A 72089-nucleotide genomic window follows, 5' to 3' on the forward strand; every position below is an offset into this window, starting at 1 on the left:
CTAGCCCGCACCATCCGCAACAAGTCGTTCAACCACCGATATATATTCTCACTCCGTGTGGTTGTTGTACGGCAGATTTTAGGCACCTTCTGCTGTGTCTAAAAGCAGCTCGAATTTAGAATTGCTTGAGCAAGTGTACTTCGGCGCGTACCATGATGACGTTCCCTCATGACGTCACAGCGAGAATGGTGCTGAAGAAGTGCTGATGCCGGTTGTGGAGTGACGCACGTACGTAGAAACGAACGCATGCAGGTTTTTGCTAACAGCCAAGCATAACGGATATCCCAGAATAAAATACTGTGACATTAATAGCAGGAAGTAGGCAGATTCACCTCTGGTTGCCGGAGACGCAGACGCAGATGAAACCAATGGAGTGCTAAATACGGCTCACCCGATTCTCAGCATCGCGTGTGTCTTAGGTATTCGTTTCCCGGTTCTCTTTTTACGAGGACCGTATGCACGTGTTATAGTTAGGTATTCGTTTCCCGGTTCTCTTTTTACGAGGACCGTATGCACGTGTTATAGTTAAAGCTTTCCGCAAAAGTGTAGAAGTCCCTATAGGTCATCCCCTGTGTCACTTTAGTTTGCCCTACCACTTAATGAAGCAGCATGAGTACCGACGACACCCTCGCATGGTATGTTATGTGGCGCCTGCGCGTAGGAAATTGCGGCCAAAAATGTCGTATAAGTGCTCGTTCTACTGTAGTTAATTTATTAATGTTGCCAAGAGTGCAACCACTCTCGTTACGGGGAATGCAGTTCAGCGGAACGTAAACGGAGGTAAAAAGGTGTTCAGCCGTTGCTCTCCCGCCATGGAGCGGGTTTCAGATGCGCCGATTGACTACCAAAAATTTATTATAAATTACCGCTAAATGGCGTTGCCTTGGTGAAAGTGACAACATCCTCTCCAACGCGTTCCGGAAGAACACGGGGCACAGGTCCGCCAGTATATACACATGTGTGGGTCATTGGTTATTGACCTTTTGTTACACTGTAAAAAATTTTTGCTCGAAAAAACAGAAATTTTCTGGCAGCTGTCCTGCCAGAAATTTTCTGTAAAGTTGTGTTTTCTGTTTTTAATGTTTCTGTTATTTTACAAGCATTTTCTGTTTCTCACTACAGAGAATTTATGTCAATTCCTTGTTCTCGGTTTTTCATGTTTCTGTTATTTTACAAGCATTTTCTGTTTCACACTACAGAAAATTTATGTCAATTCCCTGTTTTCCGTTTTTAGTTTTCTGCTTTTTTATACTTTTTCTGTTTTTTAAAGTTGTGTTTTCCTCCACAGAAAATCTGTGAACCTTCTGTTTTTCACTGGCACCTTTTTTATAGACTATTTGTGTTGTGCATACATCGTTTTTTCTTACGAAAATTATAATAATGTACTGTTTCACGTTTCTGGTTAAATTGTTTTGCTCATTTAACAAGTAAGGTTAAATATTTTTGCTCTGACTTATTTTGACATCAATCTCTGGCAAAATATGTCAAAGCAAAAGAATTCAGCACCTTGACACAATTTCGGTTATGGTCCTTCATAAAATACATTTCCTGTTGCTTTTTCACATCTTGGAAGTACTGCAGTTGATTTCGGGGCTTTATGCTTCATGGGTGAGAATAATCCTACCTTGAAAATAAAATATCACCCTGTATCATATTGTTTGAAACTGCCAACACAATTACTGGTGTACAGTACACAGCATAAAGTAACCACTCAGGCACACAAGAAAGCAGGGTTAAAGTATCATTGACGTTATTTATTTTTCTGATAAAATTTAAGGCTGTTGCTACCAAGAATTAACTCAGTTACGAACAACGTATCAAAAATTTCAAATATAAGGATCTATGAGTATGAAAACAAAAACGCAATTCACGACATTGTGGCACAGTGAACAAAAGGAGACTTTCCGTGACAGAGGTGGTTTTAGACTAGGAAGATCACCTTTTCTTCAACTTTCAGAAATGCCCACAAACACGCCACTGAGGCAAAACGAACTATTTACAGAACTTAATCAGTGACGTTAAACTGACAACACTTTTTCTACAGTGACATTAAGCTACAAAATGTTCACATCTCGTATTACTACAGTACAATACTACTACGGTGAGAGCTCCGATAGGACTAGGGACACATTTTCTTCTACTTCAAAAAAAAAAAAGAACATCAATAAAATAAAACCCGACATTTTTGCCGCTTTCTAGAAGCAGAAAGATGCAACATAACGCAAATACCACGGTAATGAAAAATGAGGGAGGAAGTGTTGTGAGACGGGGAACATAACATCTTTTCCACATTAATGAAATCACAAAAAAGCAGAGAACATATAAATGTCAATTCATACAATAGCAAAGTAACCAAGGATGCGGCACGTTTGGTGCAAGGCGCGTCCATCAGAGACATCTTCATTGCTGCCCAGGGAAATTGGAGAGCCTAGTAGATTTCGTGGTCTTCCACCACAGTGATCAGGGATGCGACATTTGGAAACAGGAAATGCTGCTTTTGCTTTGACTTCTCCTTCTTTGCTCCCATGTCAGGGTTGATGGCTGCAATAACCCTGCAACAAGAACAGCATACGTTCCGCATATAAAATACATGTGCACCAACATAACAACATCGTTTGCAGGGTTTTATGTATGGTATCATGCTGTAATAATAGCTGCCAGTTTTTTTTTTAAATCAAGTGTTAAGCTAGACTCAGGTGTTTGATAACTGCATTCCGTTTTCTTGTGCTACTGAGGCGATCCAAACGTACCACCTGAGCAAATGCAAGAAATATATATAGCAGACTACCAACATTACAAGGGGGTGAATAAATACAGTTCACTCTATTTCTTCACTACCCGCTTCACTGTACACAGCGGGAGCAGTCAACCTCGATTTTTTTCCAAACGGCCAAACTGTTCCCGCTCACTGAGTAGCCAGTTAGTGTTAATTATTAATCACTCTTAATATTTGCAGATTATCCTACGTAGCTCTATCAAATCCATGGCTACATCAGCCTTGGCTTCAGCATAAGCGGCAGCGGTTTGGCCGGCTGAATAAAAATTAAGACCGACCGCCCTCAACGAGTGAATGGACCTTTGTCCAGTACCGGCCCTCCAGGCGGCCGCCACGGCGAATCAAACTGGCTGTAAGGCACGTCCCCAAAAATGTTTGGCTTTCGGGGAACCCCTGCGCGAAATATCCTGGTCCTGCACTCCCTCCCACACCCAGCTGTCACCAGTGCCTCTCACATTAATGCCACGGTAGCAGGCGCACGCTCGCGTGACTAATCTGCAGTGGCCGAAGCACCCCCTTTCCTTTATTTTTTTTAATTTTCCTTGCTCCCTCACAGGTAGCCAAGTGCTCGCCGAGTGGTCAGCCTCAAACATTTTTTCTCTTTTTTTGAAAGCCTTTTTTGTATGCATTGTGGGGACCAGGGTTCTAACGGCGGCCTAGCTCGATCCTCGAGATCCGGCCGCAAGGCTAGCTCCACTGAACACCGCCGCGGATCAACAACTTGGCGTATCGGCAGCGAACAGCAAGGAACACAGGACACAGAATTCGCCCACTCCGACGTTTATTGCAATGCAATAAAGGAGACGTCGGGCGCGTCGTTCTACACCGCCGACCACCTTAGCCGGGCGGGAGAGACAGGCGCGAGGGCGGACAAAGGAAGGCCAAAAAAGGAGCGAGTCGTACTTACGGCCGCTCCCGACGATGGTTCGTGTCCAAAGAGGCCCTACCTCCGTCGCCCGCCTCGGACCAGGCCGCCGGAGCTTCCGGACAAACCTGTCACGTGAGGGGGTCGGCCGCGCCCCCTCGCTCTCGCGGGTATCCTCCCGGAGGGGGAAGCGCGCGACCGCGAAGAGAGAGGTAACACCCCTCTCGCCTCCGCGGCGGGCCGAGAGGGATAGGCAAGATGGCGGAGCTCCGCAATTCCCACAGCATGTACGAACTCACTGCGAACTTCCCGGAAAGAGAAAATAAAAAAGTGCAGCCCTAAGAAGCATAGCCGCTCTCCAAGCAGCAAGCTGAGGGGGCAGCCTTTTGTTTATTTCACCCGAGGCAACTGCCAAGAATGGTGGACCGGCAGCCCGCGCATGTGCAGATTGCCACTGGAAAAAGGTCCAATGGAACTTTTTCCAGTAGCGATCTGTTCATACGGGGCATGAAGTATATCTACAGCTGTAAGCCACGGCCACATAAAGGAAAAAAGAAAGAGGAAAGCTTGGGAGGACTCGAACCCGTAATTATAACATCCGTAAGCAGAGACGTAACCTTCACACTAAACTCCACGACGGAAAACGACATCTGATGCGCCGAATTTCATTTCGTCTGTACAGAACTTTTAGCAACCCACGCTAGACAATGCCTATGTATAACCACAGACAACGCGCGAGGTGGTGTTGATTCGTGGTCATCAGCAGGTAAATAGAGAGGAAACGGAGAGTACGGCGGCCGCGTCTGCGTACAACATTCATAAAAAACAAAAACAAAAACAAAAAGAAACTCATAATAAGGCGAGCGTCACTACATAGGCACGGCACAACGCTCTTGTCCCACGAGGCGACTTGTCGTTACGGTACGGGGTGGCACTTCGTAACAATCTATTTCCATCCAACAAGCCAACAAACAGCAGTGCAGGCTCGAAAAAGAGAGGCATAAATAGGAACTAGGCGCCGCCTCCACACGACATAGTTAAAATCATAGTTAAAATTTAGTACTCACCCTGGGAAGATGAAAAATTGAAGAAAGAAGCCCGCCGCTGTATCGTTATGCTGCTACCTACAGGGCGGCCATTTGCAAAGGGCCGCATTTCAAAATTGCAGGAGCGCAACAAAATGACGTCGGCCGGGCGCTGTTTGAAGATTAAGAAAATTCTTGTGAAACGTTAAAAAAAGTATTCATATTTTATTCTATTTTATGCAAATTAATAGTACAATATTTTCACGATTTCAAGCCTGTTATTGGTCAAGATGAGGAAATAACAGAAAATTTGTGTTTTTTCTGCTAACAGGTTTCTGTTTACTAACCATAACAGAAAAGTTCTGTACGGCAACAGACATTGTATGGGAAAACTCTGTAAATTTACAGAAATTTTTTACAGTGTATCCACCACCCATGGGTCACCCGTGGACAACCTTCTATCACATCTGTTCACAGCTCTACACATGCTAACAGCGGGTAAGGATTTGTAAGAGCTCGTGGGGGACACGAGACCCACCATTTGCCAGCGAGTTTGTCGTCACCATGTTCATACAAAACACGATGGAGAGGCCACTGACTCACAGGAACTCACCCACCAATCAGTTGCGCTAACTGTGAACATCCATCGTTCCGCATGCCTTTGGCCAGGTCTCCTCGCGTGATCCCGGTCCCACCTCTACATCGCCCCTTGAACAGGATACGGCACGGCCCGGTGCAAGTAAGAGCCAATCGTTGTGACAGTCTAATGCATGCAATTTCGCGCTTAACAGTGAGCGTGTGCTCACGCATCCTCTGCTACCGGGAGCCAATCAATTGGACGTTTGCATGTACAATGTTTTGAAATACAGCACGCAACGCCCTACTAGCAGAACAAAGTCATGCGAGGTTAAAAACGAAGTGGAAGAATCCTGGAAGCAGCAACGCTGTTTCATATAACGATAGCCTCATTCTTGTGCATAGCTTCAATGCGCACCATCTCCCGTGAAACCGCATTGCTGTATCACCATCATTTCGGGGGGCAAAAGAGAACGCATGACATGCGAAACTGCACTCTGACCGCTCACCAATCATCTCTTTTCAGTAAACACCTTACAAAAAGCTAACCAGAAAAACGCTTTAGTGAATGGTGTAACAACGAAGAGATGTCAATAGAACGGCCCACATAAACACCGCAGTGACTTTAGTGGCGACAGAGAAACCAATAAATATGGTGTGTATACTATCACAACCGACGTAAAACACTTGAACTTGGAGAAGGCGAGGGTTTGAAAGGATACATTATATGAACTTCGAAATTTAACATATTTGACAGCACTTGTTATGTATTGTAAATTGCAAAGGTGGAACAAACTTTTTCAACGAACGGTGTGGGGGTTGGAGCTGTTTCACCGGTGGGTGGGATACTTAATTTCATCTATCTCTTGAACATGGCCGCCGTCCGGCCACGAGAGACCAGAGCCTTACACTCGTCGAGTCGGGAACTGGTTAGTGCACCCTTGTACGGCTCAATATTGGTGGGAAGGGTTGTAGGGTAGTTATGGGGTGTTCTGCCTTCACATGTCGTGTGAGGCAAATTGCTTGGTGTGATCAGTCATGTTCAGTAAAATGGAGTTGGGATCATGAGGTGCAGGGATGTTCTGTAAAAAAAGGGTGTTTTATGCGGCATAAAGTGGCCTCATCTTTATTGGTGAAACTTGGGCGAGGAGAGTATATAGCGTCAGAGTGGGCAATGGCGAAGCGGGGTGGGGGTGGGGGGGGGGGCAGGTTCTAGCGCATTGTACGGTTAGATATCTTTCTCTGGGCCAGGGTTTTCGCAACTAGCACCAGCGTTGAGCCGCCCCACTCGCCTCCAAGGAATTGTGTCCAGGGGTCCTGGAACTGTGAACTTCCGGGAGTGCGTTGAGTATATTGTAAGTACGTAGTGCTATTTGGATATGCAGCCTTCCAAGATCTCACAGCAGTTGATTTGAGAGTCGGGGATCGCTGTGATAAATTCTGTGCCGGTATCTGCTGCTTCGGCTGGCTGTAGGACTCTGTTTGGACGTACGAGGTAGCAGAGGAAGCTGAGCGTTTCACTCTTTAAGTTTACAAACGCGAGGTCGTAGCTTTTTTGTAGAGGTAGCAGGTGGTGTTAGTGTAGCATGTATAGGGCTATTTTCGTATTCGGTGCAGAGGGCAGTTACCCATGCGTAGCATCGGCCTTTATGTTGCTTGTAAGCATCTCTTCAGGTATCGGATAGATGTTCAGATCTATTTCTGCGAGATTGTATGGTTTGCGTGGATGGAGGGATATCGTAGCCTAGTGTGTGTAGGACGTGCTGACCGGGTATGTGAGCTTTAGATGTCCTACTGGGCTTGCTCCATTGGCCTCAGCGAGTTAATTCTTAGTATTCTAGACCCATAGTTGGAGGAGTGGTTATGTCGAAGTGGGAGTTGGGATTTCTAGGTACTATCTTGGTGACTTCTTAAAACTTGATGTCGGCTTGTGTACGTTCATACGGTCACACTGAGCGGCAGGTGAAGCCATATGTGAGACGGCTGACAAAATGTGCTTGCACCATTTGTACGGTGTCTTTTCTTCGAACCTTTGGTATTGACTCATGATGTCGCAAATGAGGGGAGTCATTTGGGATACCATATATGTATCAGTTTGTATATGGTAAGAGCCCGCCCCCGTCCGGTTGAAGTATAAGGCTGAGGACACTTAGAGGGATTACCTTGAGTACACGGACGCGATAGATTGTTAGGGCAGTGTCTGGCTTCTGGGGGCGACATCGACATAGTTCTTGCTATGAGAATGAATAAGGCTGATTTCTGTAGTGCATATTGGGGACCCGCGAGTGTAGATACGTTATGGTGGCGGAGATGGGTTCGTTAAGTGGGTCTTGGTTTCCTGGGGAGTCGGTGGGAGCCAAAAAACTCCCACCTCCCCTCGCGGGAACGCCTGTGTAGATGCGACGCATAGGGGGTTCACGTTGCAGCGTTGGACAGTGGAGGAACGGCGCTGGAACGATGGAGCGGAGCGGCGGAGGCACCGCGTTATATAGCGGGCATAACGGTGAGGGGACGCGCAAGCGCCAGTGCGTCTGCCGCGGCTATGACGCAACACAATCCACTTTAATCCAATCCAATCCAATCCAATCCAAGCCAAGCCAAGCCAAGCCAAGCCAATCCAATCAAATCCAATCCAATGCGCCTCGCGAGAGAGTGTTCGCTATCGGAGAGGAGAGGGGGTGGCGGCCGAGAGCGCAGCTGGCGCGTCGAGGAGAATGGGGGAGGGGCGGACGCCGACGACAACGCCGACGACGCCGGATGCAGGGACAAGGCGAGTGAATGAGATGCAGTCGCATCTAAAATCCAGGGTTGCCACCATTCGGAACACACCACCATACCACTTGCCACCATAACTAACTTGCATAGTACGTCATAGCGCATGATTTAAGCTCAGTATGGTGGCTAGTTGACGTGAGGTGTCGGAAGATGCCGCGTTGATAAGGAGAGATAATATGGCCGATCTTTCGGGGTTCCGCGGGGTAGTATGAAAAATTTGTATTGGCTAGGAATCCGAACCGTGTGCTAGGCTGTGGATCGTGAATGAATGCATGCATAGATCAATCAATCAATCAATCAAGCAATTAAATCTCTAATTAAAACACCTTGTGCTGTTTTTGGGGGGCACCCGCTCGTTGTAGGGGATACCCGGACCGGGATCACCTGGCTGCGCAGGCTCTCTTACTAGGCTAAGCTAGAACATTCGGTACTTGCTGATCACCCGCTCCGTCCTTTGCCGTATGAATGGGTTGTGGATTGGTTGCAGATTTGCGGTTTGTGAGGAAAGCTCAAAAGTTTCAGGCTGCTTGGCACCATTTGGTAGTTAGCAGTCATTGAAGAGTGGCTGCTTGTGTTACTCGGTCGAATGCTCCCGTTACATCCAGGGAGAGAATGCCACTGGGGCGTGTATTGGTCAGCTGGTAGATAGCTGGCTCTCTAACAGTTTCAAAATATATCTTGTGTTGATAAGTAACAGCGGAACGCACGGATGGAATCTGGGAAGTGGTTTGAGCCGTCGAGTAGATTTGTAGTTCTGGTATAAACCTACGCCCCGTATCCTTATCGTTTTGTGCTAAAGCGGAAAAGCATGATTGTATATATGAGGTCCCCGGAGGCGCTCACTTTGCCTTCTCGGCGTTTTCGAAGGGGTTATTAATATCTTCGCCAGAGATGTCTTGCTTCGCGATCAGTATGAAAGCTTTCGAATGACCTTTATCTGTTTCTTGCGCGTTGCGCGGCTGCTCGTTTCGTTCGGCGTCTAATGTCGAGCTGGCGGCGACACTAAATTCAGTCTTTTGTCTGTTCGCTCGTTTGGTGGAGTTCTTCGCCCTATCTCTGTGTTGTCTTAGCTCGGATGACCGCACCTCGCTTCTGCCGAGTTTGAGCTCTTAGTGTTGAACTCGTTATCCTATGGAACGCTTCCAAATGGTCCAGCTCCACCTACCGCACAGTTTAGGTGCTTTGCAACGCTTCGTGGTATGGAACACCTCGTCGTATAGACCGCTTTCTAAGAGTCGTTAGCGTTACGCACGCCGCCTATTCTCTCGACGGGCCATTTTTACCTTTCCGCTTAAAAGGGCAACATGGCAGATAAAAAAACGCCAGCAAGACAATATTTTGTCGCGTTATATAAGTAAATGAATTGTGATAATACTTTTGGTTCATCGGTCTTCTGCAACACTGCTCGGGTTGACGGATAGCCACACCGCCCTACAAGTACAGTTGCTAACGGCCTTTCACAAATTCGAGTATTGGGTGAAATATACCTCCTGGGTGACAGCGGTTGTATTTGCACCTTAACCTGGTCCACATGGAACTTTTCTAGGCGGTTTTTACTTAGCCTCATGATAATCAAGAGTAGGCGCACAGCTGGAGGTAATTTCACGAAGGTGTGGCTTATTTACTTGACGTCAGCGTAGTAAAAATAGTTTTTATATCAAGAAATCTTGTGGGTGTTGCAGCTTCATAGTCTCTAGGATTACTCTGCCGTTTCAAGTTCTTTTGAAGTATCGATTTCCGCATTGTACAGTGAAAGACCATCACCGGCTGCTTTAATAGAACGTGTGACTTCAATTCCTCGTGAAAGGAGCCATGAAGAGAAAATGCAAGTTTGTTTTATTCGAAAGATTTTGTATTTTATAGTGCCACCAGCACTTGTCCGGATAGAAAAGATGCTTTATTCACGGAGAAAAAATATTCAATTTAGGTTAACATTTTGATTTTCCCGCTAAATCGTTTGTTTTCTGGGTCTGCAATGACATCACAGGAAGCGACCGCTCTGCAGCCTAGAGTACCTTGATTCACGCGTCCGCCGTACAGGGTAGAGACACATATACGCTGGCGCCGCCATTTTTGGTCGCTCGCTCGCCGCCGAAGCAAGTCATTGTGTCAAAACCGCGCTAAAGTTATCGCTGCAACGCAATTTACTGGTGAAGTTTGAATCATCTTATCTGTTTCGCGGTGCTAGGTCTCGTGGGAAACGAAACAAACAACGCGTTCAGCACGTTGACCCAATTGCGACGGCACGGGGCCGTTCAAAGGGTGTCTCCACCCTGTGCGGCGGTGCTGGCTTCTAGGTACCCTACGGTGGCGTTCCTGCTTTTCTTTAGGTACCCTGAACCTAGATGGCGCCACCATACCATGGCAAGCCTTTGGTTTGTTTTTAAGCGTATTTAAACTTGGCTTGTTTTTGTTCTGGGAGAAAATAATCGTTCCCTGAAACAGTGGTCGCTCGACAAATATGGTTACGTAAGACACCGTTGCTTGCGTCAATCGGCCAGTGTCGTCTGAGACAACCCCAAAGCCCCGCAGTGCTCTGCAGCTAAACCAAGTATAGGCGCCGGACAGCGCCCAGAGGGCGACACGGAGCCCACGACACCCAGCGCCCCCTTGGGCAGATATGCGCAACACTGGGTCGGTCTCCGCTAGCCGGTACGCTGCTGAGTCGGGGGCGCTCTTCTTTTTGCAGCGCGGATTAAACATATCAGTCGCCCCTTTTGGGCTTAAAACGAAGTAAGAGATTGTAAAGTAATCTTGCCACATAGTGCATGTGAATGAAGAAGGATTAATTCGGTTGAACTCGCGTATAGGAAGGCAGATAAAGGCCGCATAGGAGTGATGCCCAGAAGAGAAACGCTTGTACAGCCTGCCTGCGGGGCAAGCATTTCTCACGATCAGCATGTTTCGCTTAAAAAGAAAACGTAGTTTATATTGTTCAATCCACAAAAGAGGACGCTTTGTCTGCAAATATATCAGACGTTGCGCGATGTTTGCGCGCGGGGTATTCCATCCATGTGAGTGCACTTGCATGCGACTGCAGAACTACTAACGGGACCACATGGGAGTTACATATAGGTCTTTGATCCTAATGTGATGCTCCATACATGTAACAGTACGAAATTCACGTTTCTTGGGGTATAGTGAAAGTGCGGACGTTACTAAGTGCCCGCTTCGCCGAGACACTTTTGGGTTTCCAGTTGTAGCCCAGTACGCTAGTTGCATACATGTAAACACGCCCCTAAAAAGAAACTCTTCCCGAGAAGGCTATCACAAGAAATTCCTTTGGGCAGGGATGGGATGGGGGGAGGTGTAAGCAGAACATCTAATAGGCGTATCGGAATAAATTACGGAATATTCATATTTGGGTATTTTTTTTCTCTCCACGACATCGAGTTCGGCAGGAGACCTACGTTAGGAAGGAATAGTAGCGCTTTTATTACAGTCAACACCTTTGCAACAAAAGTCACGGGAGAAAAATTTAGTTCCCTGAGTACACCCCTCACTGGTCTGGAGTGACCGCAATCACAACAGATGGGATAAATAAAGTTTGTCCTCCTCCCCCTCCTACTCCTAAACATGAACATTTTTTCCTGTGTACATATTATTCCAACGTTTATTGCGGCACGTCTTAGCTCTATTTTTCTTTGCTTTTCAGTGGCTTAGACAACAATTTCATTGTTTCTTTTGAAGAAGAGGCGGTGCTTTTATGCTATCCAAATGCTATGTATTCAATACGGCGGTATAAGCACGTCGAATATTAGATGAAGAAGCGTAGAACCGCTGTGTGATAAAACTACAATGCTATAACTGTGCTTGGGTGCCCTCTTTTTTACCAAATTTAAAGTGCACTTATTGACCGCCGGCTAACCAGCCTACTAAGAAGCTGATCGTGCACCACGGCAGCATGTAATCCGTTAGCTTAATGTGGGCCTTTCAAGATTCAGTAACCATGCTTGGTATCTGCGAAAAAAAAAACAGAGAAGAAGAATCCGCGGGAGAATGCAAAGCCTTGAACACATGCTTTCCCAGTTGTGTTAGCCTACGGCTCGTCAGTGAGGCGACAGCATTTTATCAGCGCCCCGTTTTATTTCGAGGCTTCCCCCGACTATGTAACATTTTCATGACTTTGTTGCACTATGTAGTAGATATACGCGCAAATAACGTTATAACACACGTTTTTTTGCAAATTTGCGTTCACTGGCGCTGAAGGCGGTCGGCGCGGCGGGACCGACCCAGAGTTGCGCGTGTCTGTCGCGGACGGCGCTGCGCTCGCGCGGCAAACTTCGCTGTCCGGAGCCTATAATGCGCGCAGTACCAACAGCAGTACGCATCAGTACTTCTATGTTTACATGTGCTTTCGTAACTTCCACTGCTTGTCCCACCATTCGTATTGCTTTGTAAAGAACGAGCACTAAATTTAAGCGCAAATAGCTCGTTCGGCTAGATTGTAAGCTGTACCTAATTTGCGTGTGCTTGTGCAGGCCTCCAACAATCGCATAGCTGGCTCGAATGACATCATAGGTTCTGTTGCGGGAAATGAGCTGGTGGGTCGCATGGCCATTCCCTTTTTTCCCTAATTATGTAGCTTATTTGAGCAATGTTTACGTTAAAAGTGGTGTCAGTATGATTCCAACGAGGCAATCTTTTGAATGAACCAAACTTGTGTTTCCTCTTCATGGCTCCTTTAAGTATAATGTCACGCGTGGCTGTAGATTGGGTATATAAAGCAATACTTTCCGAACCATAATTACGGAGCACACCACTCAGTGAATGAAACAATTTTTGTAAATTAGGTTATTAACAGGACTCTGAAGACCGCCAGTAACTTAGTTTCAAACGAACGTCCAACTTTCTCATAGCCATTTTAGCTTTGGTTTAATTACTAAAGATGCCTTAATTGCTGAGAATTCGCTGATCAAAGGACGCATTTTCCTTGCTCATTTCCCTCGCAGCAATTCCATGAAACAAATAGCGGCTGCTGCAGCCGCTGTGTGCGTGACGATAAACCGACAGCAAGCAACGCAGCGGTGATGTATTACGCTATGGAATCAATCGAATACAACGCTACCACGTATTAAGCGGTTTCGTCAGTCTCGGTTAAATTAGTCGTGCTTTCACGAACTACCACATTGGTTGGTGCTACCCATAAATAAGCAAAATGTTTATTAATGGCACCCGTGATCGTTATTGACGCTTTTTTGAAGAAAGGCGTGTTGTCTTTTTTATGTGTAAGGCCGTGTGAAAGATGGGCGAACCAACCCCTCATGCGCAGCAAGTCGCGTCGCATAGCCGTATCTCCACAAACACGTGCGAGTACGGCCGTCCAGCGTTAGCCAACAAGGACGTTGCGTACGCCAGGCGTTGCGTCATTTTAAAACACTGACGTTAGCCAAAATAAACGCTTCCGTGTTTTTTCAGCGTACTAAAAAGCAGGTACAGGGTCATAATAAGAGGGGCTATGCACATAGTACTGTACAAGGCTCACACAAATAAATCGCTGAGTACTGCGCCAGGTATTCAACCACCGAAACCGAAGCGAACTATACATTTGGGGTCGCCGGGTAGCATTCTTTTTTAAGTACGGAGTGGTCTAGTCGCCGGCTTGTCGTCGTAGCCCGTCTCTAGTAACGCGTAATACGTTACGTCACGGGTGACGCACCCAAACAGGTGCTTCGAAAAAATCACCGCCGCTCCCGGTCTGAGTCGCACCTGGGGCACTCGCGTTACGAAAACGATGTGATACACAATGGATCTCACAGGACCGGGTTCGCTGTGTGCAAATGGGCTCGGGCTGGTCTTTGCACGGCGCCGATTCTAGGGAGGCTGCAGTTGCTAGGCCACAAATAAGTACACAGTAATATAAAATGAAGGAAATATATCATGAATTGACCCGTTAAATAACCCAAATTAATGAAAACTCAGTGCAGTATTTATTTATTGGAGTTTTCAGGTGCAGCTTCGCCTTCTCGTGACTACTTGCGGTATGATCGCCAGGCTGGTACTGAAACTATTCAAGAGAGGACGAACAGCCCTTCTAGCAAATCACTGCGACGCAATTGAAAGTCACACGTGCAGTGAAACGTGCTTAATTTCGTTCTTTGGCGTTCAAACATGACACTTCAAATTTTTTCAGTTAGGTTATTATACACGTTGGCAGGCCTCTTGCTAAAATGTTTGCTCCGAAATTTCATCCACTTACACTGTAAGTTGCGCGGAGCAGCCAGTGGCATCGACACCTGTTTTTACGTTTTTGATATTTTCTACTCTATTTTACAAAAGCCACGCGTAAGAGCGCTCCGTTTGTGTTCTCAGTGAGCCAATATATCGATCTAGAGGACCTTGCATTTGGACTTGTGGGTTTCTTTGTAGACAAATTGAGAGCTTCGTATATTTAAAAGGCTGCTCTCGAACAATCCACACAAAATAAAGCGTAGCGCAGGCAAATATGCGAAGTTTCTGATATTTCACAAAAGTACTCGATGTCATAGCATGTAGAGCACCACATGTGCGGAAGCACTTACCTTGAATCATCGACTGTCGACCTTTCCACACGTGGGGACCTGATACAGTTCGTAGACTTGTATTTCCTCTGTGGCAGGTTATTCTGAATTACTATGAGTACGACGTAAAGCTTCCGTTCTCGCCCTCTTTCAATACGGGTTCGTTTTTGATTTACCATTTGTTAATGGCTGCCATATACGCAAGAAGGACTTCCGGTAATCAAACTTATGGAGCATCCGGTTAAAATATTTTTCAAGCACATCGGTCCAACCTAAATCAAAAACCCCGTGCGCTAACGTTCTCTCAGCGCATACTTCTCGTTGCTTGAATCAAGCTGCGGTAGAGGGAAGTTTTCAAACCTCAACCAACGTGAAGTCGAGAAACAGCACGGATGTACACCTCCCTTCAACGTTTAATGATCACCAGGTATGTGTTGCAAGCCATTCAATAGTTGCAATCTGCGCAGAAGAGAGGCTACAATTAAACAATTACGCGCAGAGACGTTTTAAGACCCTTCTAAGCAACGTGTTCTTTTGAAACGCGCAGTCTGCTAATCCAACATACTATTCCGGACTCCTGAGCAAGGTACCTTATGCGTGCTCTCATTGAAATGAGAGCCCCCATGTTTGCTGCGGAGACTTGTTAAAATAGCCTGGCTGCTTCACAAGATCGCAAATTACCTCCGCGCGAGCATCTATTGTATTTTGTGCTATTTCACGCATATTTTAAACACGATAGCAGTTACAGTCTTATCTTCCCGGTCCTGCCGTCTCTCTTCTCGCACGTCTCCAATCTTCAGAGGTCACCTGCAATTAAACACCTCTGCATGACCGGTTGTCGGTGTTGCCAGGGGGCAGAGTTTCTACAGGACCTTCGCGACATTTGTAGGGCCGTCTTCCATGGAGCCTATGAGACGGTATAATAGGCTTAGGAACATCTGTGCGAGGGGGCTCTGGTTGAGACATCTATAGTTGAGGCAACTATCGCGCGTTTTTGGTTTCTTCGGGGCTCATGCCATCCCTTTATAAGAGCTTTTTGTCTAGTGAATCTTGTCGATTTTCTTCCTGGTATTATTGTTTCTTCTAAATTTTCCTCACGACCATCCTTGTGGGGTTTCATGCATGAGGTGTGTTCTTCTTCTACTGACGGTTTGCGGTGTCGCGCAAAACACTAACCACATGTAATATCAGTGTTATATCATGAACCCCTCTACAAATCTCTTTGCTATGGTATACCCGGTCATGATGTCCTAAAGAAAGCTTGTAAAATGCTCCTTTCACCATGTACATTGCATTGGAGAAACGTTTATTGTGCCTGCAGTAAAGCGCGCACGCGCGCTTAGGACGTGGCCTACGTCGTCGTCTTGGCGGGTGCTCTGCGAGGATCCTCGCTCGCCGTTGCCGGCTCGCAAGGTTCCTGCCTAGCAAGCGCCTCGATGACCTGCTGGACGGCCTTGAGTTGCGTTTCTTGGTGGTCACTCCGCATTGCTTCCTCAAGCTGCGGCGGTATACGTCCTGAATTAGCTTCGCTTGGATGTTTGGAGCAGTCCCAGAGCATGTGCTAGAATGTGACCGTCTCCCTGCGGCACACTCTGCACTTGTCGTCGGGGTGTGATTCCGGGTACATCCGGTGCAGTAGCGCCGGGCTCGGAAGCGTCCTCGTTTGCAACTGCCTGAACAGCACGGCCTGTGACCTGCTCAGCCCTTTGCAGAGCGGCGGGAGAAGTCTACGGGCCAGCCGAAAGGCCTTGGTCAACTCGTTGTAGCTGGTCACTCGGTCTTTGGCGCTGAACCACAGCGGGAGGCCGTTGCCCTGGGCGCGGTCGGTTAGTCCTCGCGCTCGGGCGTGTGCCGTTTCGTTGTGGTTGGCATTCTTCTCCTACGCTGCGCCTGCGTGCGCCGGGAACCACTTGATACGAATCTTCTTGTCGCGGTCTGCCTGTCGGTTCAGAATGCCTGCCGCCGTTGAGGCAATTCTTCCTTTCGCGTAGTTTCTCACCGCCTGTCTGGAATCGGTGAGGATCGTGTGGCATTCTTGGTCTACGATGGCCAGGGCGATGGCTATTTCTTCCGCTTCCTCGACTTGCTTGCTTGACGTGCTGGCGGATGCCCGCAAGTTGCCTTCGCAGTCGACCACGGCAATCGCGAAGCCGTTGCAGCCAGCATATTCGGCTGCGTCCACGTATCTGGCGCCGTGGTATTTCGCGTGCAGGTCCGTTAGTGTTTTGGCTCTAGCGCGTCTTCTGCCTTCGTTGAAGTCCGGGTGCATGTTCCTCGGCAAGGGGTCTACCCGTACGTTCCGCCGTACGTGGTCGGGAACGGGGCGTTTTGGTCCCTGTTGTTCGTGATAACTGATGCCTAGTTTGCACAGGATCTTTCTGCCGGCCTTGGTCGACGACAGTCGTTCCAACTGAGCGGTTCTTTGCGCTTCGGCGATCTCGTCGAGCGTGTTGTGCATGCCCAGCTGGAGGAGACGCTTCGTGTTGGTAGTTTCGGGTAGGCCGAGGGCTGTCTTGTAGGCCCTCCGGATTAGGATGTCTAGCTTGTTCTTTTCGCTTTTCATCCACTTGTGGAAGGCTGCCACGTACGCTATGTGGCAAAGTACGAAGGAGTGTATGAGTCTGGTGAGGTTCTCCTCCTTCATGCCTCCCTTCTTGTTAGTAACGCGCTTGAGCAGTCTTGTCGCGTCGCCTTTCCCGTGATGCGGGTGACGGTGCCTCCGCTCCTACCGAGCGCTTCGATAGTCATCCCTAGCACTCGGATCTTGCTGACCTTCGGTATTGTGTTGCCGTCCCTGGTTCGGATTTTGATTTTTTCGTGCTCCCTTTGCTGCTTGATTCTGTGCGTTTTGTTCGGTCGGTAGATCAGGAGCTCGGACTTGGTGGGGGAGCAACGCAGTCCCGTGCCTTCCAAGCTTTCTTCGATCGCGTCGACAGCCATCTGCAGTGTGGATTCTATGTGGGCATCGCTGCCCCCGTCCACCCACAGCGTGATGTCGTCCGCGTATATCGTGTGGTTCAGTCCTTCGAGCTGGCATAGTCTTTTGGCAACTTGTATCATAACGAGGTTGAAGAGCATGGGTGAGATGACGGAGCCTTGGGGGGTTCCCTGACTACCTAATGTCTTCTCATCCATCTTCAGGTCGCCAGCTCTGAGCTCTGCCGTTCTACCGCTGAGGAAGACCTTAATATATTCGTACGACCTTTCACCTAAGTTTAGATTGGATACCTGCGAATGGATGGCCGAGTGCCTGACTTTATCAAAGGCACTCTGCAGGTCAAGCCCAAGGACGGCTTTGGTGTCCCTGGTTTCGCCGTCGATGACTTGATGTTTGATTTGGATCATGGCGTCCTGCGTGCTCAGGTGTTGGCGGAAGCCGATGATCGTCTCGGGATAGAGGTCTTCGTTTTCGAGAAACTCTTGCCACCGGTTGAGTAGGACGTGTTCCAGGACCTTGCCCACGCAGGACGTGAGCGAGATCGGGCGAAGGTTGTCCGTGCTCAGTGGCTTCCCGGGTTTTGGTATGAGAATTGTCTTGGCCCTTTTCCACTGCTTCGGCAGGGTACCGATCCTCCAGCATTTGTTGTAATACGCCGTAAGGTTCTCGATGGAGTGGTCGTCGAGATTTTTTAGAACCTTGTTTGTGATGAGGTCCGGCCCAGGTGCCGAACGGCTGTTCAGGTCGTGAAGGGCAGTGCGTACCTCTTCAATTTCTATATCCCTGTCCAGACGCACGTTGGGTCGGCCGGGGTATGGACTGTGGTCGACCGACGGTGTCGTCGGGACGTAAAAATCTTTCTTTTTCAAGCTAAATACGGAAACCTTGCCCGTTAAAACATAACTGCGCAGTAGGAACATTTTTGTGCCCTTGTTAACTTTAGACCTTCGGAAGCTTCCGAAACAACTGAACATTGTTTAATTGACTGCCAAGACACTGATTTTTTCTGGGATGCGCTTCAACGGACACTCTGACAATACTTTGAATTAACACTCCACAGTGTGCCGTACTTTGTAACTCCCGGTGGTGATGTGCCTTATGACCTGTTTTTTCCGATGGTTCTGCACAGTTTATGGAAAACGCGAATGTTAGACAGAAACGCCGAGCCGATAGTAACGCCTAAGCAGCACCTTAGTAATGTAATAGTCAAGGTAAAGGGCTACTACACTCTAAGAAAAAAGGGTAGAAAAAGAGAGGAAATCCAGGCTTTTCTTCCCCGGACCAGCGAGATTCTCCCTTTAGCTAATTACACGTAGCGCCCTCTGTACGGCCTCTACGAAACACCGATACGGGGGAGGAAATATTCTCCCTTGTCGTCTGCAATCTGCTGTCGGCGCCGACGCCGAAAACGAAACCGTTCATCGTTGCAATGTGGCTTTCGCCGATCGGGCGGATACGGCGACTATGAGCAATACCTCCCCTGCGGTGTGCTGCTTGCTTGTTTTCTCGCTGTCTTTCTTTTTAAGTGCGAATGCACTTTATAAGCGACCCCAAACCTTCCACCGCCGGCGGCGGCGGCGGCGGCGTCGGCGGCGGCGGCGTCCGCAGTCCTCCTCTCTATATATAAAAAAAAAAACAGCATCTGGCGCCAGGTTTCGAGCGCCGCAGCGCGACGCTCTACCGACTAAGCCACGGAGGCGACGCTGATATCAGTGTTAGTAACGCGCCTTATATCTTTAACGCAGTCCTCCTCTCTATATAAAAAAAAACAGCATCCGGCACCAGGTTTCGATCCGAGGACTTTGCGGCCGCAGCGCGACGCTCTACCGACTAAGCCACGGACGCGACGCTGATATCAGTGTTAGTAACGCGCCTTATATCTTTAACGCATTCAAACTACGTCGTCAGCGGCGTGCGTTGGCGACTCAGCGGCGTTATAACGGCTTGATAACTGCGTGGTGTACACGTGATACTACAAACCCGGAAGAGATGGAAGAGAAGGCGGCGAGGCGGTGGGCTGCGGGGGCCGAGCGCAAGCGCCGCAAGCGGGCCGACAACCGTGCATTCGCACTTTCACATTCTCCCCCTCGGAGAAATGCGGGGGAATTTTTTATGATTACCATGTGCCCGCCACGCTAACGCACGGCTCGCCAGCCGTGTGTTTGAAGCGAATTCTGTGGGCACCGCTGCATGCTTGCTGTGGGCGACTCGCCTGCGCCCTGTTCAACTTACCACTGCATTTGTGGACGTTTTATACTGACGCCCAAGGGTAAAAGAGGCCAGCGATGACAGCAAACTGCCCCTTTTTTCGTCAACGAGCACGGACAGCAGCATATTGACGCATCAGTTACCAACAACAAAAGGCCCCCATTCGGTAACATCTCTGCTGAATGGTTGCCAGACCAGTGGTGCGCTCTTTATATGTATACGCTAAAAGAGCGAAGGCGAGGCAATGAGTGTCATTACACAAACATACCTGCCGTACTGTTTCGTGAAACGTTTTTTTCTTCTTTGAGCTATTTTAGTGCTTCTTACAAAACCTCAAATTAATAAAAGTTTGCAATTGCACGGGTTACATGTGATGAAATAACAAAACCCACCTAAGGCTTACGCACTGCCGTGGGTTATCGAAACAAGCAACGATCTTACTGTTCATACCTGCATTCTCTGCGATCAGGGTTATAAATACTTTGTCGCCATTTCAATGTTTAGTTGTGGCTTGTGATCATGCGGACATGTGAAAAGTGTACTATATGTTGTGGTGTGTATACTTGTATTATGCTTGTGATGTTGTGTGTTGCGTGTATTGTACGTTGGCAATGCCTTTAATGAAGTGTATACCGTTGTGTTGTGCTATGTTTCTTCCCAATATGTGCCCGCCCACATGCGGCCTCCGTGGTGTTGGCTATAATAAATACGTTATTCATAGAGGAAACCAAGGAAACGCCTTGATGTAAGTGCCCACTGATGGTGATGCTTAGTAGCTGCCCCTCCCCACCCGTACTTTTTTTTTGCGTATCTATCGGTCATTTTAAAACGTTTACGATTGCTTTACTTCGAGCACGCTAGAGGGCGAGCATTGTCATCCCCTCGCTCGGACGGATGCGACAGCGACGGATACGTTTTTCGTGTTGCCTGCATTGCCTTTGCGCTGAGATTTACAATTGCAGACGATCCGTGTTTTGATGCATCGGTTGTAGCAAGGTAAGACGACTAACAACAACTGGTTGTTCTCAAACGGCCGCACTGGATGGTTGTGATCTCGTGTGCGGTGAACGGCGGGGTTACGAGACACGAGCCATTCGGAAATAAAGGCGGCATTTTGAAAGCAATCGGTATGACTTCTACTGTGTTTCCGGCGACGCGTTCGCTCTGAACGCGTAGGCGGGGCGGGCAGCGAGACGAATGCAAGTCGCGCATATACGATTGGCGACATCGCTTGCTAACCGCAGTTCCGGTGCTCGGTAGGTAATTTCTTGGTTATTTTAGCGCATTTTAAGCGCACACAACCACAGTAACCTACTTATTTGTACTTCCTCGATCCTCAAACCGATCAGCTCGCTAGGCCTTTATCGCATGACAAGCCTCGCTTGGGTGACGCTGCCAGGGGAGGAACGCTTCTCCATTAGCTCACAAAAGGGTTAAATCTTCCTCCACTCCTAGGGGTAGAAACGCGGTCCTCCCTCTTAAAGGGAGAATCTTTCTACCTTTTAGGGAGCAATATATAATACATTCATGTTTCACCCTTAAGGGAGAATCTACCACACCCTTTTTTCTTAGAGTGTATGACCAAAATTATTGGAGACCTGACTGGTACCCTGTTTTGCCTTTTTCTGTATCACTGGCCCCTCACTAGCGGGAACAGTTGTGAATGTGTCTCGCCGAATTCAGGATTACCCGTTTTAGCCTTTATATTAGGCGCCAACAGTTCTAAAACAGTTCTTGTAAATATGTTTCCCTACATTTGAAATGAACATCCTAAGAAAATAAGAAAAATGGGTCGCTATGGCCGAGTGGTCTGGAACACTGGGTGTGTTCCTCTGCAATTCCCGGCTTTCAACTCCAGATACCGCATGTTTTGCGTGTTTGAAGTTCATTTTTTTTTTGGTTTTCGGTAATGTTTTCTATACTGATTCACAATTTTTCGGTGCAACCTTCATTCTCCACGAGCTAATTTGCAGAATGCGTGCAGAATGACACTGACGCCCTGGCGAGATCTCATTGGCGCGCTGTTGACATAATAAGCACCGACTGCTTCCGGGCACAGTGCCGAATAAGTCGACTCTGGGCATGGTGCGAACATTTCTTTTATGACACAGGCACGAACTAGGCACGCTGAAAAGGTGGGGCAAAGCACCTCGCATTAGAACATCTCCGTTGACGCTTAGGGCGTTGAGCGAACGGCCTGTGACCGTTATGATTCAAAGCCGTGGTATCAGGCTTCCCTCACGCATTCTACAGCCGACAACATGGCAGATGCGAGGTTTACCCCGATTCCAGAGCTATGGGGAATTCCATGGCAAAGTTTACGTCGGATGCCAAGCATGTTTTTGTTTCAGAGAACCGAAACCGAAACTGCTTTGAGTTACGATCTTGGACATCCCCCAATCACGTCGCATATCGCATGCGCGCCACTGATGTTGCCACAGCCGCAAATTTCGCACGGTGATTTTCTTCTTTCAGGCTTTATAAATTAAATACTGCTTTATCGACCGGATAAACGGTGAAACTTTGCTTACTTGAGCCGGTCTACGCAATGCAGACCAAAGCATAAGTTTGACAAAGTCGCTTCAGTGTCTTTGTAAAGCCAGAGTGAACACCTGGATAAAACTTTCATGCCGGCTATGTGTTGGGCCCATAACGTTACAATCTTCGCATGAGGGTTAAGGCATCATTACGAGCAGTTTTATTCTGTCGTTCCAGAATGATTTTTGTGTGGATGTCATTCCTAAGCGTCACCTTGGCTCAAAATTTTGGAAACAACTACGTTCCGCCCCACATTATCTTCATCCTGGCTGATGACCTGGTAAGCAATTTACGAAAATGGGAGGCGATCTAGCATGCGGATTTTTGTCATCTGGAATGTTCAGTCATAGGTTTGTGTGCTGGGCGTCTTCCGAAACAGTGTGATGCGACTACGGGGTGTTGCCTTGTCAGAAAATGTTTCTGGAAAAATCAGGCTCACCATATTGCACTTGTTATTTCCCCACAGGCTTCAGAGCCACTTATTGCAAGCTTCACTCGTGCATAAAAAGTTTCAAGCCACTTGGAAACATCACCTAAGAAGAAAATATATCGCATAACGTTTTCTCTCCTTCAGAGAGTGCCTTGTGTCTCTTACCAGTGAAGGAGAACTCAGTTTATCTGAACGGTGCCATTTTATCGGTAAATGTTAGGCGTAAGAGGCTCCTCTCCAACAAGTCTCAAATAGTGGACTAAGAGTATAAAAATCTGCAAGTATATAATTTACATCAGGTGCTTTTATATTGTATCTTGTGGCCTTTAGTTGCACATTCCTGAATCATACTTATATTATAGCCTACAGCCAAATATAAATGTGGTGATCATTTTTTGCACCAAACATTTGATCGAGAACAGAAAATAAATAAAATGAGCATTTCATTATTGGGCAACTCCAGGCTTCGCAGGGGTTGCCCTATACCCATCCCAGCCTATACAGAGTGGGGCCTGTCACGACCTTGGCCGGGACTCTGCACTATGCGGAACTGTCTAGGCCCCGTGCTCAATGACTTCAACAAACAACCGCTTTCTGAATGGCTTTGAATGTTTGTGACGAGAGTAATAGCCGATGAAAGCACGCATTGCACAGCTGGCGACGATTGAGTAAAATTGAGAATACAGCCAAGGTTGGCTGTGGACGCTTTATGACGGGCTTTTCAATGTTAAAAAATGGAAGGCACACAGCACAGAGAAATGCAAGCGTTAATTTCTTGTTTCTCGGCAAACAATGAGTGGTTGCTCCTCCTACAGAAGCCGCAAAAGACAAAAAAATATACGATATATCAGGAAAAACAAAATGTTATTCCGTCTATGGTAAAAACTTCGTGTTTCGGACAAGCGGCCTTAACTTTTGTTTAAGCACAGGAACTTTTAAAGCAATATATCAAACTGCGTGGTAAAAATTCTCACGTAAACTTTAAATACGCTGGATAGGATACCAATAATTTCATTATTTTTGTTACGATACTGGTTACCGCCATTTGCAGTCACATTTACGATTCACAATGCATTATTTTTGAGGAGAATTATAAGTTGGCGGAACACAGCCGTAGCTCTCGCTTCGCGCATACTTTTACACCTGTGGCATCAACAAGTGTTGTTAAGACGAACAAAATAATCGATATCGTAGACTGTTGACAGACTTATAGGCCTTTAATAGGTGTGACGCTTCCGACGTGCATTCGAAATTGACCGTTTTTAAGCGCAACACAAACCGTAATACAAGTAAGATAAACCGTTGTGCATTTTTTTCTTGCCGGGAAGTTTCTGGAAGAATCTTGCTTATCAATAACAGAACCAGCGGCTGGTAGTCCCACCCATTGGTGTGCTAAATAACCGCTTGATTTCTGTCCTGACCTGCATCTGCCTAAATAGAACTGTGTGTATTTAAAGCTCGCAAATTTAAAGCAAAGAATTTTTCAGACACGGCCGTATTCTGACCCATTGCGCAGGGCTGGGCAGACACAAGCCTGCATGGGTTGTCGCAGATACCAACGCCCAATTTGGATACTCTTGCCAGTGCGGGCATTTTATTGAACAACTACTACACGCAACCCCTGTGCTCGCCGTCCAGGGCATCGATAATGACCGGACTCTATAGTGTTCACAACGGTGGGTGGCAAATATTCCGCCTTCAATGCTTACCCGGCAATACGAGTGTTACTTCGGGAGACACGTTTGCTTGCTTTCAGACTGCTTGTTCTCAACCTGTGTGGGCATTGAAGCCGACATTTCTCGGAAACCGTTTTACTTAGCCGTTGGCGTCTGTATTGGGCGTGGAATTTGTTCCAAAGCATTCAATAATTGTTGAATGCTTCGTGCGTCAGTGCGCACGGGCATGCTTTCAGAACTCACACTACAAACATTCATTTTCAGGCTAGGGTTCATGTCCTAACAGCAATATATTCCAAGTGCGAGATCTAGAAGATACATCTCGAACGATACATTTCGAGTTAAACGGACAAAGTGGCACAAATGAGGCACAAACATATAGCAAAGGAAACAAAAGAAAGGCGAGCAGAGAGGAAGGTCTTGGTGCCTGATATATTTTTCCTTCCACCGAAACGCTACTTGTTAAGTATACAAAATTCGGGTCTTCTGTTTCGAGAGGATCAGTCATTTTTTTCATACCAGCGAAGGATATTCGGATCATCAACAGAGAGGTCAGCACTCCTTGCTCTCAGTAGTGGGACGGCTCAGGGAAGAAGGCGGTGCATACTGGATCGGGAACTACAAATAGCAGGCCAACCAGTTCCAAAGGTATCCCATATGCGCATTTTCGGACTTACAATCCCCCAAAATGGATCAGGCCTCCACACCACAGCCCCCCTACAAAGGACGCTCAGTCAGTGGTTTACTTAATACACCGCGTATCAAATCGACGCTTCGGATTGCAAGAGTCGGACACCTTGCGCATGGTGCACGCAATGCTAGTCAGCCGAATCGCCTACGCTGCACCCTACTTGGCTCTCAAAAAGAATGAGAAGGCACGATTCGAATATCTTTACCCGCCAAGCCTATAAGACTGCCATAGGATTGCCCTCCAAGACGTGGACAAAAAAATTACTTCAGTTTGGATTGCACAATACCTGGGAATAGAAATCGTCCGGGTGCCCGGACACACATCGCTCGCCGGTAATGAGGCGGCCAATGCCGCTAGCCGCGCGCACATACACCGGGCCATTATCTACGAGAGACAAACATCGCCTGCTGCTTCCAAAGCAGAACCTCTCGTAATATATGGAGATATTCTCGCCCACTACCGTCAAAGCAGGAGAATATTCCCGTCTTCACATATTCAGTTATCGAGACAAGAAGCCACTAGCCTGAGAAGAATACAAACAAACCCCTATACTCATCGCACCCTTTTTCACGCCATCTACCCCACCATATACCCGGCCACCTGCAATTTCTGTCCCTTGCCTGGCACCCTATACCACCAAGTATGGGAATGCGGAAAAACCACAGACCTACGCCCCAAACTTTCCCCCTCTCACGTTCAGTGGGCAGCCTGCCTGAAAAGTCCGGACCCTAGGACCCAGCGGATACTGGGGTAGAGGGACTGTACTGCCAGCCAAGGGTAGGGCATCCCGGACTAGGGACGTCCCCACCAGGCGGGTGCCCTAGTAGCAGCACCAGCGCTCGTGAAATAAATAATTATTCCTTCTCAACACCAATCACTGAATGTACCCTGTCTCTATTGACCCGGCCAACTAAAGTAGTTTCAAAAGAGCGAGAGAGGTGTATTAAAATGGTATTTTTAAGGTCTTTTAGTGCTTCATGTAAGAAAACATCGCTAAATGTTTTCCTGTGGCTCGTAGTTCCCCATTAACCACAATAGCTAACCATTTACAATTGATAAGTTTGTATACAAGACATACAGTCGAGGTTGGATGTAGTTTTGCACATATTGCTGAGGACTGTATTAAAGCAAATCATAAATTTAACATTTTTGCTCTGAATTGTGTGAATAGGAAAAACATGGCAACTGCAGGTTTGTACCGATTCGGAAATTCATATCTGTAGGCTTACTGAATGCTCAAATTCGGCGAAGAAGCTTCATTTACGGCGCGTAATATTAATGCACAAAATCTCATTGCAGGTGTGCACTCCCTTCCCATAGCGCCTGCGCAGACAACAGGTTTGCCATTGAGGTTCAAGCTTTTACCGGAATATCTCAAGAACCTCGGATACGAAAGGCACTTGGTCGGAAAGGTACACGAAATTAACATTTATAAAAGTGTGTAGTGAAGGCCGGAGACAGAATTGCAAACCTTGATTCGCCGAATCAATATCACCGTGTCCGCGCAACTATGAGTTATGTGGTGGAAGTAATTTCGTCTCATGGATAATTTTTGCTATCGTCTTACTTGTGAGAAACGCCGTTCTCAAAAGGCAATTTATAGTTAACCATTTTCAGTGGTTTCGCGTTTCTTGTCGCGTGGAAACATAATTAGTTTGGCCACCAGCGGAACTCTGATATATCCTTTCAACAAACCATGTTGTCCAGCCTTTTTTGCTGTACAATAAAAGCAAGCTCATTGTAAGCCACATATGATGCGAATTCAGCTATTTATTTATTTATTTATTTATTTATTTATTTATTTATTTATTTATTTATTTATTTATTTATTTATTTATGCAATACTGCAGGCCTTGGGTGGCCCAAGCAGAAGTGGTTTGTTTATACTTCAAAGAGGTAAACCAGTTGTAAACAAGAAAAAGAAAGAGAAAGAAAAAAACAAATTAAATTGAAAGGAAAAATAATTAAGCAAATAACAATCGAAGAAAACACAAGAGAACAAGAACGGGCGTATCAGTCCATATTTCAGATATATTGCTCATACGGAGGTAGGAAACGAGGCAGCAAAAAAAAAAGCGACGCATGGGAGCAATGATCATATTCAGTAACACAGATTTTACACTAGATATGGAAAACCAATCACGGGATGTTGGCAGCGTTACATTTTTTTCTAGGAGCAATTCTACAAACACAATCGAACAAACCTCGAGCAATCGAGCTTGCATGGGGCAGAAGTAGTTTAGTGAAGTGACTAGTCAGTCGAGCGTCCGACAGGTTGCCATGCTCAACAGAGAAGGCAGTGGGGCAGTTTTTGCTATCTATCATCTGGATTCAGTGCCCGCACACTATGGCAGGACTAATACACACAATGCTAAACAGGTTGCATTCATGCATAGAGTCCAGGAAAAACGCCATACTACAACCCTCTGCCAGCAGCAGTAATTTTTTAAATGAAAGTTTATTTCATAAACTCAATACAAAGATATCCGTATACAGACAAGGGTCCCAGATTCAAGAGACTGAAATTCGACCACCCGCCGCGGTGGCTCAGTGGCTAAGGCGTTACGCTGCTGAGCACGAGGTCGCGGGTTCGATTCCCGGCCACGGCGGCCGCTTTTCTGATGGAGGCGAAAAGCAAAAACGCCCGTGTGTACGAGATTTAGGATCACGTAAAAGATCCGTAAGTGGTCAAAATTAATTCGGAGCCATCCACTACGGCGCGCCTCATCACCGGCGTTGCGTCGGCGCGTAAAAACCCTGCAATGAATGAATGAATGAATGAATGAATGAATGAATGAATCAATCAATCATTCAATCAATCAATCAATCAATCAATCAATCAATCAATCATTCAATCAATCAATCAATCAATCAATCTGAAAGGGGACCCTCGATCTTGAATACATACATTACTTGCACTGAAGCATCGATTGGGCACAAGATCCTATCGGATCAGTACCCAGTGTAAACTGACATGGAAAATAATCCAGTTGTGTACATACCTACATACCCTCAAAGAGGTAGCGGGACCTAATACAAGTAGTTAAATCAATTCGTGAACAAGAATAGGAAATAAAGGCATATGAGAACACCTGGGGTGGACCACGAAACAACCCGAACGCGTTTTGCCTGTCTCAAAATCCCACTCTCGAAATAAACTGGCTACTTCCCCCCGCCTGCAAAATCCCTCGTCTCATATGCACATGTGAGCAATTTCCCCCTCTCGTGTCCCCTCGACCTCCTCCCTCTCCTCAACGAAAACGAGGGTTGGGTCGGCTTTTGTTGCCGTCAAGACGAACAAAGGGGCAATGGCTGCCGTGGGGCGCACATCGTACAGTGCGTGCGCGAGGACGTACAATGACTGCTCCACTGCTATAACTAAGGGGGGGGGGGAACCTCAGGACTTAGCAATTAGCCGGTATTTAGGCCGCGTCGTCAACGTGTAAGTTCCTTGCTATTACAGATTGATTGTAGGGTTTAACGCGCCGACGCAACGCAAGCGATCAGGCGCGCCGTAGTGGAGGTCACCGGATTAATTTTAACCACCTGGAAATCTTTCACGTGCGCCGATATCTCATACAAAAGGGCGTTTTGGTTTTCGCTCCCATAAGAAATGAGGCCGCCGCTGCCTCCATGCTATTTAAGAAAATCTAACTATCCCTTCTCTTTACCGAGCCACACTGATGACGCGGCCGGACCGAAGCATTTAATTTCGCCACAAAGGACAGACAATTTATTCCTCTGCTGCAGTTCTTTTTTATTTATTTGCAGAAGGAAGGGACGACCGCCTTTGCCCCCCAGGTGGACCGATCTCGCACAATGCCAGGCGTTACCACTAAAAGGGTCGCTCCCCTCTCCAGCTCTAGGAGAGGGCTTTCGCGGCAGGGGGAGGCGCAACACGTGGGAAGAAAGACAGGGATTATGGACAGTGGGATTCTGAGACACGGGGAAAGCGGGGCGGGAAAACTGCGACGGGGGAAATGCGACATGGGGAAACGTGCTACACCCAACACCAGGATAATACGCAATAGATAAGAACAAAAGCAAGGTATTTATTAAAGCAAAAGAAATTCTCTGAGATTTTTTTAGAACAAGTTGGGGCGGGGATGATCTAACAGCCATTGGTAAATTATTCCAGAATGTGACAGCTGCAAAACCAGAGGCTTTCTTCCCGTAATTAGTGTCAACAGTCGGTAGCAAGAAAGTGTTATTGCTTGAAAACTTAGTGACACTTCTGCTGGGCAAAACAGTAACAACGACAAGGTTATATGAAAAGTTGCAGTGCAGCATTTTGTAACAAAAAAAAAAACATTCCGAAGTTATAGTGAAAAAAAATGCGCTTTGATTGATAGTATGTTATTCTCACGCGTAGCCCTGAGAGAGAGGAGCGAAATGAACTAAATGTTATAATGCGAATACATTGGTGTTGAATATGTTGCACAGATGTAACGTGAGAAGAGTACGTGTCACCCCATGAGACAATGCCGTAATGAAAATGGCTGTGAACGAAAGCAAAATACAAAGAAAATAAAGTTGTATGAAGAAAGAAGCGGCGAGCCTTAATAAACCTCGTATGCCGAAAACTGTTTTGCGCTTGAGATTAGAAAAATGAGAACAAAAGTTAAGGTTAGGGTGAGGAAAAAAACGTGATGGGTTTCTGATAAGACTCTGAGTTTAGTTTTTTTTCAGGGTTAATCACTAAATAGTTATCGCGGCACCACTTTACAATGTTAATTTGTACTGCATTCAAGTATGACGTGAAATAAATTAATGATTTATCAGAGGAAGGAATGGTGGTATCATTCGCATACAAGATGCAATGAGAAGAATTAACGCATTCCAGAAGGTCAATAATATACAAAATAAACAGTAAAGAACCTGAAAATGACCCCCGGGGCGACCTTGGTTAAATGTTCTAGTTCCAGAAAAAGCGTTATCCACATATACAGAGTATTTTCTGTTAACTAAATAGTTTTTCAGAAACATTAATGGAGGTCCTGCTATGGCGTAACCTTCCAATTTTTCAAACAAGATATTATGGTTAATCGTGTCAAACGCCTTTGTAAAGTACAAAAAAAAACTGAACCCACAAAATGTCCAGAGTAAATAGATTTTTAATGAAATGCTTTAGGGAAAGAAATTCTTGGTTTGTAGAACGTCCAGACTGGAAACAGAATTGACATGGAATCAATAGAACAAATTTATTGAAATAGCTGTTCAGACGCTTGCAAATATCTGTTCGATTAGTTTGCTTAGGCAAGAAAGAATGGAAATTCGGCGGTAATTGCATATTGATAACCGATCACCTTTTTTGAAAACAGGTACAAGTTTTGCTTTCTTCAGGAAGGATTGAAAAGGGCCACACTTAGAGACAAGATTTATTTTATGACTGAGTGTATTTACGACTAAATCGGAAACTAACTCCAAAGGACGAATAGAAATATTATCTAGACCTGGGCTAGTGTTTTTCAGTGTACCAAGCGTGGAGAGCACTTCTGCTGTAACTGGAAATAAAAAGAACGGCTGGCTAGCACGGCGCAAACCAAGTTGTGCATTCAAAGGCTGGGGGGTATTGTTATAAACGGACGAAAAAAATCGCATCAGGCATTGGCAATGTGAGTGGGTTCCGTGAAGGTTATTTTTGTTATTAAGGCATTAACTGTAGCCGTGTTAAGGAAGGTATTCAAGAGATTACATTGTTTTCTGGGGTCGTTTTTGTGTCTAGAAAATTAGAACCGCTAGCTAGATCCGCTAGAACCGCTTAGCTAGATCTGAACCGCTTAGCTAGTGCTGTGAAATCTAGAACCGTTAGCTAGATTGGAATCATAGGGCTGTCTCTACGTTTACTTGTACTGATTATCTGTTTTTTGTATGCTTACTAATAGCCCTTTATCCATCCATGGATTATGCGGATAACCGAATCTTTTTTTACATTGAACCGTTGTGGTACTGAAGGGCTAGTTAAAGTTACTTTGCATGGGCTCATGTTTGGCTTAAACGCGGAAGCATTGAATAGTGCGCTATTTTTAAGTTGTCCTTACGTTGTACTACAATCGCTAAATTGTAACACGTTCATACCTTTTCTTGTCCATTTGCCTTTCCCTGCAGTGGCATCTGGGCTACAGCAGCCTAAACTACACGCCCACTTACCGGGGTTTCGAAAGCTTCTACGGCATGTACACTGGTCCCACAGATTACTACAATCCCACCATGACATGGGTTGGTACATAGAATCATGAGCCTCTATTTCGAAATTTCAGAACTCCATACTCGAAGCACATCACGCATTTTAGGGCATATCAACTGTTAAGTATCCATGGTCCGGCCTATAGAACACACGTAACGCTTAATTTGATGTATTGGCTAAATCTGGCGCTTGTGCACCGGGTTTTCAAGATGTACCTGAGCTTTGCATCGCTTTTTCAAGCAGATTTATTTATAAATAATTTTATTTTCAATAACGTTTATGATGCACCGAAATTTGTATATAAAACACGTTGTTTATAGAATGTCTATGACACTATTTGTGATACAATTTGAAGGTACGTCGTAAAACCGAACATTTTCCAAGGAAATAGGCCTACCATGAGCAAACACTCAAACTAAATTGGGCTTCTTATTACCACGCAATGCTGCTGATGTACTCTTGAGCATCTAGTAATGTCACGCGTCCCACGCAGCAAAGAGATGAGGCTCAGGTTGAGGCATTCGATGCCCGCACAATATATTTACAGAACCAAACCTTAAACAAACGGGATAATAGCAAATGAACAAGCATATCACACTACACAAAAAAAAAACAAGCCCAACCCCACACTATCAAAAAATTGGCCGCGTATCTGCTCCTGTCGTTGCAAATGCCGTCAAAAGACGATAGTCTTTATCGGCTTTTGCGAAGTAAATGCCTCCCTTCGCTTTCCCGCTCACCTCTCATGTTGTTCCTCTTGCGTCGCGCTCCTCCCAAGCAGTGTTGCCACCGCTGGGCGTAAGATATCCACTAAAAAGCCATAAGAAATCCGCCAGATTCCGCTAGATTCTAAAACATATCCGCTAAATTTTCCGGTAGGGCCTATTTTATTACAAAAACAGTGCAATTTCGTATGATAAATACCTTTATCATTCTTAGAATCTTCCCAAAACTGCGAGAGCTGAAATAACATATAAAAGAGTGTTCCAAGGAGTCTAACTAGAACACTTTAAGCTTCAGTGCGGCGGTGGTCGTCATTTGTCAACCTCATCACAGATGAGGCTAAAAGTTATAAATGTTCACACTGATGAAAAAAAGAATTCACAGGTCAACAAAAAAACACATCGAGGTCTTCGTCGCCGCTGTAGTCGTCTGATATCATCTCTACAGGAACTTGTTCAGGTACTTGTTCAGGGACCAGAAAGGAGACTTGGTTGCACATACGTTGCAGATGTCCCGATGGCAGTAAGAACTGCCGCGGGAAGTTCGTAATCAAAACAACGTTTCTGGTGTCGCTTCAGCCCCGCCCTTACGACGAAGATGGCGTTTCTAGTTTCAGGCTTCATCTTGTTCCGCAGCTTGGATTTTAATATTTTAAGCTGACTAAACGTCCTCTCTACTTCGGCATTTGAATACGGCAGCACGAGCATCGACATGGCAAATCTGGCCAGCTCGGCGAACAGGTTTTCGCCGCAGGCGTCCTTACAGGAGTGAACTTCACACCAGAACGACTGCGTGGATGATATTTGCCTCCATTCAGGAGGGTGATTTTGCTTCACTGGTTTTTAATTTTTTCTATTGTCTCAGGGGGCACTGCCATTGCTTCCAGCAGAGGAATCAATGGCTCCTTCACGACGCACAAAGCGTTTTCGATCGATAAGAGTGATGTTTCCTGGAGAACTGTGATCTTGTAGGGAAGTCGCTTTCTGATTTTATCTACTAGCGTGGTAATAAACCTTATGCAGCTTTCTCGCATCACAGCTTCATCTGCGAGAGGGAACCCGTCGGTCTTCTGAGCTTTCACGTTGTTAACGTACGTCTCAAACACGTAACCCAGATATGGCTTGGGGTTCAAGTGGTCCTCAAGTCTGCACGTCAGAAAGTCAATCTGCTCTGTCAGAATTACGACTTTTTTAACCAAGCTTGAAAGCAAACTCATAAGGTCTTTCTTGCAGGGCGATTTTGAATCGGTGCACTGCGTGAGGTATCCGCCAGAAATCCGCTATGTATGAAAATGGCCCGCCAAAAAATCCACTAGCCGCTAGACTCATTTTTTCCCCGTCAGAACAAAGTGAAATCCGCCAGATTTAGCGGAAAATCCGCTAAATTGGCATCACTGCTCCCAAGGTAAAGACGCCAAAGGTTTGCTTAAATCATTTTAAAGTTCCCGCGTTCCACTGCTCCAAACAGGGTGTCTCGATGCGAGCGCTGCCGTACGGTGAAGACGCGCGTTAATCGAGGCGCCCTACTTCAAGGTTTCTAGAACCGCGTTTCCCTACTGCACGTGCGTTGCAAGCAGAACGTGGAACCTATCTAGCGGAACCTTGCGTAACTGTCGCCGGTTGATTTCTTAAAATGGCGCCAGGAGCTATAGTGGCGCGGGCGACAGCAGGCGACGGCGGAGTGAATTCTTTTTCTGCAGTTTATGAAGTATTTAATTTCGCAAAAGTCAAGCATGTTTGTTTTTTTATAAAGGAACACTGTAAATATCACTTCTGTATTGATTTGTTGTCTCATATTTGCGTAATGTCTTGTTCGTCTTCAACAATGTTGACAAGTATGAACATTGCACCGGACATAGACGGGTAGGTTTAGCTGTGACTATATAAGACTATTGCGCAGGAATTGTTTTGCTTTGTCCGGGTGGCTGAATCGAGTCACAGACAGACAGACATACAGACAGACCAAAATTTCTGGGTGTGTTAGCTGGTAGAAGCAGTGTGATCTATTTTTAACAGCTCCTTCTGTCCATTCAGTAGTTTTATTTGTTTCATTAGTTTTTGCTGCCTCATTCGTTTATATTCTGTAAATCTTATCAACATGTGTGTGAACTTCAAAAATTGGAAATTTTGTGAACTTTCATGAGTGCGAATGTGCATCTTGTTATAGTTATGTGTATATGGTGTTTTTGTTTTGTCTTTGGCAAAAGAGTTGCCTCTTGTATTGTTACCCCTGAGCGAGCATCCTGAGTCTGCCGTGACCCGGCCACAAGCGACTTGCGCTTCTGCGGGCACGAAATGTACAGTGAAATTTATTGTGAAATAAAGTTCTATGTATGTATGTAAGTAGCCCAAGAAAGACTATCGTCTTTAAAATCTAGTCAAAACGTCACTATAATACATTAACTATCTATGCCAAAGTGAAACAAGACCTACCGCCTGTAGCACGACGAACCCGCTGCGATGCCGATGACGTGGCCCGGTGAGTTGGCTGGCTTACGCGTAGACGCACGTAGCAGCACGTCGCGATGGCTCGTGCTGGCTGCCAGTGGTCTGGGTGACCGGGGTGCGATGCCACAGGTTCCTTGAGGAGCACGGCTCAGCAGGAGGCCAGCAGTGCCAAGCCGCTGGTAATAGGTGGTTCCGAGCTGCCCGCTGCCAACGGTGCGATGCCGCTGGTACGTTGTGGGGCACAGCCCGACATGTCGCCGACTGTGCGATGCCGCCGGTGCGCTCTCAAGAGAGGCCACTTTCAGGGCTCAGGGGGCTCAATACCGGTCCGCCAGCTCTCGTCCCGCTGTTGGCACTACCACCTGGAAGCCCCGATGCTCGACCCGAACTTGCCACTGTTCCTCCCAAGACCTCGTTCCACCCTCCATACTCCAACCTCCTCGTCCACCTCTTCAGCTCGCATTTTACCATGTGAGGCTCCCATTTGTTGGTCCACCTAACTTCCTCCATCTCTTCGATTGCCCTGTGTATCTTCTTCATGGGTCCCTTCTAACCATCCCGTAAGCTGAACCTTCTTTCTCGTCGTCTTTTCTTCAATCATCTTATTCTCGGGCCAATCCCCCTTCGGGTATGGGCGCGTCGTCCTTTTCTAACCCCACACCTTCTTACCACGTGAAAAGTAACTTCCTATGTTGTAGTTTTTTTAAGGTTGTTTTCCTTTCGCTGCAGTTTACTTTTGAGTACTCCATCTGGGACTAATTCCAAGGGAGCTAAAATTTTGTTGATGCAAAGAGTGTTAACGCAGTTGCCGTCTTTTGGTTTCCTCGTATCGTCTTGTACGTATTGTTACAAAGGTTATGGTACAGTGTTTGGGGAAAAGGAATCAAACTGAGGCTTTACGCGGCAATGTTACATTTGCGATGTGAGGCCCTTCGCAGTGTTGAGATGCACTAAAATTTAGTATATACGGCACTATTCAATCTGAGACAGAATCTACATACATTTCCGCATAAGGTAGAAAGCCTTAACTGGCGCACTGCGCAAAAAACCGTCATCGTTGTGGTATTTGTTACTAACAGGTACGGAAAATTGCCGCCGCTGGAAAGAGGAGATACAAAACACGTTTCAGTTAATACGTCATTTGAACTCGTGTCGCCAGAGTTGGAACGAAGTCTCTTACCACTGCGCTATATATGCGCCTTCCAAAGAGCGGGGCAAAAATTAAGGTTTGTTGCGTGACAAGAGTACGTATCACACCTCAGTAGAACAGGTGCTCATCAGCGCAAGAAGTATTATGCGCAATAGACGATGAAACAAAACCGAAGAATGAGACGCAAACCCCACGTAGCTGTAAAGACATCTGTCAAGGTAACTGGCGCCAAAAGACGATAAAACGAAATCGACGAGAAGGAGGGTGAGAAACAGGAAGAAAATCTTTTCTTGTAGCCTGCCAAAATTAAAAGTGTACTAAGAAAGAGACGCAAATACGCTAAAGCAGCAAAGCGGCTGTTGATGATATCCGGCTGGCCATCCCTTGAAAAGTATGCAAGCAGGTTTGGGACTTCAAGGTACTCTGCAACAGTTACAAAAACGCTTTCAATCCTTTCTTCGCGTCTGGAAGCCCTGTGAAAGCTATATTTATTTCCACCACGGAACGGCACTGCATTATTTGCTCTTCTCAGCAGATACGTCTTCCATTTCTGCTTTGGTTTTGTGGCTTTCTTTTAAAGTGGCTATGAAATGCGTTGATTCCTTAAGCTGCATGAAAGCCGGCCAAGAGACCCCACACCCCTGTACTGACGTAATTCCAGTGATTGAAGAACTCCAAGTCCAGGAAAGACAGAAAAAGTTTTTGAGCAAGTTTCCAAGTTATCTGATGGGCATATAGTCGTAATTTCTGGCTGACATACTTTGCGACCCTCAATAAAAGTACTGGATGTTTTGGTTGTCTACGCTATGTCATCAAATGTTTAAGAATTTGAAAGAAAGTTGGAAAAGAGTTGCAGGGCCCCTTTAAGTGCCCCGAGAATTCTTTGTAATGCCACTCATAAGCAAGCACAGGCACGGCTGGCAAATAAACCCGTTACCTCATTCTAGGTGGCTGGGGAGGGTGACTCGCCTTATTTCGCACGTCGTCATGCAACCATCGCTTCTTCGCTTCTTGCATGCGCTACACTAACCCTTCGCCAAAGTGCCTGACCCTTCCTTGTGCATGGCCCGAAAATTTTACTTTTTCCGGGGTGATGCTTGCAGGTTGCGGTTGTTGCGCGCCGGAATACAAGCCCCATGGCACAACGTTTTTACTCAACTATGTAATGTAACCAAAGACCTACGTGTCCTATTGTAAACCCTTGGGTTAAATTTGAAGGGTGATATGCTTTGATACCGTCTCACGTGGTTATGGCACTGCTGCCGTCCTCAGCAGAGAGAAGACTCCGGCCTTGCAAAGAATGTAGAAGACACGCGGGGTAAGAACAGAAATCGGCGTTATTAGTAGTTTATATTTTTCTACCCGTGTTCGCGCATTCAGTCTCTTGGAGGTCATGTGGCGCACAAGAACGAACCACTGCAAAGTTGATTGCCTGTAGCAATCACTTCACTCCGGCACATCTATTGCTCGAATTACTGTTGCGACTCGTACGAAACATGCCCTCAAAGAAGCTGCAAATTGGAGCAACCTTAACAATTGTTCTTCAAGGGGGTTCTCACCGTGTTGTGACAGGTTGTATGGCAAAGTGTTTATATTATAAAAACTTCGGTGAACATGATAGTTGTTAAACGTGCACATAAGATTTTGCCAGTGTGGTGCGAAGGAAAATAAAAAGACAATGTGCATTTGCAAAGTCTATGGTGTCCGCCAAAGCTTAGTGAACTCAATGCGGCAATGACAGGTGCAAGCCTCACCATGCGGGGAGTTATAATAAGCAGGGGAATGTTGTCCGCAGCTTCACAAGATTTTTGCAAGCTTTCTAGTGTTTGCAAGGAGGTTATACCTGTCTCAGATGTCCCGCAGGTCGCAACCTCACTGCACCGTTAGTTTATCCACGGTGTTAAAACAAGTCTAAGGGCCCCTTGAAGAAGTAGGTTCCGCAAGGCAGGAAATTATGTGAGCATACTGTTAGTATCTCGGAATGACTGAGCGGCGACCTATGACCATCAGACTCCTAAGCAAGCCATTACAGACCTTTTTTTTTTAAATTGCACACGGTTGTTCCCCGTCACCCCGAGGTTGGTCGCAACTGAAGGGAAACCAAAGTGCCGCATAGAAACTTCGCGTTTTTGCTTATACTGAAATTATTATAAGCGCGTAAAGACAGCACGGGCTGGGAACTATCGGAATGCGAGCTATGTAGAAATACAAGTCACCTCGCGGGGCAATCCATAGTGAGCGTGTATGCTCTATGAAAGTTGTACAAGGACCTTGATGGGTTGGATCTTATTCAGAACTGTAACGGTATTCATCGTACCGTATTCATCAACCTAAATGTATCAACAAGAATCTTAAAGTACAGTCATCCCCTTTCAAGCGGAATAGTTGGGCCGCATGTGTGCATTGGTGATAGCTTCGTTGTAGTGGGTGTTTCTACTTCGTTGAAAAGGCATCCCACGTACGGACGCTAGCACAAAAGCGCGGCCCATGTATTGCCTATAAAAGTAAGATCCGCTAGTAAGCTTGTCAATGTCCCACGTTTCCCTTAAATAAAATCCTTGAGTGCTCCCACCGGCACGTCGTGACCTCTTTGATACGCTCATTGCGGAGGCTTCGGTCCTGTGGGCCGTCTCGTGGTTTGCATTTGTGATATACTAAACAGGGTTTAAATAGAGAGAGATGTCTTGCCTGCAGTATTATTGCGGTGAACTGCAGAAAGCTTTAGGTATGAAGAACGTCAATTTGCGATATGTGTTGCTAGATGCCGGAGATGTTCGAAGACGTCACGTCAAAGCAAAAAATTGTTGGAGGGGCTTGTACATTAGCAGCTATGGATAGGGGAACCGTTGGAGGATATTGATTTATTTTAGGGTTTAACGCACCGACGCAGCGCAGGCTATAAGGCGTGCCTTAGAGGAGGGTTCCGGATTAATTTTGACCACATGGGGATCTTTGCTGTGCACCGAAATCTCGTACACACGGGCGTTTTTTGCTTTTCGCCTCCATCAGAAAAGTGGCCGTCGCGACCGGGAATCGAGCCCGCGTCCTCGTGCTCAGCAGCACAACTCCTTAGTCACCGAGCCACCGCGGTGGTGTCAGAAAAATACATGACGTAGAGAGTGTAAATTTGGACGCGGTAGGGGACAGGTTATGAGTTATCCACGTGCAAAATTGAAACAGCTGGAGGAGAAAGAAATTGGTGCGAGTGCGCACGAGAGCTATAGGCATGTCTTCCTGTGTTCACACGTAAATAACTGCTATGCAGATTTTGAAATTTTACACCATTAGGAAACGGTCATGGTTCATGGCAGACAGGAGTTTCAAACCTTGGTTAAGGAGGCGCTAGAAAAGATAATATACTTATGTTCGCGGCATTTTTATGTCCGTTATACCAAGCATAACATATCTTTGTCATTGCCGTCAAGTATAGGGGGAGCAGACTGCTAGAACGTAAATTATATATGCCGTGTGCAGAGGCCGGCTAATGGTAAAAACTTAAATTTATACTTCATTACGACCTTTTACAAATTACCAACAGGAGTTTTTAAGTTCAAAAGCATTATACCTCAATTCTTAGGCGACATAAGCCGGTTTAAATAGGCATTAATTCGCATTTGTAAGGCTCATTTTGAGATTCCTCGCTTACTTTTTCCACTGAGACACGTAAAAAAAGGTAGAGGATGTACTTGGCATAAAAATATAGAATCCAAAAATGAACATATCACTCATTTTACGTCAACCCGCACTGGACAGCAGGAACACAAAAGAGGATTGGCGTGGGTAACGCAGCAAATATCGGCGTATTTCAGTGGTCATGCGGCTCGTGCTTATTTTTTAGAGAACAAAAAAACTTTAACATGGTTTTTCAGTGAGCTATCAATCGTCACAGCTTAATAAGGGCGACAACATGTGGTGGAATGTTCTAAAAATGACGCGCGTTGCGGAGTAAATAGAGCGAGATATAAAAGGAGGTTCCATAACTACCGAACATAAGTATTGACGTCCATTGCGGGTATTTTGCCTAATGCCCGTGTTTTACTTGTTTTGGTGGTGCCGCGCGGGAACATAGGCGTAAATTTATGTAAATTAGATCTTAATCAATTTTAGGCTTTTGTTTTAAACTTGATGTATTTCTCATGACGCAATGGCACTGTTGTGCCTGCAGCTAAGTACGATGTGATCATTACGTTCCTTTAAATGCAGGTTACCACAGTTTCGGGGATTTGAGGAGGGAACAGGTTAACTCCAGTCAAGCCGCACAGTACAGGAAATAATCTCTAGACCACCTCCAAGTAGCGTCAATTGAATTTTAGGCCACTTAGTACCCCTAACATGTTGAGTTTATAGCTCAACATAACTGATAAACCTCCCTCATATAAACAGATAACTGTGCAAGTGTGTTTAGATTCGTCTTCGCTAGGCGGAAAAAGACACGGACGAAACACTGGGGTAAGCACAGAGCGCCACTCGCAACTGAAATTTATTTTTGAAAAGAAGAAACATATATACACACTCTCAGCGCATGCGACACACTGATACAAGGAATTGCATCACATGTTATCTAAATACGGTACTTCTCGCTGCTATAGTGGTAGCGGCGGCTAGCTGACGCATTTGGCGCCACGTTTTTTTATTACGTAGGTTTCGAGTACCTTCCTGGTTGTTTGACTAGTATGTTTGTACGAGTAGGTGACAGCGCCGAACTTTGCCATGCATCCACACTCATCACAATGGTTTGCCAACAATGAGAGTTTGTCTTTGCTATTGATGTCCCGTTCATGTTCCTTAAGTCGGGAAAAAGAAAAGAAACGGGCGCACGTGTCGATTGCGTATGCGTACAAACTTTCACACGGGCTGAAATATGTGGCTGCTAAGTATGGTATAAGGGTGGTATTTAAGGAACCAAGAAAGTTGGGAGGTATATACGCAGCCATCAAAAAGAAAGTGGACGCAAAGGACGCAAAGCCAAGCGAAGGATGCCGCACAAAACATCGGTCCCAGCATGTAAGATCTGCCACAGGGGTGGTTTATGATATTGGATTATCCTGCCGAGCGAGCTATGTCGGACAAAGGGGAAGAAGACGCGTCAATGTAAGATTTAAGGAACATGAACAGGCCATCAATAGCAAAGTCGTACTCTCACAGTTGGCGAACAATTGTGATGAGTGTGGATGCACGGCAAAGTTTGGCGCTACCACGTGGTCGTACAAACATACTAGTCAAATAACAAGGGTGACACTCGAAGCCTGCGTAATGAAAAAACGAGAAGACAAAGGCGTTAGCCAGCCGTACCTAACACCATCGCTACAAGAAGTAGCATATTTAGTTAAAAGCACGGGATGGAATTCACAGTATCAATGATTTGTGCGCCTATATTTTGCCTTACTTAGGTGCGGTTAATGGAATAACTCCTAGTATTTACTATGTCAACCTTCAGAATGCCCAACTCCGAACGTTTAATAGCGCAGAACTTCTTACCAGTGTATGGAAATCGAAGAAAAGTAGCAAGAAGCATTACGGCCTTCGTTTTGCACGATCGGTTTGATTCAGACAAGCATAATTTATTCTTATGGTGTTTTTTATTCTAAGGGCGCTCACAGAGGAATTGATTTCTGGAACAACAAAGAACCCGTGACGACAATACATGGGAAATATGTCACAAACGTTCTACTCGAACGGGCGAAGGCTGTTATTTCCAACAGAAATAAAGCAAAGGTAAGTAAAAGCTTTCGGATAGATATATCAGTCTTCCTTATGCGGAGGTTTTCTGGTTCAGCGTGGGGTACTTGGGCAGCATAAACCAGGCGAAATTTCGCAGTGATGCGGTGTAATGCGTTCCTCACACCATGGGTACAAACTATTGTAATAATTTGAAACTAGAGGTAAATGTGAAGAACCTAAACATGGCATAGGTGGTAAGCGAGCACCTGCCCTTTGTAAGGACAATGCGATTTATTCTTCTACAGTTCTACATACAGATGAAGCTATGGGCCAGTTCACTACCTTTGTGTCTCCCTCTTTGTGTCTATTGTTTTGTACCACACAGGAAAGCTTTTCGATTTTCCTATTGTACCCGTTTTAGTTACAGCCCACCTTTTAGTTACAGAGCCGCACTTTTGAAATTAAGGAAGGCGTAGTCAACGCGTATTGAACTGTTCCCATCCTCACGAACTCACGGAATCCGAGAACATTTCACCAATGCAGCTTCGTCCAATTCGTTTAGTCGCAGGCGTGAAATGCTTGAGTCTTAACGGGCCACACGATTTGTGATATTATTTTATCTTGCTAATTGTGTGCGTGTTGCCAATAACGGTGGGTCATAGGCTCACTGTAGGTCCATTTTGGTGAGGTATGAAGAAAGGAGCAAAATAATATAGTTTACCTTAACGCAGGAATATGCAGCCGCATAAAGTGCAAGAAAAGAAAACCATTTACTGACAAAGCAATGAAATAATACAGTAAGATGGAAGTGAAAAAGTAAGCCGATATCCATAGGATTGCGCGTGGAGCCTTTATTGATTATTGATTATTATAATTTCTGTATCCCGGCACGTCTTATACGAGCTGGTGTGGACCGGCTCTCTTGATACAGTACTGAAAACCGGTAGCAGGCTCTCACTGTCCCCGAATGACTCTTCGAATCTACCTAGAAACCAATTGACCTTCCGAAATATCTTGGTTTCTCTTCGCCATGACTCCGTGCATCACATGTGCGTGGAGCCGTTTCCCGCTACATGAAACTCAAGGCTCTCATAGCAGCAGTTTTCGCCACCTCTTGTTATATTTGCGGTGGAAGAGACGAAACATGATAAATTATACTTCCGCCCCATGGACTCAACAATGCCGTAAAACTTCATTAGGAAGCCCTAAAACACCGTGATTACCTGCAAAGAGTGGAGGGCGAGTTTTTATGATTCTTGCCCCTTATAATGTTTCCCATCTCACTTAGGCCGACACGTATCAATATAGCGGCACAGTACTTTTTCCAGCGCAATGTCCTCGTTTTTTTAAATGGGAGTGATACCTGTGGTGTATACTGAACAAGTGTTCATTTATAAACTGTGGGGTTTAAATGTGGCAAATTGTGACCGATTGTGACGAGCCCTCTAAACAATGTGTTGTTGCTTCGGTTTCGGTGTCGTTTGTGTCATAATAATAAATTTCAGCCATCTCAGGAGTACCAAGCCTGATTGAGAGCATAACGCGGCATCTTATGTCCAATCCTTGCGGATTCTCCCGGTTAATTCCTGAATATTGGGCGTGTTCTTAAATATTTCTTAAAATGTGCGAAATCACAAAACTGCTGGTGCTTTGGGCTCGTGTCGGTTGATTTACCACCCCAAAGCCGCTGGCTGTCTCCATGTCATCGACATTCGTCTACGAAAACCTAAAACTCTAAATAATTAAAAATAAATAAGGTCTCTGCCGTAGAACGAAGTCCCTAAAATACTGGGCGAGACAATAGCTTTTTAAGCACCGTAGATACAGGAAAAAGGGGGAAAACAAGACTTCAGTGAAATGAGAGTTTCAAATGTGTGCTCTGAAATCTCAAACCTGTGTCGTATGTTGTAGATTGATTGATTGATTGTAGGGTTTAACGCGCCGACGCAACGCAGGCGATGAGGCGCGCCGTAGTGGAGGGCTCCGGATTAATTTTGACCACCTGGGGATCTTTTACGTGCGCCGAAATCTCGTACACACGGGCGTTTTTGCTTTTCGCCTCCATCAGAAAAGCTGCCGCCGCGGCCGGGAATCGAACCCGCGACCTCGTGCTCAGCAGCGCAATCGTATGTTGTAGAGTTCATTTATTTAGCGTAACTTAGCTGCATTCCCTCCATCTTCAGGAGAAGGTTGCCAGCGGCAAGAAATGTTTCAAACGTAGAAGGTTGATATCCATGACAGCATATCTTAAACATATTTCGCTTATTGTTATGAGGTACCATGCAACCTACGACGAATGGTACACCAAGCAGAGTGCGATACTTTGTAGAACAAAATGGTCGCCAAATTACAATTGTCCCAATAATTCGGTTTCAACGCTAGTGATAGTTGTATGAACACAACTTCCCATTTTGAAGCAGTTGCAAAAGAACAATCCTAGAAGCAACAACGGTCGCCTGCACTATTCCGAATTTCGCTCAATATGTCTGCTGCTGCAGCCACTATTCCTCTACATGCCGCACCAAGCAACTCACAGTGCCGGGGGTCTCGAGCTTCTCCAAGTACCCCAGGAAAATACAGCGAAGTTCCCCTACATCGGAGTTCAATCAAGGACTACCTACGCTGGTGAGTAGACTAATTCTTAAATAGCATTGCACTCACGTATGCGTGTATTTTTGTGAATCCCTAAATACTTCTTGGTGGTTTCTGTGGTAGCTGATGGGAATTTAATAACTAGTATTGAGATAAGAGAGGTGAGTTGGCCACTCTGGAGAAGGGAAAGAGGGAAGAAGTGTTGAAAATCAGTAATTTTTAGGCGGGTTCATTCATATGGTGACAGCAGGGGATGGTGCGTAGTATCTTTCGAAGGCGAGTGTACTCCCCTACTCACAGTATTAGGTCAGGCCGCTCTTCACTGTGAAAACACAATAGAGCACGCAATAAATTAGTCTCTTTTTAAGGGACAGAATAGTTAGAGCGACATTTCTTGGTTGGAACCAGCACGAATAAAACGAAGACAAAGCTAGGAACACTAGAGCTGTGGCCTAAGGACAGGAGTAGGGAGAAAAGGTCAGAGCAAAATATTACGCGACCCTGCGAAAGCTGCACAGTTCCAATTCAGGTGTTTAAGTTCTGAGACAAAATTCTGGCGACAATGTCCAATGTACGTTGGGGCTACAGAGTTCGAGAAAAACTATTTCCTCAGTAGGGTGGAAGTAAAAGCAGCATCAGCGATGGTCTTGTAACAACGACTTCTGAGGAGCGGCATTGGGCGGGAACGCCTTACAGTTCAAACGGAGTATTTTCGGCAAGAACGCCTAGCATGAATAGTTTAAGGCAGAAAGAAATGCCAACAGCGGGTGCAAAGTTCGGAATATTCTATGGAGGAGTAGTCTGGGGGCTCTCTAGAACAGAATTATGAGCAGCTTGACTGCCCACCCCCTAGTTCGTGTGCACTGGTACCCGAGCGATGCGCACCATCGTTATGTTCCGCCCCCGTATCTATACCATGGCCCGAGTGTGATGAACGTCAAGGTGACCACAGTACGCCCTTCTGATTTTTCTGGGGCGGAATGGGAGTCATTAAGGAGGTGGTCTGAGAAGAGGGGGGGGGGGGGGGGAAACGGTGGAAGCGCCAGTTCGTGGTTTCAGTTCTCCTCAGAGTCGGAGGAGCTTAGCTCTAGGAGGTGCCAGGGTGAGGTTGGCCACTGTACTGGTTCGGCTAAGCTCTGGACGCTGTTCCCAAGCCACTCAAAGCCACATGTATCGTCTTGAAGGCTTGTGCCCGTGAATTTGTAACGCTCGTTTGGTGGTATCCATGCCATGCATCAAAGGAGAGCATGCATAGCGGGCACGACGCTATCTCGAAGGATAGCAGATCATTGTGTAGAATCTTGAGTCAGTCGAGCACAAAAGAGTAGTAATAGTTTTTGGGAGTACAGTACAGTGAGCAGCTCCAGCTCTCTCCATGGGCAGTGTGAGCCAGAGTTGATGTTGTTCCTGGGTCTCAAGAAAGCCTGAAACAGAACTGAGGGGCGTATATTGCTCTGAAGCGCAAATTCGTTGGAGGCCCGTGATTGTAAGGGGAGACGAACAATGTAGGACTTGCGGTTTCTTCATGTGAGAAACCGCTATTCCTAAAAGAAACCGGCCTTGGTAGATGTCTCTGTGGTGCCCGTGCACTTTTTCTTATAGACAGGCAACACAGATAAATTTCCCAAGGGCGACTGCCCGTATCAGGGAACGGCAGGCAGCCCAGCTAGCAACACCATACGTAATCCATTTTCTAGAGAAACGATCGAGCATTGAGTTTCAGTTGCGTTTTTTTTCTTTATCTACTGACTTGCGCTGTTTCGGCTTCCCACTGGAGCTCCCAGTTGTACAGCTTTCTCGCACTTCGATCAGATCGGGGTTATGGCAGCTTAAATCAGGATGCAAGCGAGATGTCGGTTATGCACATCATCAACGAATAAAAACCCGATTTTTTCAGGATCCAACTCTAAACCTGGCGTACGGATGATTTGGGAAAGGCTAGTGGCTGCTACTTATGGAACTGTAGTGGCAGGTATGGTGACGTGATTCAGGGGAAATGGCATGACTTGGAAACAAATATATCCTAGCCGCACAAGTAAAAGCACACACCGACGTTAGTTTCTTATTTCGCCGCACGTGTGAGCCGCAGCCTCCACGTTTCCTTGATGCGTGCCAACTAGCGCATATCGGAGCGTAGACAAAGGTACAGCACTCGACCAAATTTCCCTCCGCACTCGGCAGACACCCCACCCATTTGCACTGTAACTGCGTCTCCGTGGAGGCAGAAGTGGGTCCCCATGCAATGTTCCGGTGCAAGAGGTGGCTGGCTTTATCTTACTGACCAACCACACACGGAGACTGAAGTCGTTAATAAGGATGCGCTTGTAACCATGAAATCGCGACAGTTACCCTCCAGTAGTCACGACGTGATGGCGCGCAGGTATGAGAAGCTATCAGTAGAAATTAAGCAACAATACAGCCGCTAAGGGGAAGAGAGGAAAAACACAAAAATGTATAGACTTTGGCATAAAAGGGATAGGAATGTTGAACGTGTCGGGACGTTCACAGTATTGTTTCTTTTGTGCCACCATCAGGAGAGGTACTCTCCCTGTTTAGGTCTGTTTTTTTCCTCTGAGCGAAACTATGTGTCTGTTGCCAAGCTATACTGCTATGCGAAGTTATGCGTTGGTCGCTATTTTGTGTTCAAAATCATTGCGGGTATGCAATGAATGACGCATATAGAAGCCCTTCAGCAAGTATCAGCAGTTCTGCAGTTAACACACTGGCGTTCTGACTCACAACCAAGGCATCCGCTAACAAAAACTTTCGCGCCTGACCTAATAACCCAGTTATTATATAAATGTATAAATTACCTATGCATCCGTTGTTCCAAAAATATATTATGAAAAGATTGCGTGTATTATTGTGTTCCCTTGACCAATAAGCGTTACAATTGAACTGGGATGTAGCAAACGTTTATGTAACGAATTCCTGGATTTAACGTTGTTTTTCAATTTCCCATTGCAGCCCCATTCAAACCCATGTGTTAGCGACGTCTATGTAACGCAGGCGTTGAGGCGGATTACCATGATGTAACGAATTCGCTACGCTGACGAGCCATTGTTTCTTGCGCTTTTTCTGAAAAATCGGCTGAATTAATGCAACAATTTAGTAGTACTTCGCCGGCACCGCAAGGTACGGGGCGTATCCAGTGTCAGTGCGGGGTCGGTTAGGTGCTAGGCCTGCCTGTCGACGTGTAGTCGCGAGTCTTTACTGCTTTCTGTGGCGTCGATTCGTGGGTGATAGCTTCGGCTGCCACAAAACTAAAAGGTTTCTATTTTCAAGAGAAGCTCGGCGAGAAAGAGGAACGTCGCCACCCGGTACCGTATTACAGCTAGCGCCCTCTGAACAGTTATGAGTGCGGCAAAGAGCATCAAGTTCCCGAAAAGGCGTCTTTTTGCGTACGTTTCTTCCTTGAAATAGTTAAGGGCAACCAAAATTGTCAAAAGCCATAAGTGATACTAAAGTTGCGTTTGGCAATACGGGTGTAAGTGACCTTGCTTCTTTGCAGTGCTGTGCTGTGACTAAGTTATCATCATCATCATAATCATCATCATCATCTTTATTTTTACGTGCCCACCAACAAACAGCCAATGGCCTTAAGTTTGTGGGAAAGCAGCAGGCTCAAATCACGCAGTTTCTCACAGTGAAATAAATCCTTAGGAGATAGTTCACCATCACTGATGTCTAGAATTTTGGTTTGATTTCTGCTCCCCTCACGCGACCCTTTAATCTAAACCTTCATGTAACGAGTACCTGGATGTAACGAAAAATTGCGATTTTCTGCCAACATCGTTATATCCAGGTTTAACTGTATTCTCAGCAGTTTAACATTAAGATAACCGTTCCGTACTTTACTTCAACAGGAATGGTTGATGCCTTGGACCAGACAGTAGGTGAACTGCTGGAAGCCCTGGAAAAAGCTGGTATGCTCAAGGACACCATACTGGTATTCGCATCGGACAATGGAGGAGACCCCTACACTGCCACCGCGAACGAGGGCTATAACTGGCCTCTGCGAGGGACCAAAGCCACGCTCTGGGAAGGCGGAGTGCGTTCAACGGCCCTCATCTGGAGCCCACGACTCACGAGAAGTTCCAGAGTCTCTACGCAGCTGATGCACGCAACAGACTGGTTGCCCACGCTGTATGCTGCGGCAGGTATGGGCAAAGTCCATAGAAATCTGGTGCTTGAAAGGGGCACAAGAGAATCATTATAGCAATACAAAGCCTCTGTTACGTGCATAATATACTCCAGATATAGTTGACTCGCAGCAGTTAATTTTCTTGCCCTTTTGTTTTTGCAGGCGGCCGTGTAGGGGATCTCGGGACCTTGGATGGTGTGAACATGTGGCAAGCACTGTCGCAGGGTACTCCGTCTCCTCGAACCGAACTACTCCACGAGATCGATGACTGGAGTGGAGCATCGGCCATTCGCTTTCAGAACTATAAGCTTGTGGTGGGAAGCTATGGCAACAACTTCGACACACGCTTCGAGGTTCGTAGCACTGAAGCCTTGCCCTTCGTTAAGTACCATTGTAGTACCCGTCACGTACCTGTTCTGGGTAAGGCCGAAAGGGCCGTAGCAGCTGTAATAGCGCTTCAGCCGGTCTATCGGTCACGTTGGGTGGTTAGTGTTTATTCTAATACCTATTGTTGTTGCATGCGTTGTTTTTACACACTCTTAGGTTTCAGGAGGACGCGGCAAAGTACCTTGAGTGCTAAAATGTAGCGGAAACAAAATATGGTTTGGGCCCTACGTTATATGGTTTGGGTCTACGTTAATAGCTCATTGGCGCCCGACGTTTTATTCATAGAACCAGAGGCGATATTCCTACGTAGACATTAATGGGTCATTTAAACATCATGAGTTCAACTAAGGGCGACGACGAAAGAACGGTTTGTTGGCATTCTCCGGCTACTAATTGTTTTCGTTCAAACGAGCTCATTTCCTTGTAACATCACTCCTGCATGGTCCTGATGACGCTAAAATTATCCTGGAACCCACACGACTCAGCGGCAAGATCAAGAATGGCCGCGTGGGGTCGTCCGCAAGCTGGAATCTCTGGCTCCACCGTAAGGTTCAGCTCAGCAGCATCTGAGCTGTGACGACCAATTCTGATCGGCTGCCATTTCGGATGGGCTGTAGTTGCGACCAGTGACCGAAACGATGCAGCTGCAAGGAGTGCGTGCCGCGTCTGAAGGTGCTGCTAGTGAATATTTTTCGCCACTGATGGAGGTAACCGGCGACCCGACAACGAAGTGACCTGCAGACGTGCCACATACTGATATGACACCCTTCTTGTGTCGCTGGCGCCTCCTAGCAATCTGCTTCCACTCTAGCTCCGATGAAAGGTCCGCCACGTCCCCTACCCTGCGGAGCTCTTTAACACAATCCAGATACGAACTTAACATTAGGCCGCGGCAGAATTTCAACATCATGAACCCGCCCTCAAAGATTTTGCAGAAATCGCTAGATGGCTGCATCGGGACCAACGGATTTACTTGATCGGCTTATCAGTGACCTACATACACTGTGTCCGCGTGGGTGACGTCCCTTAACGCAGTGTCTAAGTTGTGGTTTCTGCAGTACAGAGCTCTCTCTGCCGGCACGCGTCTTCAGGTGCAAGCAGCCCTGGCGCCACGGACTGACATTCGAGGTTATCTAGTCACGGGCGTGACTCCGGACTCACTTGATAATAACTTATTTTATCACAACATGAGCTCGTGAACAAAAAATTAGCTTGACTGTGCAAGTATTTAGAGATTTAGAGCTCCGGAATAAGACTAACACCTCCGTCTTTCGACCCTGAATGTGGCAATTTTGTCTTCACCGGAGTTTCTGTGTCTTTGTAGCGTCTATTACGCGCTAAAATGCAACAACGGTGATGTCTATCACAGGAGGAATTTCCCAGATAACTAGCCGTTTGGTTTCGTTCTTTATGCGTTATAGGAATTTTATGTTGTGGCGTCAATTAGCACCTCAAAGACCGAATTTAAGTCGAAAATCCAAACTGCCGAAGGCTGAAGCAAGAGTCTACTGCAAGTCAGAGAAAATCCGAAGGCAAAGCCCGCGCTACTAACCAAAAGTAAATGCTGTGCTCCCCATAAGCGATGGTAGCGCAATCAATTAAGAAAAGAAACGGTTAGTAGCGGATTCGGATAGACGAAGATTTCATCTCGCGAGGGACGAAGGTTCGTGTCCGACCACGGCAAGCGGTTTTTTTAAATTGTTTGCACATGTTATTGTTCGCCGCTGCTGCTAACCTTTTTTTCCATGCCTCAGCCTAGCTTTAAAGCAAAGCAATATTCTACCAGTTTAAGTGGCGAAGCCCTGAAAATTATAAATGGGTAAAGTTTCCGGAGAAACGAGTGCTAACTTTCATTTTTGGCTTCAGATATTTTGCTTCCGGTTGACCGATTTTGAGGATTTGCCTCTTGCGGCTTTTTTATTCCTTAACGCTCACATGCAGATTGTGGGTGGAACAAGGCCCCACGGAGACTTGAAAGCGTTGCGGCAAAACTCCAAGGCCGCAGCGGTGCTGAAGCGTTTCTACGGAACACAGAAACCGTTCCTGCAGCCCAATATCAACGACTGGAGCGCGGGAGGGAACGTGTCATGCGGACAAGGCAACCCCAATCAGAACTTTGTGCAAGGTCAACAGTACTACCTGTTTGATCTGTCTCGTGATCCATGCGAATTGCACAACCTGGCTTCTACAAACCCCCAGGTAAGATGCCAAACTCTAAGAAGTCCTCGCAGGGCACCTTCTCCACGACGCTCCAGAACGACCAAATAAAGTGGCCTATTGTGGAAATTCGGCGAATGACGAGGCGGAGTATTAAATTTGAGGAAAAAGGGCATCTCCATTGGGACATTTCGAATTGCAAAACACTTTACACGTCTAACATGTTGTCCCTGGGCACATGCCTTGCCTCTTTCTCCGGATCCGAATTCTCCGAATCCACACACTAGGCCACTTATTGGTGAGGACGCCCTACGGGAACTCCTTAGTCTGCAGCATTGTCGCGGAGTGAGAACTCCAGAATTGGAATGACTCCGGATACATTCTACCTTTTCGAGATGGCCGAACGGAATGGAAATAGAATAAGCACAATGCTTAGAGGACTGGAATGAGAATGGAATTAAGCGCCTTTAGACCACAATTGGAATGGGAGTGGAATGGTCGTGATGTTTAGACGACACCCTAACCATCCCAGGCGCCTTTCGGTTGCGTAATTAGCCTGAGATTGCATTTTAAAAGCTTGTTCATACTCTGAGTTGTAAGCAGTGTTTTAAGGGCTTTGCTCGGCGCCCACTGCACCCGTTTTTCAATCTTTGTTGGCAATTATCACTGCAGAAAAAGGTATTTTTATAGCTCACATCGGCTCCCAACTATGCAGTTTGGTGGACGCAAAAAGTAACCCGTTTTGGTTACCTTTTGCAGCAGAAAAAAAATGTTCAAAATGTAGCAGCAGAAAAAAACGTTCAAAGTTTGGGGTTTTTTCAGCACTGTTCTTTGATATTGTTGCTTTGTTCTTGTGGCTGCCATCGGCATTTTAGTACAGCGCTGTCAGAGCCTTGATATTTCATCTGAAGTATGTACATACTGCAAGCAACTGATTCGTTGCATCAGATTCACAGAAATACCCTTTCTACGTATTTTCTGCTTACCCACAGTGTGCAAAAGCAAATTTTTCATTATTGTGCTTCAGTAACTAAACAAAGCGTGAAGTGCCTGTTCTTAAACTAATTAGTCTGTGGCAAAATATTTTGATACCTTGTGAGCAAATTCAGCTCCACGTATGGTTTCGAAGCGATTCGCTATTGCGCTGCAGGTTTCGGCAGAGATTGATGAGGAAACAGGGAGCTCTTAGTCGATGAAGTGAATTCCGCTCACGCCGCCGACTGCTGGCTGCCCACGTCGAAATGTCCCGAGCAAATAAATACGGGTTTTGCTTCCTTCGGCGTGAAACGTCACGTCTGGCTGGTGGCGCCGTTAGGTCCGGTCTTCCTGCATTGGCAGGCTATTTTATTTGTGGCATATCTTTCTCTGTACAACTGTCCGTGGCGCCGACGCCAGACGGGCGTCTCGGTGGCAGGCGCCATGCGCCCAGCCCACCAAGCGGGAGAACGCATGGAGAAAAAATTGGGTATGAGGTAGGGCAGGGTTAAGGGTGGCCAGGCGAAGGGCCCGCAGCCAAAACCGCAGTGTTTCTCGCCGCAAGCTGGCACTGCGAAAGCTTGCAGCTAAAAATATAAAGTGTCCGTACATAAAACGACGAGTGTCCATGGCCTCCTCTTGACACTCTCCATGCCCGACGCAAAATCAGCAGCCGTGTAACTTCAAGCTGACCTGCTGGTCATCTTTCGGAATACGCCAGCGACTCCTCATCCATCTGTCCGTCTGTTGCGGTGGGGCCACGGGGCTCCAGCAACGGCGTATAATGTTCAAATATTAACAACGCCCATCCTCTCCGCTTGCCTTCCCCCTACGCCTGCAGATACTATGAGATAGAGTTAAACTGAAACCAGGGCACCAAAGAAAAACAATGTGGGTGAGGTCCATGTGTGCCCAGCCCCCACCATAGGCGCAAGGAAGCACTGAGCTTCCAACATCCACGCTCTTGTACGGTAGTTGGCAGCTGATATATATGATTTCACTAGCTATTGTGTTTGAAATTCCTAAGAGACAGCTGCCAAAGGGCTTTTATTTTTAACAGTTCCGGCTCCAGCAGCGACCCTGTTTGCGAGTGTTTGACAGCTTTCAGCAGTGAAACGCCGTTCTGGGCTTCGATCAGAGTTTGCGGCCATCTCCTCCAGTTGATTTATTGATTGATTGTAGAGTTTTAACGAGCCGACGCAACGCATACGATGAAGCAGGCTGTACTGAAGGGCTCCGGATTAATTTTGACCACCTTGGGATCTTTGACGTGCGCCGAAGTCTCGTACACACGGGTAATCTGATTACTGAAGCCTTAGTCGTCAGCTTGAAAGTTGGGTTACAGCCACTATTCGTGCGACGGCAACCCAACATTCCACCACCCGAAGACGCCAATCAGGTCTTATTTCAATATTTTGATGAGGTCCTGATACATGGGTTGTTCGTTTGTTGAAACAAACTGCCTCACCATACCTCTTTATTTTCCTGGGCTTCCTTCATGATATGGTTGTCTTTAAATTATGGCGCGCAAGTGATGTTTAAAATAGGTGACCCGAGTGCTGTAGGCCTAACGAAATATCAGACCCTGGCATAGTACTCTGAAACCTCGTTTTAACGTACTTGAAGGGGATGCTTAACTATTTCGTTATATCAATTATGACAGTTTACGGAATGTATGCTCCGTTCGGTGCACAAGTATAATCATGCAAAGAAGGACACCACCTCGCGGCCCACTTCACAGCTTTTCGACCTACTGCATACAGCATATCAATGGCACTGGTCTGGCAACACGTGAATCACATAGTAATATAACACCCAACAGGCTGTGCAACGAAACGGAAAAAGCAGCCATCAATGTAGTAGCTGCTTCCTTTCGAACCGCTAAAGAAGAAACTATTAAAAGAGGCTGAACATCCAAATACTGCAAGTGGTTGCTGGAAAACTGAAAGCTTTTTGCATTATAAGCGCGATTGTTCTGCACGAGATACGCCACCAAGGCGCTACCACCCACCAATTATGGTGATTAGTGACACTTTTTGCGTAGTTTTGGAGTTATCAACGCATATGATAATGCCAGCTTCATGTTGCGTTGCTCGGTAACCCGATACAGCACCACGAGGCGTTTTCCACGTTGAAGAATTAAAGGAATAGAATTGAACTTCTTGTTCATTCCAGGAGTGCCAATGGGCTACGTCTTGTCATTCCGAGGATTTAAAAGAAATAGAATTGCGGCAAGCTCTGATTCCTTGGAATAGAATTGGAAATTAATGAGGACGCCCATTCCGCAACACTGGTGCGTACCAAAAGTGCAATGACTAGCCAGAAAAAGAGCTTAGCCGAAATTCGCCAAACACACCGCACGTCAGATATGATGTGATTGGCGCGCAGCGGGGTTACCATTTGATTGCACGTAAAACTTACCTAGCAAGGGCGCTACACAATCACAAACTATATTGACGGCATCGTACGTACGAACACCTTCGGGAATTTTGGTACTCGTTTGAAAACCAATGAAAACGGTGTCATTTCAAGCTAAATCGACATGTTCGTGTTTTGAAATGGCCATTCTCGATCTTTCTCGAAATCACCGAGGACAAATCCACCATTCTTTCAATCATTTTGAGTCTGTATGTTGGTGAGTTCAAGGGGATGTAGTTCAGTAACATTTACAACTTCGTTGTTAACTACCTGGAACACGTAAATGAAACGCAGCCTTGTGATGGAGTCATCCTGCCGTCCAATGTCAGAATGAGTTATTGTCGGCTTACGTACGTTTCGGCATACGATTAAAAGCTACGTGTCATTCACTTCAAACTTGTCTTAGCCCTCAAACTTGTCGGCGCGACTGATGTCGGCGCACGCAGTTTTGTTCAGAACCTAGCCTCTAACTTATCCGCTCTAATATTGTCTGGCGCCTCACCAAACCGCGTAAAACTTGTACTAACTGACTAGCTTCATGATTACTATCGCTACACTTCTTCGCAACTCCCCACTGTACTATTCTAGTTGCACTGACACAGGTGGCAAATTTGATAAAAACAGCGCACTCCTCTTAGTAACCGAATCAGTTAATTATGCAAACTCCTCCGCGGGAATTACTCCAACCAAACTAACATCAAGTGCCGCCTAATACATCCTTTCTATTTCCGTAGAACAGGAATTCTGGATATCACTGAGCCAATTAAAAGGACTTGTTGATCCAACCGATAGCTCGTTAGAGCTCAATACCATTAAAAGTGCCATAACTAGTATCCTAAGAGCTTTACGAAAGAAAGCGTTCTCTATATTCCCATGTAAACAAAAATCTCGAACATGCAAAGAGAAAAGTCCTTAGCATTTAAAATATTCCCTACTGCTTGCCTAGAAGCTAGGACCAGCACACTGTGGCACAATGGTATAAAAACGAAGTAATCTCGCTACGCAGCATGTATATTGTTTTTCGAATGATGAAAATCCACAGCGTATCTGTTTTCGGCACCGTTCATTTTTGCGGGAAACTTTTGTGTTCCATTTTCTTGACCTTTTGGTGTTGTCTTCATGCCCTCCCCGCTTTCTTGTTTTCAGATGGTTTCCTTTCTACTGAGCAAGCTGGCTGCCTACAACAAAACCGTTGTGCCAACAATCGACCCTACTACGGACAGCAGGGGTTTTCCTGAGCACAACAATGGACTTTGGGCCCCCTGGATTTACTGACGGAGCTCCCCATCCGTCCAGCAGTGTCACGCTTACTTGCGGCGGACAAAATGCGAACATGAATTCCAGCCTGTAGGGAATATGAAGAATTTCGTAGTGCTAAATATTTATGGAATGTTTTGCGAAAGGTCAATCGTCTGTTTATTTGGTCGTATTATGACCCCTTGCAAAAAGCACCGGCATAGGGCATATTCATTTTTTTAGATCTCCACATCTGCTTCAAGAAGCATTACCCTATCCTTCAATAACCTGAAGAAAACAGAACCCCGTGTATTGTATCGAGACCGATTTGTATAGAACGTTGTAATTACCGATGGGATATTTATTTTACACCAATGGATGGTGATTGGGTTCGCGGTACATGGGGCAAAAACACAATAAGGTTACTCTAGACATCGAAAAGCAGGCATAAGAAGCTTCAGATACGCAATATTAAACACTTATTTTTTTGTGCCGAAATGGAGTAGGAGGATATACCTCCTTCGCAGAGCCGGCGGCATCAGCATATTCCTTGATCAAGGAATGGCTACAATTTTAAAAATAAATGATTTAACCGCTCCAAAGTCTCGTTTTTACAGGTTTGTATGAATCTAGCGATTCTTTGAAGTACTATTATTTATGTTAGACTGAACCGCAACATACATAAAGAGAAAGCATAGGAGGCCATTGTCCGAAATTCGACTTTATCAGGCACAGACAGTGGCTACAACTATAAATAGCAAAAAGCACAAACGGGTTGATATTTGTGCAGTGTTGCGTATTTCGAATAATTTGAAATTATTCAATCAATTGGATTCAAGACAACATTGAGCACATTCGTTTTGGGGTAGGAATTGCTACCGAGCACCCAGAGTAGGAGTTGAGAGTGTTACCACAGTGCTGGATCATCAGTTATTTATTGCCCATTTCGGACATCATCAGAAAGTGTGCCACGTGTGATAAGAACGCAGGATTGTCTTAGGCAGAATAACCCGCCTAAAAACGGGGCATAGACGGGCGTTTTCGACTTGATGCTGCCGTTTGGATGCACATCGCCGACACTTCCACATCTATACAACGCGGTCTGCTGTCTCACAAAAGCACTGCTTCGCAGGCTTTGATCAACCTCTTAGTAACAGACCTTCATTCTAGACCTCCATGTTTCATGAAAGACGAACAACATCAATATGCCTTTAGGCCCTCCCTAATCGTTCCCAATCGCCAGAAACCGTACACCATAAGGATTCATACGGAGATCATTCTTCAATGTGTTTTCTTTGATCTTTTTTCTCAAACACCATACATGGAACCCTCCGGTACAAGGTCGCAGAAAGGAGCAGAGAATTTTTTAATAAAACGGTATGGCCCTAAGCCGCAAGAGGTAAGACTGGAAGCGATGTTTTTCTAATGGCCCACCATAGTGGCCACACAGAGCAAAGTCTAAGCGTGCTTGCAGTTCTTTTCGCGGGGAAAGGCGACCGAATTCACTCGTTGTAAAACTGAACGCATGCCCGCAGTGTAGGGCTCCCATCAGGGCAAGGCCTAGGCAATAGCGTTCAAGTTGCGAACTATCTGGTGTGGTAATTTCATTGCAATGGCAACACTGCACAGGAGGCTGCGTTGCCATAGTTGGAAGACATTGGGCAGAGGGGCCAGGTTGTCAAATGTTTGCTTAATCAAGAGAGCTCTCCGCAGCAAACTTGCTTGTCATTGCCTTGCTGGGAGTGGTGTCCTTGTAACCTCGCAAAAATGCCGGGCGCTAGAGCAAAGCCGCAACGTTTCGGTAAGAAAGAAGGTCTGAATTTTTGGGTACAGTGAATTAAAGATCGATACTGCGAGAATGTCGGTGATGCCGGCGCTGATCGTCAAAGTCAGTCTGTACTGCCCTGGCACGACTCTTCCCATGCTAACGGTGTGACCCCGGTGGCGGGTCTCACAGCTTTGCTGACCCGCCAGCTCGGGGGCACACTCGTTACCAGGATGCCCTACATGACCAGGATGCGTTTGTACTGCGACTGGATTGCTGAGTGTTTGGTGTATGAACTACACAAGCGTTTGGCTTGGTTGGCCGTGGAGTGCTTACTGAGAAGTCCAATAAGAGCACGGAGAGCTTCGGTACAGTTCGTGAAAACTTTTCGCTGATTAAAAAGTTTCATTGGAAGTCCCAGGAAACTGTTTATTGCTGGCCCGTGTTCATTTCACGGACAGGAACGCGCGACCTTCTATCTGCAAGCACACGCTGTAAAATAGATGATCGGTGTTGCCCGGAGTGTCTTCTTTCGACGCCTTTTTCGTGCGCAGCAGACGTGATTATGTAAATCGTAAATGCTCGCAAAATACATCTTCGGTTGAAATGAGGGATTCCCTTTGTCTGCTGGTCTTCGTTCTCCTCCTTTTCTCTGTCTTAAGGCACTAGGTTTTCTGCTCTTCTGTCGCTCTATGTCAACCTATCGACCACAGCAATTGGTGCCAAAAGAAGCGTGTATTGCTTACGCAACAACTGAATGGCTGCTGTTACAAATTTCTTTTAAATATTAAGATGTCATGCCGACTTTTATAATGAAAATATGTCTTCTTCTGTGAAACAGTGCAAAATCTGCTGTTAAGGTTGCTAAACATGGTATCCATTTCTACCACAAGAAGAAAGATAAAATATCTCCGAAATAAATGCTTACATCCCAAGTGTAAATCCAGCGTTACATATACCGGTTCATACGTTGGTCTAACCGACATTTCACCCTTTTTTTAGTAAATTGATGCATCAAAAATATATGAATGTTTTGTTAATTGTTTGACTCCTGTGTGGTCATATAACTTTCGTGTCAGAAATGACAGGGTGGGTATGATTACCATCGCAAATAATGGTTCATCAGTATGCTTTCAGGAACAAGTGGTCGTCGACATAATTCATCGTAAGTTTTGCTTTCTTATGACCACGCAGTGAAGCCGATGCATGGATCAACCTTGTTTACGAATTATGGTAGGTTACTAGCTGTGCGAAAAATACTGTGAAATTAGAACTATGTATAATATGCCGATTCGCGAAGATAATTCGTGAAAACATAGTCCACAAAACCTCCATCAGAGGTGCATATGAACCTGTGTCAACATGTGATATCCATGACAAAGTGACGTTCGCGCCATGACTCCAATTTCGCAAAAAAAATTGTTTTAACCCGTCCCTCTCTAGTAATTCTATAAATTCTATAGAAGCGGGTTTCAAGCCCCTGAACAATTTTTTGGTGAAGGAAGTACGGCAAAGAAAAAAGAAAATTAACGAGAAAACGAACGCTTCCACATATTTGGACAACAGGAATAGTGAAAGTAGGCACAATCATAATCCTGGTTAATACTACAGTCGACACACTAGCTTCTTTGCGTAGCGCGTATTTGTGCATGGCATCCGCAATTCTCTCTTTTAAAGCGAAGGCTTTCTTAATGGGATCGATGGCGTTCTGTCATTAACTAATATATTTCCCCATAGGCCGGAAGATTTGCTAAAATATTTGTCGTTCAGTAGGCCACCTGTCTATATTTTCAAACGCCCCTCGCGTTACACGAGCAGAATAAAAAGTGTTCTATCAGAGAAAAGTAGTCAGAATAGAGAGTGGAATGACAAATGGCGTCGCTGTTCGATGCAGTGGCACTAATACATACTCCCATGGGCATAGAGTGAAACGGGTTTGTCAAGGAGCGTATGTATGGCTCGCGATCGAAAGGGAGAAATTTATAGTCGGTACGAAGCTCAAAAATAAATGGGTGCTTCAGACAAAATTATAGGTACTTTAAGAGCTCAGTGTAAAAATTTCACGCTAATTTTACGCGTATTAAGCTAACATGAATAGATTTTAGCCTTCATAAGTTATTCGTTCTTCGTGGCGCAAGATTGCATATTTGAAGCGTATTATGCACAAACAGCTTCCCATACTCGATGCGTCAAAAATAAGGCGGCAAATTGAACAAGCTTTAGGTAACATGTATACTTTAGTAAAGCCTACAATATAAATGACTGAGGCATTGGACAGCAAACGAGTGATTTGCAGTTTTTAAGCTCTTGGCGCCACTAATTTGTCATCACTCGGGGAATCTTGTTGTATATTATTAAAACGCAGTTCATACACCGAACATATTGCTCAAAGCGCCTTTATTTCGGACAATGACTCAAATGTAGCATGTGGAATATTCAGTAAAACCGGAAGGACTGCACTTGCTGTTTATACAAACTTTCATGTTTACCAAAAATATTTATTTTTAGCCAGCAACAAAACAGGCTCGTGAACGTTGCTGAAAAGCAAACTGAAGTGACTGCATCAAAGAAATTTTCTCCAGAGCTCACAAGTTTGTCCGCCCATAAAGTCTTTCACCAAAGTATAATTGCTAGGCTGCAGCCACATGATGTTGGGTTGGCTTGCAGAAAATGCCGGCCACTGTTGTCCATCAGGAGGACTTGGTTGATTGATTGATTGTAGGGTTTAACGTTTTTTTCGTGACAGGTAAACTGATATATCAGACAAACATTTTGCTGTTGCTGAGCAAGCATACGATTGGTGCCACTGCAGGCAGGTGCAAATAAAATAATGCGCTACGCAAGGTAAACCGCAGAAAAAAGCCAGAAATGGAAATGCTCAATGGTTTGTAAGTGAGGGTAACTTTCAAGAAAAACATATTTCTCACCAAAATACCTTTTGGCGCCATGCCACTTGTTGTGTTAGACGTTTAAAATAAAATGATTGTGTCTCGATTGAAAATCCTCATTTAAACATCTCATAATGGCACGCCTCAAGGATGAACACGCAGGCCCTCGATAAAGAAAACGAGAGGAGGAGGAGGATAAACTTTATTGGGAGCATCGTAATGTGGTGTGGGGCCCTCATTCCAGGACTCCATTGGAGACCCCTGCCGCTACGGCCCTTTCCACCAGCCTAAGCTGGGAATCGAGACCGGAGCTGGACAGCTCCTTCTCCCACTGCTCACGGGAAGGGTGCGCGATTCTGGGAATTTTGGGGTTTGCCGAACACTCCCATACCATATGGTACAGGGTGCCCGGGGAAGCGCAAAATTTGCACAGCTGGAAGTACTGGGTGGGATGGAGCAAGTGAAGTTTTGACGGATGAGGAAACGTATTTGTTTGGAGGAGCCGGAGGCAGTGCTCCTGCTCTTTGGTTAGGGATGCATGACCGGGGGGATATATCATTCTTTGGCACTTATAGTACCCCGTTATGTCCTGATACGTAACCAAAGGATACGCAGTCTCTAACCTACACCCTCGTGTCGCCTGGCGGGATAGATCTCGGGCGATGTCATGGGCGGTCGTGTTGCCCTTGAGGGTTGAGTGGGCTGGCGAACACACCAAACTTATGAAGACGGTATCGGGGCCTCGATTTCTGAAAGCTGAGTAATCTGCCACAGCAGACGACACACGATCCAAAATCGGATATAGATAATCGGTCGGCCGTTATTGCTGGGGACTTCACACATAGAAATATTTCATTGTGCTTTTATAAACACTGATGGGAGTATTTATGATTGTCCTTACCTACCAAACAAAAAAAGTGGCCGCGTATCTGCTTCTTTCGTCGCAAATGCCGTCAAAAGACGACGGGAGCCTGCCGCACCCGCCAAAAAAAAAAGCCTCCTTTCTCTTTACCGCTCACTCCTCATGCCCTTCCTCTCCTGTCTCGCTCCTCTCACGATAAAGCGGCTAGAGGTTTCTTCAAGACAATTTAAATTTACTGAATTCCACTTCTCCACGCTGGGCGCCTCGTGGCCAGCACCGCCATTGGGTGTGGAGACACGCGTGAATTGAGGCAACATACACCACGCGCGTCCCGCGTGCCATCTTTCGTTACCTTTGCCAGTTAACTTCTTGGTATGCCGCCAGGAGGGCTAGTGTCACGGGCAACCGCTTTTGTATTTTTCTGGGCGAACTTCGTATTTAATGAAGCATCTATGCATTTAGGCGAGGCATTTTTTCCCGAGTACCCCCAGCCAGGATCGTGTAGCGTACTACATTTCCACAAAAAGGCAGATTTGGCGTAAGTAACACCTTTAATCGCTATAAAAGCGTAATTGCAGATATTTCTTAGAAGCAATATTTAAAGAGCAAGAAATGAGAAAAATACAAAAAGATAATGAAAATGGCGAGCAGTGTAACGTCCTGCATTGCTATAAAAAATGCAGATTTCGCGTTAGTAAAATTTTTGTTGTTATAAAAGCGTAATTTGCGAAACCAAAAAAATGAGAAAAATAGAAAAAACGGCGGGAATGGCGAACCGTGTAACACCCGGCATTTCTGCAAAAATGCAGATTTCGTGGAAGTAACACCTATAAATGGTATAATAGCGGTAGTGTAGATAATTGGTAAGATAGAAATTAAAAAAAAAAAATTTGAGGTGAGTAATTCACACTCTGGAGAAGTGCCACCAGAATATTCGCATAGTAGACAATTCTGTGAATTTCTGCAGATTCTTAAAATAAAAGAAACAGTGCAAATATCCCTTCTGTATTGATATTTTGCCTCAAATATGCTCAATGTTTAGTTTTTCTCAACAATGTCGACAACCATTAACATTGCACCAGATTCAGGCGTTTAAAGATGGTTGTGGCTACATAAACATGTCGTTCGACATCTGCATTAACTTTCCCCGAGCGGATGAACCCAGGGGGAAAAAGACAGGTTCCCACACACAGAGAGACAGTTCACAGCTTTATCGGCGTATGGTCTTACTTCTGGCGTTTCATCGAGAATTTCGCTGCCATAGCCCGCCCTCTCACGCACCTTCTGAAGACCGATACTTTGTTCTCGTAGATGCTCTGCGCAAGTCAGCGCTTTTTCCGCTCTGAGTTACCGCCAGACTGGTTGTCCTATTTTGGCCCATTTCGATGATTCGGCTCTGACCGAAGTTCCTACTGATGCAAGTGGACATGGGAAGCTGTAATGGTCCAGCAACAGGCCGGTCGAACCAGAGTGATAGCGTATGCCAGTCGCCTTTTGAGCCCTGCCGAACGCAACTATTCTAGCAGTGAGCGTGAATGCCTCGCACTTGTGTGGACTGTCAGCAAGTTGCGTCCATACTTGTACGGCAAATAATTCGCTGTAGTTAGGGATCACCATGCCTTATACTTTCCTCTCTAAAGGACCCCACCGGACGACTTCGCCGTTGGGTCTTATGACTACAGTAATACTATTCGGTCGTCTAGAAGTCTGGTCGAATGCACGAAGACGCGGACTGCCTGACTCGTCGTCCTGTTGACCCACCCGATCCTACAGGCACTGATGACGACGACCCCTACGTATTCGCCCTGTCGGACTTGCTCAACATTGCTGACCGTCAGCGCCGTGAACCGTCGCTTTGGAAGCTCATCCAACGCATCATCTCCGAGCCGGACGACCCTTCTATGCACGCATTTATGCTCCGTGATGGCATCTTTTCCGCCGGAACTTTCGCGAGGACGTGCCTGACGAGCTTCTTGCTGTGCGTCAGCATCTCCGCTCTGGCGTCCTTCGCGAGCTTCACGACGCGGCTACATCTGGTAACCTTGTCGTCGCTCGGACGTACGACCGCGTGCGTCGGCGCTTTTACTGGCCGGGCCTCTACCGTTCCGTGCGGCGATACATCATGGCTTGTGACCTTGGCCAACGCCGAAATACAGCTCGTTTGATTCCAGCCGACACCCTTCAGCTAATCGATGTACCCCCAGAATCATTCTTCCGTGTAGGGTTTGACCTTTTCAGCCCATTGCCCTTATCCCGGACGGGAAACAAGTGGATTGCTGCCCGAGCCGATTATGCGACGCGTCACGTTATCACACATGCCCTCCCCACCATCTGTGCCACAGAAGCAGCCCACGTCCTCCAACATGCTGCACGTTTGCACCACGGGGCTCCTCGTCAGCTTCTTAAGGACTGTGGGCGGTACCTCTTGTCTCAAGTGATCGATGACCTGCTTTGTTCCTGCCGTACCAGGCGCACCCTTGCCACCGCCTATCACCCACAGACAAACGGACTTACTGAATGCTTTAACGAGACGCTCACAGATATGCTCGCCATGTATGTCTTTGCGACCACCGTGACTGGGACGTACAACTATGCTACGTTACTTTCGGTTATAATTATTTTCGCCTCGACACTACTCGCTACTCCCCTTTTTTCTCCTTTTTGGCCGCGAACCTACCTTGCCGTTGGAGACTGTGTTGCCTAACTCGGGGACGTTACCAATCGAATATTCACCAGACGCCGCAGCTCAAGCTGATTTGTCCAGCCAGTTTGCACGTGCCAGGACATCGACAGCACAAGTAACGTACAAGGGGCGCAATGGCCAGCACCATAGCGATGTGTCATTCTCACCTGGCACTTTTACTCCTGCGGACCCCACCGCGCCACGTCAGTCTGTCTGAAAAACTGCTCTGCAGTTTCACGGGCCCTTGCCGCATCATACGCAAGGTAACTACTGTGTCTTACAAAATTGGACCACCCACATCCTCGCCGTAATCCTCTCATAGAACGCCGTGCAACTTGTGCACGTCTCCCGTCTGAAGCCGTATCAATCCCGCGACCCAAAGCTGCCCTTAAGCTTGCTCCGCCGTTTGCACCGGGCCGGTGCTTTCGCTGACGGAGGTTATGCCACGGGCCATTGTACCTTGGCAAAGGACTTAACGACGGACCCAAGATTAACCAGGCGTTCAGTTATGGCACAGACAGACAGACAGACAGACATACAGACAGACAGACAGACAGACAGACAGACAGACAGACAGACAGAGAGACAGACAGACAAACAGACAGACAGACAGAGAGACAGACAGACAGACAGACAGACAGACAGACAGACAGACAGACCTAAATTTTTGTGTTTAAGTAGCTCAAGGAAGGCTATCATGATTAAAAAACTTACCGCGCTTCTGCATCATTCGCGAGAAATATCGGTGAAAGGCTAGTGTTTTTCCCCGCTTCAACTTTACGCTCTTCTCCTCCCGTCATGAAAAATTCAATGTGGTGCTTCAATGCAGTTATATTTTGCGCCCTTCGCCCTGCTCGTGCGAAATAAATTAAACCCGAGTTTTGGCAGTACGACCATGGTGAGTGTACCAGTGCGGGGTCTCAGCGGATTGCCAACTGGGCTAGAAAAGTTATACTAGTGCTTGTCGCGTGAAAAGTGTGCGTAACAGCAGGTGAGTAGAACAGGCACGCCAGTTTTGCAGCACTGCATTTATGGGAACGCTGTACCACTGCACCCCTTTAAGTATTTCGGGGCAAAATACGAAAAAGTTGACAGCGATGAAGTTAAGCGAACCCCGCCTAACAGTAGAGTAGCCTGCCGTAGTAATCCGCGCCGAAGTACGAAGAAACGATGGCGAAGAAATAGGCGCAAATACAGTACATCAGAGGAAAGGTACTACATGAACACCGTAAATGCTCTGCCAACAGACGGTTTCTCTCTCTCTCTCTCTCTCTCTCTCTCTCTCTCTCTCCTTGATAAGTATCTTCACGCTTGCGCCTTGAAAGAAAGTAATGATGATGATGATGGTTTGATTTTATTGGTGCAAGGCCGACACGGGCAAAGAGCGCCAAACAGAAAGTTATTTGATGAGGAGAGAACACGAAATAAAATCAGTTAAAAACTATGAGTACGGCTGGTGTAAAGGGCCAGGGTGAAGAACAAGAGTGGTTAATAAATAAGGTGGCTGGTGTATAGGACCAGGGGTAAAACTATGGGTGGTACGAGATGAGTTGTAAAAAGTGAACTTCTGATAGGAACTGAAATGTGCGCTGAACAGAAAACATGGCATCGTCTCCTAAGAAGTATGACGGGTGTGGGGGAATATGTCGTGTGTGTAGTTGTGGGAAGTGTTTGCGTCGTGTAATGTCGAGTGCCTTACATTGTATCAGGATGTGGATCACGGATAGGGCCTCTCCGCACCTGCTGCACAGAGGTCTCGGAGACCCAGTGAAAAGGTTCGAGTGCGTTGCATGAGTGTGCCCTATCCGTAATCTAGCCAAGGCGACTTCAGTGTATCTATTACGTGTGTCGGTGGTGTATGGTCCCAAGTGTGGTTTTATTACGTGTAACTTGTTGTCTGTTTGTTCACTCTAGTGTGTTTGCCATGTTTTGCGAAGTTGTTGTCTGATGTGTGGTTTCACATCGGTGTAGGGTAATGTGGTTATGTCTACTGTGTTTAATAGTGTAGCAGCAGAAGCCATTCGATCCGCTGGTTCGTTCGCGGCTATACCACAACGGCCAGGGACCCAGCAAAGGACGAGTTCAAATTTGTGGACATACACCAACATAATACCTTTGATGATAAGATTTACAACGTGATTTTTTGAAGACTTTGTTGATGACAATGCCCGCACAACACTGAGGGAATCTGTATAGATAATGGATTGTGGGGTGTGGCTTTGGAGTATATGATTAACAACAAGAAATACACCATACGCCTCTGCCGTAAAGATACTTGTATTACTGTTAAGAGTTCTAGTGACACTAAGGCCGGGCCCATGCGCCGCGCAGGACACAGAGGTGGAAGTCTTAGAGGCATCCGTATAAAATTCAGAATAATGATACTTCTCCTGCAAATACCAGAAGTGCTGCTGAATTGCACATGTGGGAGCTCGGTTTTTATCTAAATGTGTGAAAGATGTGTCGCATGACACAGGGCGGAGATGCCATGGTGCTATGAAATCTGTTACAGAACTTTGGATGGTGTCTAAAAAGGAGACAGCAAGCTCTGACGCTTCCTCTCTAACTCTGTAAGAGAAGGGTGCAGAGAACGATGGTCGATTTAAAAGGAGTTCAGTCATGGAAGTATCATAAAAAACTGATTTAAAAGGATGGTGAGGCATGGATGAAATTTTAAAAGCATAAAGGAGGTCTGTGTATGCTTGCTGACGTTGTAGGTTCCATTTGTTGCACTCTACATACAGGCTTTCAACTGGACTAGTTCGGAAGGCACCACACGACAAGCGGAGCCCTAGGTGAAGCACAGGGTCCAGCAATCTGAGGGATGTTTTAGTGGCTGACCCATAGACAACGCTACCATAGTCCAGTCGTGAACCTATTAGGCTGTTAAAAACATGTAAAAGAAGCTGTTTGTCAGCACCAAAAGAGATGTGCGACAGAACCTTCAAGATATTCATTGTTTTTAAGCATTTATGTTTTAGTTGTTTTATGTGTGGGATGAATGTGAGCTTTTCGTCAAAGATTATACCTAAAAACTTGTGTTCCTTTTTTACAGGAATAGAGCCACCGTGGAGTCGAATGTCTGGATCCGACCGAATGCCACGCCTCTTGGAAAACAGAACACAAGTGCACTTTCCTGGATTAAATTTAAAACCGTTGCTATCTGCCCAGCCGGCTAGCTTGTTAACACCAAGCTGCACTTGGCGCTCGCAGATAGACAAGTTACGCGATTTGAAGGAGAGTTGAACATCGTCTACATAGATTGAACAGGAGATCGATGGTGGCAGTACCTTCTGAAGGGAATTCATTTTTACAATAAACAAAGTGCAACTCAACACACCACCTTGCGGCAACGCCGTTTTCCTGCACATGTACCCTTGAGAGTGCAGCTCCAACTCGCACGCGAAACGTTCTTTCAGACAGGTAAGTAAGAAGCGTATTCATCATGTTACCCGACATGCCAAAGGACTTCAAATCGCTGAGGATGCCGTACCGCCAAGCAGTGTCGTACGCCTTTTCAAGATCAAAGAATACTGTCATACAGTACTGCTTATGGAGGAAAGCATCTTTAATATATGACTCTAACGCAACCAGTTGATCGTTCGTAGATCGTCCCGCCCTAAAGCCCGCCTGGCAGCTCTCAAGAAGACCGTTGTACTCTAAGAAGTACACGAGTCTCCTGTTTATCATCTTTTTGAAGAGCTTACACAGGCAGCTTGTCAGGGCAATGGGACGATAACCGGCGGGAGAGGAAGGGTCCTTCCCTTCCTTTGGGAAAGCCACTACTATGGCCTCCCTCCAAGAGCGTGGAATGTGCCCCTAAAGCCATATTTTATTGTATAGGTGTAAGAGTGTTTCAAGAGTGTCTGGGTGTAGGTGCTGTATCATGGTGTATGTAATCTTATCTGCGCCTGGAGCTGAAGGTTTGCACGTGCTCAGGGCAGCCCTCAACTCATAGAGAGTGAATTCAGAGTTGTAAGAAGTTTTTGATTTGTCTTTGTCTTGTAAGGGCTTTTTTTCTGCAGATGTTTTGTGTTTCATGAAAGTGTTTGTGTAGTGTGCTGAACTAGACACGTGTTCGAAGTGTTGTGCAAGTGTGTTAGCCTGGTCTTCCAGTGTGTCCCCTGTTGTGCTAACCAGGGGCAGGCTGTGTGTCTGTTGTCCTTTGAGCTTGCGTATACGTGTCCAGACTTTGTGTGTGTCTGTGTATGAATTAATGGATGTCAAGAAGGTGTGCCAACTCTCTCGTTTTGCCTCACGGCGCACACGTTTTCCAAACGCCTTGGCCCGTTTGAACAAGATAAGGTTAGCCGACGTGGGGTACCGACGAAGGATACCCCACGCCTTGGTCTGGGCCTCTCGCGCCCGCCTACAGTCCTCATTCCACCACGGCCTCCTCTGGTTGCGCGGGGCACCGAGACGTGGGGAATGGACTTTTCGGCGGCGTCGAGGATGTGCGCCGTGAGGAGTTGGGTGGCTTCTTCAACGTGTAGGTGTCCTATGGATGTGTGGTGTAGTTTCGATGTCTCTTTAAATGTGTTCCAGTTAGCTCGTGCTTCATTGAACCTATTATGGGAAGATGAACTGCTTGGGCCTTTACTTATATATGTTAGTGAAGTGGGGAAGTGGTCACTGCACTGCCATATGGGTCAGTGCCCACTCCCCACTCAAGACATGGAAAGAGAATTGCTGAACCAATAGCCAAGTCAAGATTTGAGTATGTATTGTGTCCTATGTTATGGTATGTAGGCTGTTTCTTGTTGAAAAGGCATGCTCCAGAGGATGTTAAAAACTTCTCTATCAGGCGACCTCGGGCATCCGTGCGAGAAGAGCCCCAAAGAGAATTGTGTGCATTGAAGTCGCCTGTTAAGCGGTACGGTTCAGGAAGCTGGTCAACGAGCGCCTCAAAGTCACAGCTCAGAAGTGCAAGATCAGGAGAGATGTAGATGGAGCATACCGTTATCAACCTATTAAAAATTATTGTGCAGACGGCTACAGCCTCAAGGACAGTGTTCAAGGTGACAGGGTGGCATGCTAAGGATTTGCGGGCGATTATGGCCACACCGCCAGAAGAGTGTGTGCAGCCATCCCTGTCTTTCCTGTATACCAGGTAACTATTCAAGAAATTTGTGTGTTTGGAATTCAGATGTGTTTCCTGGACACACATTAAACTTGGCTGGTTGGCATGCAGAATCTCATGCACGTCGTCAAGATTATTCAGAAGGCCTCTGCAGTTCCATTGAACTGTTTCCTCTTCCCATTATGATGTGTTAGAGCTACTGGAGAGTGATTATTTATGTAGGGTCTTTCGGGGCTTGGACTCTTGGAAGGGGTTTTCTGGCCTTCTCGACTGACCTGGACGTCGCAGCCCGTTCCTTCCGCTGCGATGAAAGCCGGAAGGGCTCGACGTCCATGTCGTCATCTGATGGCAAGGGGGTGCCCAGCGGACTGGGCCCTCTTGACGTGGTACCCTTTCGGGCGTTCTTTGCCTGCGCTGCCAGTGCCGAAGTCGTGGGGAGCACGACAGATGGCACAGGCACAGGCAGTGAGGCGGGAGAGGGGGTCGCTGCGACTGCCTCCATCTCCTCCGTGCCCTTGCGTGTGCTTTGGGCCGGTGGAGAGGAAGCAGTGGATGCAGCGGCATCCCCAACAGACGTTGTTGCCACCACAGCCGCTGCTGGGTGAGCGAGCGGTGCAGAGGCTGGTTGGGCTGCCTGAGGCAACCCAGGGGGGGGGCGGGGGCGGGACCAAGTCCGACTCGCGGTACTGGGTCCCCGCCGAAACCAGACGCCGCTCCGCCCCCCGGCGAGCCGCGTCGGCGTACCTCCCCAGGGGGAAAGAGGCGAACCTCTTCCGCGCCTCTGGGAAGGTGATGTTTTCTGTCACTTTTAGATGGATTATTTTCTTTTCCACTTGGAATTTCTCACACTTCCTGGAGTAGGCCGCATGAGGGCCCCTGCAGTTTGCACATGTGCGGTTGTCAGAATTGGAATTGTCAGTGGGGTGGTCCTGCGCTGCACATTTCGCACAGGTTGTTTTGCCGCGGCAAGAGGTTGTGCTGTGCCCGAACCGCTGGCACTTAAAACAGCGGCACGGGTTTGGTATGTACGGTCGAATAGAGCATCGGATGTAGCCTGCATTTATATATTGCGGAAGTGTCGAACGGTCGAAGGTCAGGATAATGTGTTTGGTTGGGATTATCTTATCGTCTCTGCGCATCGTGATGCGGCGCACAGCTGTGACGCCCTGGTCCTTTAAACCTTCAAGAAGGTCGGAATCTGTTTCTGTAAGGAGATCCGACTCTGAAATCACACCCTGGGAGCTGTTCAGGCTCCGGTGGGGCGTGATCTTGATGTCCAGATCATGGATGCGAGTTTGGGCAAGAAGTGCGCGGGATTGTTTTTCATTGTTGAGTTCGACAAGGATTTCTCCTTTCCTGAGCTTTTTGGCTTCATACTTTTCACCTAATGTGCTTTGCGGAAATTTCGAGACAAGGAATACCGACAGTGAAGCGACGGGTCTCGTTGGGCGAGCTGACTCGATCACAAGAAACCGAGAATAGTTATTCATGTTTGTTGAAAGGACAGTTGTTGACAGAGGTGGGAATGAAACTTCGGTGCGGCCCCTTTTCGGGGGCCGATCACGTTTGGGGGGGGGGGGGGGGTTTAGAAAATGCCATATATCATAGTATAGAAGCAGGGAGACTGGGGTACTTTCTTCTTTGACCTTACCCTGGTCATCAAAGAGGTCCCGGAGCTCCCTGCCTGGTAGACAGGCAGGGAGCCCATCGGCCGGAGCTTGACCACGGCTCCGACGGCCACCGTTAGAGGTTTCTACCCTTCACCTTAAAAACACATCACCACGGTAGCGCACAGCTTATGTTGGGGGGCTCGGGGTCCGCGGTATCGCCAGTACCGTCACCAAGATTACTCAAGGTGCCCCGTGCGGGGGAAAGAAAGTAATCACAACTCAGTGTCCGGGCACTTCCTTTATGCAGTTAACTTTCTTTACGCAGTTAAATAACAAACGTTCTGTTCGGTGGTAGGGAGATGTGTGTGTAAATGTTCGTAAAGACAGTAACAAACGCAGGAGTTGACATCAATAAGGCCTTCAGTAGGGCGCGAGAATCACGAATTGGTGAGGATCTATTCACATTATGATCAGCCGCAAGCCTCTACAAATGTAGTAGAATATCACGGCAAGTTTCATTAACTGCCCTCGACTCTAATTAACTGTTATATCTCCAACATTTATACACCTATTTGAACATCCACAAGGCTTGCATTCCGAGCACATTGAATACTTCTTTATAAGGGTGCGCCACCACCATCCTACCACACAACCTTTCAATCCTCTTTTGAACCTGTTATTATTTGTCATAGTCAAGCTCATACATCAGTATATGCACCAGGTGAACCTGTAACTTTCAACACACCCCTGTTTGCCTGAATAAATTTTAAGAGATTTCTATCCCAACACAGAGTTACATTACGAAGAATTTATTCACGATAAAAATGGGATCCTGCCGGCTGTACTGTGCATGAACTCAGACCCTACGGTCGGATCAATCTACATACGTAGTCTAAGGGACGAGCGTCCGTGCAGGCGACAGTGGGTGCAGTGCGAAGGCAAATAAATGTAAGGCGAATTCGCGGAAGCTAGAGGGCCTCACATTCACGACACTAGTAAGTCACATCTTCTGCAGAATCCATTTTTTCCTTCGTAATAGAGATTTTGTGCATGTCTTTTGCTATACGTTTGGGGCAATAGTCCAATTAGTCCAATAGTCCAATAGGGGCAATTCATAATTTTGAAACATTTTGTGTTTATGTGGCTCGAGTATCGCCCAGCACCTGTCCACGCGCAGCGAGCTTATCTTCGAATTCCCTTTCCTACAAACACCCGAAACATTTTTTCACCTCTTAGATAAATCTTTGGCAGGTCGTAATAGCTGCTGTATGGTTCTCAAAACGTAGCAAGGCTATTCTAGCGAGAAAAACACTAAAGTGAATACTAGCTGTGTCGCGGGCTCCCCGGGATAGTCTCACCTCACGACAAGACGACCCTGTTGTGTGCTGATCCCCGAGTATGATTCTGCATTATCCATCGTACTTACGTTGATTATTCCCGAAATTAACACACACTGGCTTGTAAATGGTGGTGATCAATACCTGAAGTATAATATTGGCAAAAGTAACTGGCGTGCTGTCACGTATGGGTGTTCCGCTGAATATGTAAGCGCACAAAACTGATTTACATCTTAATGTATACCCGTAGCATGAACATCTGAGGAACCGGGGGTTACGGAGACTGCTAGTAAATTCAGAGCAGCGTAACTGCAATCAAGTCCATGCATACGCCGGTTCCGCGACGCTGGCCTGTGACACACACCTGGCGCTTATACAGAGTGAATATACCACACTAAGATCGCGTCAGAAACATTTACACTGTCGTAAACACACCCCATTTGCGAACAGAGTGACTGCTCCGCATAAACATGGATTTCAAACGCCCGCAAACGTGAAATCTCAGTCATGAACGTGCCTCAAAAGCAGCGGCGACAGTGACGAGAGGGACGGGGACTCCCGCGGCTGCTTTCGAAACGGGCCGCTAGGGGGATTTCAATGGCGCCCCTACACTCAGCGCTCGAGGCGTATAGGACTTCCGGTCCGAAAGCAATCCTCGCACACCCCGCGGCCCGTCCAGGTCTGGTAAATCAAGGTATCCCAACATATACAAGGCAGCCATGTGAGCGTGGTGGCAGTGGTACTAACCAGATGATTCTTCCGGGCATGCTGTGCACAAGCCGCTCCCTC

General features: G+C 46.4%; 2 protein-coding genes across 2 annotated transcripts; both read left to right on the plus strand.

The window, feature by feature from the left end:
* The first annotated feature begins 14682 nt into the window (after window positions 1–14682).
* LOC144179929 (arylsulfatase B-like) lies at window positions 14683–25730 on the plus strand. Its single transcript, XM_077708348.1, has 4 exons — window positions 14683–14944; window positions 22379–22481; window positions 24148–24307; window positions 25699–25730. Exons 1-4 carry the CDS (start codon window positions 14910–14912, stop codon window positions 25728–25730), a joined length of 330 nt encoding a protein of 109 aa, XP_077564474.1. The 5' UTR covers window positions 14683–14909.
* Window positions 25731–26176: 446 nt separating this feature from the next.
* LOC144179930 (arylsulfatase B-like) lies at window positions 26177–55114 on the plus strand. Its single transcript, XM_077708349.1, has 9 exons — window positions 26177–26189; window positions 26298–26410; window positions 31107–31217; window positions 41095–41220; window positions 43665–43791; window positions 47625–47918; window positions 48065–48255; window positions 50231–50488; window positions 54986–55114. Exons 1-9 carry the CDS (start codon window positions 26177–26179, stop codon window positions 55112–55114), a joined length of 1362 nt encoding a protein of 453 aa, XP_077564475.1.
* Window positions 55115–72089: the final 16975 nt, after the last annotated feature.

The sequence above is a fragment of the Haemaphysalis longicornis genome, unplaced genomic scaffold, assembly GCF_048455015.1.
Source record: "Haemaphysalis longicornis isolate Haplotype H1 unplaced genomic scaffold, Haemaphysalis longicornis Haplotype H1 scaffold_4, whole genome shotgun sequence".
Lineage (NCBI taxonomy): Eukaryota > Metazoa > Arthropoda > Arachnida > Ixodida > Ixodidae > Haemaphysalis > Haemaphysalis longicornis.

Excerpts from the sequence above, each read along its gene's own strand:
- LOC144179929 (XM_077708348.1), top strand. The coding sequence starts at position 14,910 with ATGTACACCTCCCTTCAACGTTTAATGATCACCAG. Across the intron at positions 14,945-22,378 it reads CAACGTTTAATGATCACCAG|AATGATTTTTGTGTGGATGT; the intron begins GTATGTGTTGCA and ends CTGTCGTTCCAG. Across the intron at positions 22,482-24,147 it reads TCATCCTGGCTGATGACCTG|GGCTGGGCAGACACAAGCCT; the intron begins GTAAGCAATTTA and ends CCCATTGCGCAG.
- LOC144179930 (XM_077708349.1), top strand. Across the intron at positions 26,411-31,106 it reads AAAGGCACTTGGTCGGAAAG|TGGCATCTGGGCTACAGCAG; the intron begins GTACACGAAATT and ends CTTTCCCTGCAG. Across the intron at positions 50,489-54,985 it reads TGGCTTCTACAAACCCCCAG|ATGGTTTCCTTTCTACTGAG; the intron begins GTAAGATGCCAA and ends TCTTGTTTTCAG.